This window comes from Elaeis guineensis, chromosome 6 (assembly GCF_000442705.2).
Source record: "Elaeis guineensis isolate ETL-2024a chromosome 6, EG11, whole genome shotgun sequence".
NCBI classification, from domain to species: domain Eukaryota; kingdom Viridiplantae; phylum Streptophyta; class Magnoliopsida; order Arecales; family Arecaceae; genus Elaeis; species Elaeis guineensis.
In genome coordinates, this window is record NC_025998.2 from 118650111 (window position 1) to 118722199 (window position 72089).

General features: G+C 36.9%; 3 protein-coding genes and 1 long non-coding RNA gene across 12 annotated transcripts; 1 reads left to right on the forward strand and 3 right to left on the reverse strand.

Annotated features, from left to right (window-relative positions):
- Positions 1-11344: 11344 nt before the first annotated feature.
- LOC105032039 (probable ribose-5-phosphate isomerase 4, chloroplastic) lies at positions 11345-19563 on the forward strand. 2 transcript variants are annotated; one of them, XM_029260884.2, is made up of 9 exons: positions 11345-11560; positions 11965-12092; positions 15799-15868; positions 16051-16242; positions 16381-16476; positions 16601-16657; positions 16934-17051; positions 18871-18937; positions 19231-19563. In XM_029260884.2, the coding sequence occupies exons 1-9, from the start codon at positions 11393-11395 to the stop codon at positions 19310-19312; spliced, it is 978 nt and encodes a 325-aa protein (XP_029116717.1). In that variant the 5' UTR covers positions 11345-11392; the 3' UTR covers positions 19313-19563. The 2 variants fall into 2 exon arrangements, with proteins under 2 accessions (XP_029116717.1, XP_010904676.1); XM_010906374.3 differs by having other exon boundaries at positions 16051-16155.
- An 820-nt stretch (positions 19564-20383) lies between these two features.
- LOC105032040 (uncharacterized) lies at positions 20384-36320 on the reverse strand. Of its 6 annotated transcripts, none has more exons than XM_073259656.1 (11): positions 36023-36320; positions 35395-35451; positions 34259-34364; positions 30669-30742; positions 28343-28429; positions 25932-25986; positions 25766-25827; positions 25553-25645; positions 23935-23999; positions 22429-22843; positions 20384-20922 (listed from the first exon to the last, which is right to left on the reverse strand). In XM_073259656.1, the coding sequence occupies exons 3-11, from the start codon at positions 34305-34307 to the stop codon at positions 20761-20763; spliced, it is 1062 nt and encodes a 353-aa protein (XP_073115757.1). In that variant the 5' UTR covers positions 34308-34364; positions 35395-35451; positions 36023-36320; the 3' UTR covers positions 20384-20760. The 6 variants fall into 6 exon arrangements, with proteins under 6 accessions (XP_073115757.1, XP_010904682.1, XP_019701711.1 ...); XM_010906380.4 differs by having other exon boundaries at positions 35914-36074; XM_019846152.3 differs by lacking the exon at positions 35395-35451.
- Positions 36321-53494: 17174 nt separating this feature from the next.
- On the reverse strand, positions 53495-56210 carry LOC140858366 (uncharacterized). The gene is made up of 2 exons (XM_073258752.1): positions 53729-56210; positions 53495-53624 (listed from the first exon to the last, which is right to left on the reverse strand). The coding sequence occupies exon 1, from the start codon at positions 56130-56132 to the stop codon at positions 55299-55301; it is 834 nt and encodes a 277-aa protein (XP_073114853.1). The 5' UTR covers positions 56133-56210; the 3' UTR covers positions 53495-53624; positions 53729-55298.
- A 2208-nt stretch (positions 56211-58418) lies between these two features.
- On the reverse strand, positions 58419-61252 carry LOC105032041 (uncharacterized). 3 transcript variants are annotated; one of them, XR_012142175.1, is made up of 4 exons: positions 61015-61252; positions 60096-60269; positions 59757-59826; positions 58419-59641 (listed from the first exon to the last, which is right to left on the reverse strand). It is a non-coding gene; the product is annotated as an uncharacterized lncRNA (long non-coding RNA). The 3 variants fall into 3 exon arrangements; XR_829723.4 differs by lacking the exon at positions 59757-59826 and having other exon boundaries at positions 58419-59438; positions 59536-59641; positions 61015-61249; XR_829722.4 differs by lacking the exon at positions 59757-59826 and having other exon boundaries at positions 61015-61245.
- Positions 61253-72089: the final 10837 nt, after the last annotated feature.

A 72089-nucleotide genomic window follows, 5' to 3' on the forward strand; every position in this document is an offset into this window, starting at 1 on the left:
GTTGCTTGGCTTATCTCAGTCCACGTACATTGATACTATGCTGAAGAGGTTCAGCATGGAGAATTCCAAGAAAGGCTGTCTATCGATAGGCCATGAAATTTCTCTCTCGAAGAGGGATTGTTTGACAACACCTCAAGAGAGAGAGTGTATGGGTAGAATTTCATATGCTTCGACAGTGGAATCTATCATGTACGTCATGACATGTATATGATCAGATGTGGCATACTCACTAGGGGTAGTGAGTAGATACCAATCTGATCCAGGGGAGAATCACTGAAAGGTTGTTAAAACCATCCTGAAGTATTTAAGAAATACTAAGGATCAGTGGCTCGTTTATGGTGAATCAGACTTGAGACTTATAGGGTTTACAGACTCTAGTTTCTAGTCTGATCACGATGACAGCAAGAGTGTGTCGGGATTTATTTTTACCCTTAATGGTGGGGTTATCTACTGGAAGAGTTCCAAGCAGCACACTGTGGTTGATTCAGTTTGCGAAGCAGAATATGTTGCTGCATCAGATGCTGCCAAAGAAGCGGTGTGGCTGAGAAAATTCATCACCGAGCTCGGAGTAGCACCCTCCCTTGTTGGTCCAGTTCTGCTCTACTGTGACAGCTTTGGAGACATTGCTCAGGCGAAGGAACCGAAGGCACACCAATGGACGAAGCATATTCTGCGCCGCTACCATCTCATCCGAAAAATTATGGATAGAGATGACGTCGACCTTCTGAAGATCGACGGTAAGGAGAACCTGACCGACCCATTTACTAAAGCCATTGCGGTAAAGGAGTTCGACGACTTCAAGTCGAAGATGGGTATTAGATACTGCACCGATTGGTTTTAGGCCAAGTGGAAGATTGTTGGGAATAGTATCCCAAAATCAATCGTCAGCCTGTTGACGGTTGTGCTCTTTCTTGTATTAGTATATGAATTATAAATAAATAAAAATTATTTTGATATTTTTCATCACAAATTATTTCATCTTCTAATGAACTCCTGTATTGTGGTGAAGTTCTTAGGACTATTTAGACTCGACAAAGGAGGATTTGTCGTTTAGTCCGTAAACTTGTTCGCGACCAAATGATACGTTGTTATCAAGGACAATAACGTTTATCAAGCATAGATCATTGTGTGCCATATGGGTTGGTTGTCCTCTTAAGCAAGGAGTGTGGAGACACTGGTATGGCATACAGGTGAGATGTAAGGGTACATTTGCACTGAACGTGACCGACTTTGGAGTATTTTCTGCTGTCAAGATTTGCTCCGATGGGATATAGGTATAACTGTCCCTCCGACCTGAGACCGTCATGGTAACTTACAAGCAACTCACTGCACTTAGGCACTGGACTACCTGAATTTCTAATTCAGTGACGAAAGGCTGCTGGTGTAGTCAAGTACTTGACTTGTCGGTGCGTGTGTCAAGATGGGATTGACTACTCCAGTTCAGGAGCTGGGTACAGTTGTGTTTCAATTTAGCAAAACCTTGACCAGGGTAGTCCTAATGAGGAGTCACAGGACTGTTTGAGTTGAGCACGATTCGGATGATCTAATCAGGGTTGACAGTTTAACCCTGAGTCGTCCTATACACAAGGGTCAAAAAGGATGAATTATACAGTAACCATATTCACGTAGGTTCTGAATGTTGCGATTGCGACTATTCGATCTATCTGGACGTCGGGTATCATTGCTAGATGATTACTTCGATTAGTACAGGAATTGGTTCCTGTGCTATCGGCTTAGGTTCGAACCTGCGGGGTCACACACATTAAAGATTCCTATCTGATCTGATGGCTGGTAAAGAGTCTAACTAGACTGAGACTCTTCGACCAAGAGTCCTACGTGTCTGAAACTCTATGATTGAAAATCAGGATTCTCTGATCACGAGTTCCACACATTTTGGGTACCGGGGTCAAGAGTCCCACTGGTTTGGGACTCTTCGATCAGGATTTTATATTGATGGACTCTGATGCCCGATTGCCCATCGAATTTGGACTCAGTATTTATGAAAGGTTTAATTAGTGATTTGATCGCTAATTAACTCAATTTGATTGAGTAATTATTTTTGAATCAAGTCCAATTGAATTGGATTCAGTTGGGTTTGACCCGATTAGGTTAAGAGTTGACCTAATCGCCGAGGTGATTTGGTTTTTGATCTGATCAGGGATTGGACTTAGTTAATTTTTGATTTGATTAAGATTTTATTGAGCCTAATTAAGCCTAATTATGTTGGGTTTAACTTAGTCTAATTGTGCCTAACCTATTTTAATAAGGTTGGTTCAATTAGATTTGAAACCACCTTGACTTATCTCCCTGTGCCACCTCACTCACCTGCGCCTATTTGAATTCACGAGAAACAAGTTCTCATGAATTTTCTCCCATGCAGAAGCCTTCCCACGCCCCACATGTGTGTGCCATCTAAGTAGATAAAGATGGATGGTTGGCCATTCAAATTCAAATGAAGTTTGAATTTGAATGGACAACTAATCCCATGCGCCACCTTATTCATTTGTGCGCCACTTCCTCCACACGAGAAAAGGTTTCTCGTGTAAACTCTCCATGCACAAAGAATCCCATGCCCCTCCCTTCTCACACCAAGAGTAGATAAAGATTGGTTGGTTGGCATTTAAATTCAAATTCGATTTAAATTTAAGTGAGCAACCACCTATCTTTATCTTCTTACGCGGTGAAAATGCTAAAAAGATGCGTCTTGCACTGTTTTAAAAAGGAAGAGAAGATGGGGCGTGCACACATCTGATCCTAGTGAGATAAGGTGGCGTGAGAAGAGACTTCTGCGTGAGAAAAAAAAAGAAAAGAAGAGAAAAGAAAAGAGAGAGTGGGTGCAAGTTTCTTCTGTGAGTACCCTAGGGTTTCTGTCTAGGGTTCGGAAAGTGAGAAGGTGAGCTACAAGTGTCGTGAGCCCATCAAATTTTAGGAAGAGCTTCATCAACCTTTCAAGTACATCTGCTGACGATCCAGAGTATCTGAGGAGTCGGCAGATCAAGATCGAAGGAATTCGATCAGCATCAGCCGCCGAAAGGATTCTGCAATGAACTAGCATTCGTGAGGAGTCGATCAGATCGAAAGCTTCGTGTGGACGATCCGTAGAGGCCAGACATACTGTGTAGCTGTATTGCGATGATCAGACCTTTCCGACGATGATCAGACTGCGGCGATCGACTACCTGCACGAAGGTAATGTATTCTGAATACATAACAGTAAAATGTTTACCGTAGAGAATTCGAAATTTTAAATTTAAATGTATACTATATATATCATATTTAGATCTTTGTGTAGGGTTAATACATGTTAATTAATTAGATTAATTAATAATTTCTACTCTAAAATTAAAATTTTGAAAAAATTTTAAAATTACCGTTTTACCCCTGCACTGAAATCCACTTCAACACACACATATATGCATATACATATATATATATATATACATATATACATATACATACATATATTTATATATGCACACATACATATACATATACATATATTTGTGTATGTATGTATGTACACACACACACACACACACATATATATATATATATATATATATGTACATACATATATATATATATATATATATGTGTGTGTGTGTGTGTGTGTGTGTGTGTGTGTGTGTGTTTGTGTGTGTATATATATATGTATATATGTGTGTGTGTGTGTGGAGGGGGGGACAGACTTGGGTAAGATCGATCGAATTTGGGCTCAGATTTGGTCAGATTAAAATTGGACAATGAGAGTCCTACATCGATGATCCAAGCTGTTGGATACGATTTACTACCTCAAAACTATTTATGCATCCAAAATCATATTATTTGAAGTTCTCTAGTCTATGCATCAAGTGATCAAAAAATATATTTAATTTATTTTTATTTAGGTGATTTATTTTTTGACTTTTTGATGTATAGGCTAGGGGTCTCCAAATTATATGATTTTGTGTGCAAGTAATTTTGAGGTAGTAGATCACATTCAACGGCTTGGATCATTGATGTAGAACTCCCATTATAGAGTTTTGATCTGATCGGATCTGAGTCTAAATCCGATCGACCTGATTCTAGCCTAACTCTCTCTCTCTCTTTCTCTTTATATATATATATATATATAAAGATAATTATTGTCCTAATTACCTGTGCCCTACAAATCTAACTATGGTAGAAAAATAAAATGCCGTAAGTAATAAAATTATAGACAAGCAACTCACGAGAGCGACGCCAAAAATTTATGCGGAAAAAACCCTTCTAAAAATCTGTGTAGGGAAAAAAACCACGGGGAGCAGGAGCACAATCCACTATAGCAAAATAATTAGATACAAAAACTTCTCACCAGAGCCTAGGCTTATACAAAAGAAAAAAACTTCTACAACTCTGCCAAGGAAACGTTCTCTAAGCTGCCAATCTTTTCTCTTAGCCTCCAACAGGTCTCTCTCTTATAGGGACACTCAAAATTTTTTTCTAGAATTTTTTTTGAAATGATTTGAGAGGTGCCAACCACCGCAACCTTTTAACCCCGAAGAAAAACTACCTGTCTGAATCTTCATGAAAAGCCTTCGATTTCTATTCCGCAGATCTCGATCTGCATGAAGCTGGACGTCACCAATGCGAGAAACTGCTGGAACGGCCTCTCGAATCCATGTTCCATGGTTTCTTATTCCACATGTGGAGCTGGAGAGGTAGCTTTTTGTTCCGTATGAAATAGCAACCCATGAGTAGTGGGCTCCAAGAGATGGACTTCTCCGATTTTCATGTCATCAAAGAATATCAGCTAGGCTGGTTTGTTTCACATGAATTTTTATGCAGGTGGTGGTTATTGAGGTTGGCCAGCTTACCTCATGCAGGCTGGCTTGCTCCATAAATTTTTTTTTTGTTCATTTGCACAAAAAACCCCTACAAAATAGATAATTACAGGAAAGGACTTAATAGAGCAAAACTCACCAACAATCCTCCTCTTTTTGTGACTGATTTGTAACAAAGCTCTTCTTAGTGGATCTTTGTATTTGTCAATATGCCTCCTCCTCACCAAAAGCCCCTTAGTGCCCTATTTCTTGCTCACTCCAACTATGTTCAGACAAGACTTGAACTTAGTAGCTGGGATCAGCTTAGTGAGCATATCGGTCGGATTGTGCTATGTACATATCTTCACCACCTTGATGTCTCCATCTTCAACCAGGTCTCTGATGAAGTAAAATTTGACATCAATATGCTTGGTTTGCTCATGATACATTTGATCTCTGATCAAGTGGATTGCACTTGCACTATCATAGTAAACCTCCAAGTTCTTCTGCTCTAGCCCGAGATCCTGTACTAGCCCTCTTAGCCATAGTGCCTCTTTTGCTGTCTTTGTTATTGTCATGTATTTTGCTTCTATAGTAGAGAGTGCCATTGTAGACTACAAAGATGCCTTCTAGCTCACTGCATTGCTTGCTAAGATGAAGATGTAGCCTATTTGCGACCTCCTCTGATCTAAGTCATCAACATAGTCGGAGTCTATGAAACTTGTAATCCTACAATCTCCACTACCTCGAACGTCAATCCCATATCCACCATGCCTCGAAGATACTTGAGTATCCATTTCACTACATGCCAATGAGCCTTATCAGATTTATCCATACAGCGGCTCACCATGCTGACTGCCTGTGCTATGTTGGGATGAGTGCAGATCATCGCGTACATGATGCTGCCCACTACACTCATGTATGGCATGTAGGACATGTATCTCTCCTCTTCACATATCTTTGGAGAGTCTCTGGCAGATAGTTTGAATTGACTGACGAAGAAAATCATGACTGGCTTCACACTAGACATCCCGAACCTGTCTAGAACTTTATCAATGTAGCCTTGCTGGGACAAAAAAAATGTCCCAGCCTACTTGTCACAAACGATTTGCATCCCTAGTATCTTCTTCACCGGTCTTAGGTCCTTCATTTCAAATGCTATCCCGAGCTTCGCTTTCAGTTTCTGCACTTTTGATGTCTTTGGCTACAATCAACATATGATCTATGTATAGCAAAAGATAAATTTTGGACCTATCTGAAAGCTACCTATGATAAATGCAAGAATTTAGAGAGAACTTTGAAAGACATGACTTACCATAAAACTGTCAAACTTGCGATACCATTGTCTCGGTGACTGCTTTAAACCATAAAGAGACTTCTTGAGAAAGCATATCTAGCCTTCCTTCTCCATAAACTTTATATTCAGGTAGTTGATACATGTAAATCTGTTCCTTCAGATCACCATGAAGAAATACTATCTTCACATCAAGTTACTCCAACTCCAAATCCTAAGACACAACTAAAGCAAGCAATACTCTAATAGAAGAGTACTTGACTATAGGAGAAAAGACCTCCTTATAATCAATACCCTCCTTTTGAGAATACCCTTGGCAACTAACCTTGCTTTATACTTGATATCTTGAGGACCATTTGTTCTATGCTTCTTCTTGAAGACTCATTTACAGTTGATTGCCTTCTTTTCTTTTGGTGGATTGACTAACTCCTAGGTCTAGTTCTTCTCTTAAGATTGCAGCTCCTCAACTATAGCCAATGTCCATTGTTGCACCTCTGAGCTCCTCACTGCTTCCTAATAAGTGGTCGGCTCCTCTCCAATGGTAGCTGCTACACTCAGAGCATATAATACTAATTCAGCACATCCTCATATTGGTATCTCTGAGGTACTTTGATTTGGTGCCTAATTCGCTTTTCTGCTATACTAAGATCTGTATAATCTACACTCTGTTCTATCACCTCCTCCTGAGTTTGATCCTCTAACTCTAGCTCCATCTGTGACTTCTAAACTGATTCAACTAGTTGAATCTCCAAGGTCACTTTATCAAGGTGGCCTAGATCTCCTCCCTCTGTAGACAAGCTCTGACCTCCTGTGGATGTTGCCACCTCGTTAAAATTAAGTGACATCTCTGCTCATCACGAATCCTTGAGATTTGGGCTTCATACACCAAAGTCTATAGCCCTTCACCTTGGGATTGTATCCAAGAAAGATACACTTCTTCACCCTTGAGTCAAGCTTACTTTCGTTGACATGAGCATAAGCTTCACACCCAAAGACAAGCATAACATTGTAGTCCATAGGATGTCCTCTCCATAAGTCCTATGGAGTCTTCATCTTCAGAGCTGAGGCTGAAGATCTATTGACGATATACGCCACTTTATGTGCTGCCTCCGCCCAAAAGTCCTTGCTCAAACTTGAACAAGATAACATAGATCTTACCCTTTCGATCAGTGTGCGGTTCATTCTCTCTGTCACACTGTTCTGCTAAGGTGTTCCAACAGTTGTTCTATGCTTGATGATCCCTTCTTTGCTATACTAGTCATCAAATTTTTTAGAACAGAACTCAAGACCATTGTTGTTTTGAGAAATTTGATCTTCCTCTCAATCAGCTTCTCCATCATTGTCTTCCACCTTTTGAATGTTTCAAAAACATCAGATTTATTTTGTAGTGTATAGATCTATACCTTTCTAAAGTAGTCATCGATAAATGTCAGCATATATCTGGATCCTCCTTTTGATGCTACACTGATTGGTCCCCACAGGTCAGAGTGGAATTAGTCCAGTACACCGACTGTCCTATGCACTGCTATGGTAAAGCGAGCCCTGTGCTGCTTGCCTCTAACACACTGTTCGTAGGATCCTAGAGTATCTGTCTTCTGACTATAAAGTAGACCCTGCTTACTCAGCTCTGCCTCTAACACAGTGTTCATAAAACCCTAGAGTACCTGTCTTTTGACTATAAAGTAGACCTTGCTTACTCAGCTTCATCAAACCTATCTCTGAGATGTGACCCAGCATTTTATGCTAAAGCTGGGTTATCTCCTCCTGAGAAAAAAATGCCAGTGTAGCCTGTCTTGTCACTATACTTCCCTCCAAATAGTAAAGGGTGCCAATTAACCTACCCCTAAGAGCAATCAAGGCCCCTTTACTTGCATTGATTGTCCCTCGACCCCACTTCCCTTCATATCCTATAGTGCACGATCAAATGTATTAAAGGAAAATAAATTTTTCTTAAGCTGTGGCACATACCTTACATCTGTCAAAGTTACCACCATTATCGCATGCGATCGAACTTGTACAGAGCCAATGCCCTCCACCTTACAGATTCCATCATCTCCCATAAGTATTGAACCTTCTTCATAGGGCTTGAAGGAAGTAAACCACTTTCTATGTGGTGTCATATGGTAGGATGCTCCTGAGTCCAATATCTAGTAGTCAGGCGAGCTGCTACTGGCACTGCCTGCTACTATGAAAACTCCATCAGAGGACTCGCGTTCTTCATCTAAGATGCTGCAAGCCACCAATGCTAACTCTGATGTAGGTGTCTTGGCCTTCTCCTACTGCTTTGCTTTGTACAATCGATACTCGAACTTCCAGTGCCCTCTCTGCTTGTAGTAGTGACAGCTACCCTTCTTCTTTGGTCTTGATTTAGACCGGGACTTGCTCCTTTGAGAACTGCCCTTCTCTATTTTTCTATCTCTGGCTGACAGCCCCATACCAGGACCATGCTGCTGTTGTACTTTCGACCTCAACTTGTTAGAGAGGAGAGTAGCCTTTACATCAAACAACATGATCATTTCCTTACCATACATGAGTGTTGTACATATATGGTCGTATGCTGGTGGTAGAGAGCATATCAGGATCATTGCTTGATCCTCATCCTTGATTTCTTCTTCTATGTTTTATAGATCTAGGAGTATCTTAGTGTATGCATCTAGGTGATCTTTCATAGAAATCCTTTCCTCCATACGGAAGATGTACATCCTTTATTTCAAGTAGAGCCGATTGGTTAGAGACTTTGTTAGGTTGAGGCTATCGAGTTTATCCCAAACTCTTTTTGTGATTTTTTGATTCGCTATATTTCGTAGGACCTCATTGCTGAGCCCCAAGATGAGATTGCTGCGTGCTCAACCGTCGATGTAGTTCTGCTCTGCATCTGTGCCATCAATTTTCTCCTTATCTTGTAGAGCAACTTCAAACCCTTGCTTCAACAACATGGCCTCCATACGGGTCTTCCATAGCCCGTAGTCATTGGTATCGTTGAAGCGATCTACCTCTTGTTTTGATGCTTCCTTGGATTTGAATTTTTGAACAGATCCACTCGATCCGGGGTTCTTGCTCTCATCTCTAGTCATCTTGTTGGATTTATCTTCAACCGTAGAAGAACCTGGCTCTGATCCACTTGTTGTCTTGATTATCGATGCCCTATGGATCCAACTATGGCAGAAAAATAAAATGCCACAAGTAATAAAATTATAGACAAGCAACCCACGAGAGCGACACCAAAAATTTGTATGGAAAAAACTCTGCTCAAAATCTGAGTAGGGAAAAAAACCACGGAGAGGAAGAGCATAATCCACTATAGTAAAATAATTGGATACAAGAACTTCTTACCAGAGTCTAGGCTTATATAAAAAAAAAGAATCTCTACAACTCTGCCAAACAAACGTTCTCCAAGCTCCCAATCTTTTCTCTCAGCCTCCAATGGATCTCTCACTCACAGGGACGCTCAAGAATTTCTTCTGAGATTTTTTTCGGAATGATTTGAGAGGTGCCAAGCACTCCAACTTTATAACCCCGAAGAAAAACTGCCCGTCTCAATCTTCATGAACAGCCTTCGATTTTCATTTTGTAGATCTCGATCTGCATGAAGCTAGATGTCATCGATGCTAGAAACCACTGGAATGGCCTCTTGAAATCTCGTTCCATGATTTCTCGTTCCATGTATAGAGCTGGAGAGGTAGCTTTCCATTGCATGTGAAACAGCAACTCATGAGCAACGGACTCCAAGAGATGGACTTCTTCAATTTTCGTGCCATCAAAGAATACCAGCTAGGCTGATTTGTTTTGCATGGTTTTCCTTGCAGATGGTGGTTGTTGAGGTAGGCCAGCTCGCCTCCCATGGGCTGGCTTGCTCCATAATTTTTTTTTGTTCATTTGCACAAAACCCCTTACAAAATAGATAATTATAGAAAAAATTTAATAGAGTAAAACTAACCAACAATAACATAATACAATTCATCATTGTCCTTACATCCTGTCGTCATATGAAACATTAATACAAACACAGATCAAAACATGAAATATGTACTTCAATTATTGCATCACATGAAAAATCATAAACTAAAACAAATAATGCTGAGGTTATTTCCAATCCATCCTCAACAACAGCCAGTACAACAGTAGCATTATCATCCATGAGAATACAAAGGCACTAATATATATTTTTTTCTTTCTTTTCGATCTTAAAATCTCGAGCCTTAAGTATTTGTTCTCTTCCTGTAGCTTTGCATACTCAACTTTTATTTTTTCAAGTTCATCCTTTATTTTTGTCTTCAAAATTTTCAGTTTGATAGTCTTCTTTTCCAGTATTTTCATATTTTTCTTCAGCTATTTCTTTCATCTTCTCTACCATTCGAAGTTTCTCTTTAAGTCTCTCCTTCTGGTTACTCAATATGACAGCTATCTCCTTTCCACGATCACATATTTTGGGGTCAATCCACTGAAAAAAATCATAATCATTATCTTGCAAAAAAAAAAAAAAGAAGCTCAATCAACCCTAGCTTCCAATTTCAACTAATAATTTGAAAAATAAATATCTTTCAAGATTGGCGTCGCAGGAATCTCTTTCCTGGATTTCTCTCACTCTACAAAGTGTACAACACAATTTTTACTTGATGATGGCATTGGATTTTATCATTGAACTTATTGAGATAGTTGTTCCCTCGATCACATCCAAACTTCCAACATCATCTATTGGATGTCTTCCAAGAACCCTATGCTCAGCCTCTCACCAATCACTAACAAAATTAACCCTAAAATCAATCCTCTTTCCTTCTTTATTCTTCCTCTCCACCTCTATTCTAACTAGTTTTGAATACTTTTATTAAGTTTGACACCTTATTTCCACATATACATTTTAATGGCAAACTTTAACATTAGTTGACGACAGATTAACATTACAACAGATTGGATGGTATACATATTTGATTGAAAAAATTAAAAAATTATATTAAAATTAAAAATTTCAAAAAAATATAAAATTTTTTAGATAATTAATTTTTTAAAAAAAAATGGTGTCCAAACTAGTGTACCTTGAAATAGTATATCATGCTGGATTAGTGCATGTGGAGACAATATTAATACACATGGTGACGACAGATGGTGCAAAGGGCCTTATTTGAATATTTTCCAATAAGATAAATTACAGATTTTTTTTTGGATTTTCAGAAAAAGATAGGCACAATCCGTCACAATCGTCAAAAAATACCCAAAAATGCTTCTTTTTGTTATTTTTTATTTTTAATTTTTAGAAGCTCTTTATCTGCTAAGGCAACGGTCGGCAATCCCACACAAGGCCAGAAAAGCAAACCAATCAGATGGCCGGCGCAAGCGCTTCCTTCTCCCCAATCCAGCATATTCCACCTATCCGCCGGAATATTCTTTCACGCGGTCTCTCCTCCATGTGCACCCGCCTCCCCTGGGCCGCGCCCATGGCGTGCGCGCCTGACGCCGCCCCCGAACTTCTCCAGGCGGCAAAGCTCACTGTAACCTCGTTCTTTCTTCCTTATTGGGGATAATAATAATTCTCCCGTTCGTCTTTCTGGATTTATTCTTGTAGACTTATTCCTTTTTAAACATAACAAGATCAATGATTCACTTTCTGATTTTTTTTTTTTCCTTTTCCCGTGTCTCTCTCTCTATATATAAAACTTATGTCTGGAATAAAATTTCTTGCTTGGATAAGTCCCCTTGTAGTATAGCAGTCATGTACTCAATTGCTATCTTACTGGGACCAGGAATTGATTTTGAGTTTTAAATCCATGTGTGAAGTTTTAAATGGCTGGTGCTTTAACACAATTCTGGAATGTAAGCATTTTTCTGGCATGATGGGTTCGGGAGATGGCGAGTTTGTGCCAGCTGAGTCTAATCATGCAAGGTGTTGTAACAGGTGGATAATTATGTAAGGAGTGGTATGGTGGTTGGTTTGGGGTCTGGACGTGCATCTGGTTTGGCTATACAATACTTGGGCAGGCGTATGCGAGATGGAGCTTTGAAAGATATTGTCGGAATCCCGATGTGAGTGCATCTTATTCTTATTCTTGAAAGACCAAAAGATTGAGAGTTAATTTGAGCTAATGCGTTTAGTTTGGTTACAATTGTGCATGTGATCAACTGTTGTGTGTTAGATTGATATCTATTGCTTCTATATGAATCATGTGATTCAGGTTAAGAATGGAGTGGTTTATGCATTTATATTGTAGAAACTGATGATAAGGTGACATTTTTGAGCTCGTTAATTGAATATGTCTAACTGCTTGGTCATAAGTTCTTTCCCATGTTATTTGATGAACTATTTATCAGGTCTGTTTCACTTGCATATTACAGGCTTGATGTTTCTTGTTCCAAAAACCTTTTTTTTTTTTCCAGACATGTCATGCCTTACTCCTGAAGGCAATTTTATTCGAAAAGACCGAGTTGTGCCTCATGGGTGAGGATGTATGAGTGACACAAGCTTATCAAACAGAGAGGGTTATGTGAAGGGTGCACCTTGTGCGTTAGTTTGATATTTTGAAATGGGACTTGTATATTTGGCTTTTGTGTCAATAACAGAATGGAGGAAATGGTTGTATCTTCTTTGCTTGCTGTCATGCATTCTCCTATAATGAGCTTTTTTATTGTTGGAATCATCTTCAAACACCTCAAGCTGTAAATAGATAATGCAGTGATATTTAACCACAGAAGCCACTTTTTAATTAGTATTCTCAAGTATTTTTTTTCATGGTTGAGTCTGAAGCAACCAATTCCAAGCATGACTAATTTTTGAACTTGCTATTTTCACATGATTTTTCTTATCTTCTGAATATTTCTTTTACATATGTTTAAAAAGGACTGAATCTATATGTCACACCCTTGACTCATCAAGTCTGAACACTTCTCAGTCATGGCTTTGCTTTCTTTAAATAAAACTTGAAACTAAAAATGTATATCACCAAAAAATAGAAAAAAGAAGAATGAGGACATTAATCCTGCTTCTTTTGCAATCAGGAACCTTGTAGCATCAACTTTGATGCTTGGCCTTATATGTTGGCCCAATCGTTAATGACCTTAGAGGGAAAAAGCATAATGACCAAAATTTAAATCCCAAGTAAGAAGGTTGCCTTTAATAGTATCTATAAGAACCAGATGTTGAACGAAAGCAAATTTCAAATAATTTCCAGAACTATGAGAGCTACCTATTACCATGCTTTCGGTCAACATTCATGCACATACCAAACACCAAATGTCAGTACAACTTGTCCATATGAGGTCAACTTTACAGATAAAGTTGTATTTATGACGTTCTATAACTGGCTCTTATTTTGAAGCCAACCATCTAAATTGGCATCTATTTCCTAGCCCAGCTAACTATGGATAAGAGAATAAATTACCACTGAACTTTGAGGTCTTTTGTGCTGGAAATTGATGATGGAATCAATATCTAGAAGCCTTTGTGAAAGACTAGGAATCACAATCCGAAGCCATTAGAAAGGATGATTGCGGTTTATTCTTCACTAATAACAACAAAAAGAAAACTTCACTGGATTATATCCAGCTCTTATGTGAAGTAAAGGCCCATGCCTTCTAGTCTCCATTGTATAAGTTTTAAATGTATTAAAAATCAACCCAAGTATTTACATACTGGTACATACCACTTTATGCTAATCATATCTGATCATATTGTAAGATACAAGTACCGATACATCTCCCATACAGCTACTGCACAACATATGGTACTTCGACTCAGTTTTGCATGCCAGCATCAAGAGGTGCACCTTGTGTTGGTGCTTCACTGTATCATATTGGTCTATACCATATTGGTAAGGTGTAGGTACCGGTATTAGAACTTTCAGCACTTCAAATAAAGAGATGAGTAAGGAGATATAGACGAATTGCTTAAAGATTGTTAATGGCTTGCAAGTTTCTAGATATGTTCATGAAACTAATTAAAAGTATCTCTTCAGGTTCGATGCATGTCTAGCTTCTTGTAGGATTCTAAGGGTCTTGATTTTCCTAATGGAGTAATGGATACTAGGATAGTTTTGGTTAGCTTGAAATCAAGTCATGTAGAAATGAATGAACTTGAGGGTTTATATTTGTTAGCCCCCTCTCCCCATCCATCCCCCCATTTCTTCTCCTTGCAAGCTTTGTTTAGGAGTATAACAAGGTTGCAAAGACAGAAATAATGTTTCACATATTAAGTTCTAAAAGGTGCAAGGCCTTGAGTGGATGTTTCCTCGTACCATTACAGTGAAGAAGTTTTGCATCTTTCTATCCTCTTTTCTTCTCCCTTCTCCCTCCCAATTTCTTCGTCTTGTCTCATTTCAAGTCCTGCATCTTCTCTCTACCCTTTGTGTTTTTCGATATCAATGTTAAATGCATTTGACATCAACATAGTCAATACCTAGGCAACTTAAGCTAATGCTGATGAGGAGCAAAATTTCCTTCTGAATTTGAAAGAGTTAAGATTTTGATTTGGGAAGCTACTGCAAGGCACAAATTACAAATCAGAGCCATATTATGCATATTTAATATTCAAATTTAGAGTGTTATGGTCTCACTCATTATGACTTCTTTTCCTCTTCTCTTCATTGTTAACTGGCAACTTGTGATTATAGCCACCATGTAAATTATTTATGTCATATGTTTTTCTCATGTGCACGAAGATTTATTTGGCAGTTCTCGATGGTGAATTGTCTAGTTTGTGTGATACCATTTCCTTAAATTCAGTGGTAATCTACTTTTTATACCTGACTGATTTTGTCAACCCAGTCTTTGGATGGTGGGGAATGAAGCCTGTCTCTTTGCACATGAAGCTTTGAAAATTCAAACTTGATTGCTTTCTTAAAGCAAGAAAATAAATGGTTATTTGAAATCAAGCCTTTTTTTTTTTTTGGCTCTTTTGGTTGAGAAGATCAAGTGGAATGTCACCAAGATAATGGGTCTTCCAATTTTGTGAAGACACAAGCTAGTGTTTGATTTGGAATCTTTTTAAACTGCCTGTTCAATGATATAACTAAATGAAGTTTAATTGGTACTCTTAATAGCTCCTATTACTTCTTTTGAATTTTTTTTAATCTTATAATAGCTTCCATATCTCTTATATTTTAATTTTCTTGAGGAAAAGGGTTGTTATAAAGGCCTTTGGGATCTCGACATTCACAATTATGTTTCTAAAATGTCCATATATTCTTTTTTACCTTTGTACACTCCAATCACCTATCTTGATAAACTTTACCATCACAACCTACATTATTGTAGTGGTAACCTTCCATTGAAAACCTGCTTGCTTCTCTAGAACTTGCTAGTCTTTAGATTCCACTCACCTGTTTTGCTATCTCTCTATCATCCATACATCTACTGTTGCTCTAGCAATATATGTTCAGAACATCTAGCCCATTTTTGGTGGTTAAACTCTTGGAATAAGCTATGACAATTCACACATAACCAAGGATATAATGAATAAATACTGGGTGCAATTTTCATCATCTTAAAAGAGCTTTTACAAAATATTGGTTACATGAAATCCTCTGGCTCTTCAATTGGTCCATTGTACCATGACTATCCACTATATTTTTATCATTTGTTTCTTTCATAAACAATCTAAGCTTCTTAGATATTATTCCATGTTTGCACACATAAATATGTGCAAAACAAAAAGGGCTTTCATCTATAACCGTGTTCACTGAATTTTTTCTTTTAATTGTGCAGCAAGCATATTTATAATTTTCATTCATTGTTGCAGGTCTGTTTCCAGTGCAAGCGAAGCAGCGAAATCAGGAATTCCAATGGACCACTACAAAGATAATCTTCAAGTGTGCACAAATTCTTATAGTCCAATAAGTTGGTTGCTTTTTGTTGGTTTTTGTGAGTATTACATTTTAAGATTTTTGCTCATTCTGATGCCTTCATGTCTATATCACTAAGTATGCCATTCAAAGTTTTTGCCTAGGTAAGATTCAGATAAAGCTTATACTCTTATGGCATTTTTTTGTAGATTGATTTTGCATTTGATGATGCTGATATAATTGAAGAGGGAACGCTAAATGCTGTCATTGGTCGACGAAAATTGGAGGGTGGTGAGTCCATAATTCAAGAAAAGGTAATTTATAATGCTCCATGGTGGCCCTTTAAAAGGAATGGAGGTTGTAGTTGCCTGCAGGTTTCAGCATGCACATGTTCCCATGTGGTAAATGAATTAGTTTCATGATCTTGCTGAAAATAATGAAACAGCTATTATCTTTATACTGGTGTTCCAAAGAAGTATCTGATAACTTTGACAAAATCATATTGATTTCTGAAGTTACTTTCCTGTGAGTTTCTGCAGTCTATTGTAAAAACAGCCAGTAAACTTGCCTTCATTGTTTCTGACAAACAATATACCAGAGATCTTGATGGATCCATTCCAGTCTTAATTAATAGTGTAAGTTACCTCCTGATTTTTGGTAAAAAATGCAGAAATAATAACGTTCTTGTTTGTAAACTATAAAAAAGAAAAATTTAACGACAATATTTATTCATATTCCTTAATCATTGATTCTTTTCAGGGTAATTGGATAGAAACTGCTGAAGAAATAGATGACTTGTTTCTAGGAGATGCAGAGGTTTGTTCCTTTTACAGTATATGTAATGTTCTTAGCAAAAATAAATAAATAAGTAAAAGCAGTGCATGCAATGAAAACAAGCAGTGAATACTAAGATGACTGCTTTTTAATTAGCAAATAAATAATATAACTTGATGCAGTGAAAATGATCAGTTCTGCTTGTTTGACTTTTCTTTCAAGTTCCAACCTTCTGGGCACCTATCTGCATTTAAATGATTAAATGTGAATGAAATTTATGCCACCCACTTACCCTTGATTAAAATTTGATTGCTGAAGGTATGGAGAAGACCAACTTCTGGACCTGCAGGTCCACTCGGAGGCGATTTTCCTTTAGTAACTAAAGAGGGACACCACATTCTTGATGTCATTTTCACATCACCAATACTTGACTTAGGTATGTGATTGCAAAAAAAAAAAAAAAAAATCCACCCTTTGGAGTTTTTAATAAATTTTATATACAATAATTCTAAATATTAAAATCAAAGTATTGTTATGACCTTGTATTGTACATATATATCATGGTTGATGATTATGTTGTTGATGGTCATGTTGTTGCAAAATATATTTCAAAGGGCTGGAGGTATCAGTGATTTAGTAACATGCAAGAATTTGTCTTGAAGTACAACAAATAAGTCTGGAAAACAGTAGAAAATTTGTTTAAAAATTTGGAAGGAATTGGTTTAATAAAGTAAAAAAGTTTAATAAGATGGAATATAGAGAACATGCAAAAATTGCTATATTATGCGCCAACACGTGGCACTATCAAGAGTGAAGCAACAGCAAAAAATAGATTATATTGTTTTTGAACTAGAGTAATTAAATAGTAGCTTATCATGAATAGTCCTGACTAGTTTTTTAACAATTATTTTTTTTTTTGGTTAATCCAGTTGTAGGTTAGTAATTTTGAAAATCATGCAGCCAATGAAAATAGTTGAAAATTTTAAATTTTCCTTGATGGCGTCGAAAAATATTGTTACTATGATAGAAAATAATGCCATATATGTGGAATCTGAATTTTCACAGCTTGCAACTTAAATGGACAGTGAATCATTGGGGGCAATTTTACCTAAATAATATTAATTTAAAAAAATTATGAAAATAATTCTCTTTACAAAATATTTACTAGAATACTGTCAAAAATAAAGTTGCCTATCATAAGGTGACTTTATGTGCTGACTCACTACAACTTACGCCATGTGGATGGCTGAGTCAGCAGCGTAGAATCGTCCTACAAAAGAGCAACTCTATGAGTCACCTTATGATAGAGCGACTTTGACTGCGGACTTGCACCGAGAGACTACTAAACTTTCCAACCACCGAGAGGGAGATTGAAGGGGCACGGGGAGGGGCGATGGGGGCTGATAGGGAGAGGATTGGGGGACTGAGAGGGAGAGGGGTGGGGTGTTTGTTTGTTTTTCTTTTTTTTAAGTGTCAGAGAGAGGGGAGAGAGGAGTTTAATCTCTCCTTTCTCCCAACTAAACCCCTCTCTCTCCATTACTTAGAAAAAAAAAAAAAAAAAACAAACGTCCCGCCCCTCTCCCTCTCGGTCCCCCGACCCTCTTCCTCTTGGCCCTTTCGGTCCCCACCGCCCCTCGCCATGCCCCCCCAACCTCTCTTTCGGTGGTTGGAGAGTCTGATGGTCTCTCGGTGCAGGATCGGTGGTTATTCAAAGTTGCCCTACCATAGGGCGAGTCTACGTTGCTGGCTCCACCATCCATATGGCGTGAGTTGTGGCGAGTCAGCACATAAAATCGTCCTATGATAGGATGACTTTATTTTGAGCAATATTTTAGTAAATATTTTGTAAAGAGTATTATTTTCATATTTTTTTAAAAATAATATTATTTAGATAAACTTACCATCATTGGGAGATATATAAATAATGATAGTTTTGGCATATTCTAATAAGACTCTTGGAGCACGATGAGTTTGCTCTGGTTTTGTACTCAAAAATTTTGTTATGATTTTCTAAAATTACATGTTATTTTTGATGCTTGCTTTCAATTTACTCATAATTCTCTCATCTCCTCTGCTCTTTTATTTTATTTTATTTTTTGCAGAAATTCATGACATAGTCCCCTGCTAATGATTTATCTGCCCTTAGAAAAAAGAAAGAAAGAAAGAAAGGAATTATTTGCATTCAATTTATATATCCTTAGAATTTTTTCGCTTCCACTTCCCTCATTTGGTTAATTGGTTGTTACACACTACAGGTCAAGTGGCAGAGAGCCTGAGTCACATCGATGGAGTTGTGGACCATGGAGTAATATTTGGCATTCCGTTAGTTTCCTTTGCCTTGCCCCGGTCAAACTCCTTATTTTCATTGTTTAACCAGGCAAACTGAAGACTTTTTTCTCCATTTTCACCTTTTGATCTGACAATGCTGCTGTATTTTTATTAGTTCATCTTTCCATAAAATTAATCTAATCCTATGATTTACATAATAGAGAAAGCACAAGCTCATTTTCAATCCAGTCAAGAACTCTATCAAGCACTTCGTGGATGTCTACTCCTCTATATGCCCTTCAAATATTAAAGAGGCAACATTAACTTTTTCTGCTGCTATTCCGCAGATGCACTGTGATAATTGCTTCTAAGGACGGAATACAAGTAGCAGACAATTTGGCCAAAAGCTCGGTCATTGATAAATTATGATGCAGAGGCAAGAGAGAAATCAAAGCTGGTCTATATGGTGAACTGAAGGGAGTCATATTGATAATTCAAAGGGATTTGAGCAATGATTAGAGATTCCATGGCATAGGTAGGCTTAAAGCAGATGCCAAAATGGGTGTTATTATTGTCTTTACATGTTATGATGGGCTTATGTTGCGTTGTTGATCAAAGAAAATCCAGTCAATGTGTGGTTATATCTATTTTGATAAGTTTAAGCAAAGTTTTGCAGATTCTATGTTAATGTATATCAATGAAGAAAATGCATTTAGAAGGTTTAACGTCACATGCTTAACAACATGAAGGGTCATTATGATAAGCAATGGGGAGCAATATAAAATATCATTACTTGTGTTCCAAACATGCGACAAACATGGTATCTAACACACTCAGTACAGGGCATGTCCCCTCAGCAAAAGGCTATAAGCACTTTTCTACACCCTAAATGGACTATCTCTGGTCATATTAATTAAGGGAGGGGGTGGGGAGCCATGCAAAGCTGATTACTTCTAAATTAACAGTTGTTTTATCAAAAAATAAAATAAATCAACAGTTGCAATTATGATAAGAACCTCTCTTCAAGAGTTGTAAGTTTATTCGTTTGATGGCAGTAGTCCCAGCTATATAAGAAAATACAGGAAAGCCATGATAGCATACCATGATATCATACTATAGTAGACAAGAAAATGTACAACCAATCATTTCATTCCCGACAAATTCAGGTCCCTAGCTCATGATTTCCATCACCGCAATTATAAGATGCATTAGCTTATAATATAGTTGCAGCCCCTCAAAGGAATTCAAATACTGTTGGGCAGTCAAAGCACATATGGTGAGGTAGTATGACTTAAAAAAGATGCTCTTTAAGGTTCAAACATGTTAGCATTAAGCAACTCGGAAGCTTGAAGACACCAGTTGCAGACAACTTGAAATATTAAATTTGATTCCTCCAGATTCACTGCCACATTACTATTGGAACAGGCCTTGAATTTACATAAAGTGTTCATCGCCTTGCAAGAGAAAAGTTGACATATAAAGAACGATGACTCAAAAGGGTGGACAAACAATAAACTGCAATCATTGCATAATTATTTCAGAAAGCTTAACATGATTGAAAATTTTCAGTCATGTACAAATATAATCTGTTATCAGAGCATCCTGAATCTGGTTCCTTCATATACACCCAGCTGTCTAAGCAAACAAATTCATTGTTTTGCTTTCCTACGGTACCTATCACTTTGAATGAAAATTGAGTCCTTGTCCTGTATCTGCATTGCATTGAATGGAGAGGCTTCATAATTTAAATGAATCAATCACATCTTCTGGATGATATAACTCACACTATCCTTTTTTCTCTACTCAGAGAAAGTGAACTACCCAAATGGGTTGCCATCTCTGCTAATGTGGCTGCCAAGAAGTGTGCAAAGCATGCATTAAGTGCTATCAGAAATAAGATGTTCAGGTTCAGTTTCTAACACCAAATATGAAGTTCTGCTGCTATCAACGAAGCAAAGCCCAACACAAATAGCTGTTGCCAAAAAGAAGAATCCAGAAAAGGATATGAATTGAGAAAATATTGATAATCCAGAAATCTCCTGTATCAATCCAATGTTTGAGTCAGTTAACACGAAGAAAATGGGTACATATGAAGTTCAGAAAATATGCCATTAATTTCTGATATACAAATCCATTTATTGATTGCTTATACATGTAAAAAGGACCATCATGTTTCAAAAGGATATTTTAGTAATAGTTCTAAGTAAATCCTTGACATAATGATTTCCTAAGACAATTGATCCTCCACAACCCAAGTTGCGAAAAGTCATACAAGTTGGAACAAGGCAGATTAATAGGCCAAAAGAGAGCATCTAAGTTCCCATTCAAAAACCAACCTCCCTGGTGAGTTGGATGTAGGCTATAATTGCACACCCACTAAAATTCTGCCACATACCCTGATTTTAAGAGACAAGGTAAACTGATCAAAAAAATTTGACAATAACAGGGTTCCAATGGGCCTTTCTGGCCTGTAGCTTGTCAAGCTGGGCCTAGATCAGGAAAACAAGGGGCTTTACATGTGGGCTAGGCCCCATATACAAGGCCACAAATTTTAGTATTGGCTGATCTTGACCAAGCTTTGAGTGCTCAATCCCAAGTCTAATAATACATATTTATCTAAACACGGATATGAATTTATATAATTAGACAATATGGACCATCCGTTCATTTTAAGATGAATGGCCCAGATTAGAGGGAAGAAAAACACCTTACTTGGCTTGCTGCAACCCTAATCCACCAGACACTCTCCTATCCTCCTCTCTGCTTTCTGCCATTTCACCCATTGGCCGTTGCTTGCAACCTCCATCTCACCAAAGGCTACCTGCTTACTACATCTTCTCCTCATTCCCCTAATCCAATTCCACCCTCTCTTCTCATTCTCTGTTCCACCTTCAACACCCCTCTTCTTCCTCTTCCTTCACCCCTCTCCTGCCCGCTCCTGCTCTCCCAGCCTTCTCCACCCCTCTGGTCTCACCCTTGCTCTTTGCTGCCTCCACTACCACACTGTCCTGATCACTGTTTTGCCACCTGAACGTGCTCAACCAGAGCCCACCTTCACTTACTATGGCCTTGGTTTCAATGCTTCAGCCCAGGATGGGCTTCCTAGGTATTAAGTACAGGCCAAGGCCAGGGGCTTCCCTAGATAAGTCAGGTTGAGCCTGGGCTTGGGATCATCTCTAGTCTCCCAATGCCCAGCCCATCATCATCCATAGTCAAAGTTAAATGAGCAGCACACGTAGTCTAGTTAGCTAGCTAGCTAAAAATTTGAAAATAACATTAAAAAATGGAAGAGAAGTTTGCCACTGTCCACATTTAATGAAAAACGAAAAGTGCCATCCTGGTAAAAATAGGAAGTTCCTAGTGAAATGATTCCTAGGTGGCTCTGCAACAAATTTTTGCACCAATTGGATGATGGATCACAGCCTGCATTTATTTTTCATGCAGGTTATATCTAGTGTGACGAACTCAAGATTTATCATTTTGGAGCAATCTCATGACGCAAATCAAAACTCATTATCTTAAAGGCTATCAAAATGTATACTTACAATAGCTGCCTGAAGTAATGTCTCGACCAGAAGCCCAGCAAAACTGTTGATGGAGAACAGGAGGATATATTGTCCATTTGATATTAGATGGCCACACCGCACGCTGACAAGGCAAGCAAGAGTCTGATAGATCCCACAGATTATTACGTACAAACAATATGCGACCCAAATCTTTGAAGAAAATCCCATGCAAACACAGAGAATGCCCATCAATGCTGAACCAACCATGTAGATTGACAGGCACGATTTACTCGCAAACTTTTCAATATAAATGGCACAATAAGACCCAAGGCTTGCTGCTAACTCAGATGCTGCTAGAATGTGCCCATTAAGTTTTGATTTTGGGTCAACAGCTTCAAAGAGGTTTGTTCCATAGTTCTGTACTAAGGAAATACCAGCAAATGCAACAGCCCACCTGCAAAAAACATTTGCACATGTATCAACGATTTTACTGCTCTATTACTAAAATATGTTAACAAGTGTAAGACTAGTTGGACCTGATAGATCAACATTCTTTTCAACAGGAAGGTAGGCATTAAACAATTCGAAAAAATGGGCTACAGGTTGTACAACTGAAAATTATCAAATGAAACCATAGATATGCATCGAGCATCAGGTCAAATGAATGCTCGAATTTATTAACAGGTTTTAAATGGACCATTTGACATCACCATAATTGATTTTTCTTTGTCACTTTTTCCTGTCAAGGTTATAGTGGCCGCCACTCTTTTCCTGATCCTTTGTCATTACAATTCATCCATATTAACTTTTACAAAAAGAAAAGAAATAACCAGATTCTAGCTTCTGAGAGGGATAAACTGTAACAAACTATAATTCGCAATTGCATGTATGTCATGGTTCTGTCTAACTTTCAATTGCAATAATATTTAAGGCACAATTTTGGTTTCTTAATCATTTTTTAGAAAATAGCAAATCGTAATTGCTTCACAGTCAAAAGTAAAAAAAAGGGGAAAAAAAGATTGTGATACTATGTTTTAATGTTAGAAATGTTGAGACCCAAAACACTGCACTCTGAAGCAAGATTTTAAATCCCGTCAGACGAATATATCCTAATTTCTCCATGGAAGGGGATGCCCTGCTGTCCTATCTCGTTTCGACAGTCTTCTTTTTTTCCTATCTTTCTTTCCTTTTTTTCTTTCTTTTCTTTTACCTTTCTTTCTTTTCTTTTCTTTTTCTTTCTTTCTCTTCTCCCTTTTTTTCTTTTTTTATTTATTTTTCTCCTTCTCTTTCACTTATTCAATTTCTCCATCTTTCATTCCTTCCTCTTTCTTTTTTTCTCGCTATGTGGATGGATTTCAAAGTCCAAACTTGTCCCAATCCTATTTTCTCATAGGAACGGGATGGGATGGCTGGCACACCTCCCATCCGGTTGGGACGTAAAACCTTGCTTTGGATTGAATAGAAAATCTCTCGGGCTGAAAGTAAGGTAATGCTAACACATAAATAGTGTGCTACAATACAGACTAATATGCGAACAAGACTAACCACAAAGAGAAAATCTGTAAACTTCGACCATGCCATGTTTCCTTCAACACAGAAGTCCATCCCTGCTAACAAGTTCAAAGCACCACTTTCCACATCAGTTTGCAAATAGTATGGTTAAATTCAACAGTTCTGCTATTTAGATAAGGATGCAAAATTGGTCACATGCCAGTACAATGAAAAATTATTACTAAATGCTAATGTAGTTTTCAACAATAATGGAGATGGCTGATTAAGAGAAAAGTTACTTGGTTTTCACAATATCAGTGATAAAATGATCTTTTTTTGGTTATTTATTTAAAAATCAACACAGCAACTAAGTATAACTTCATAAAGTATTTCTGAGCTTCAATGGTGAATTCGACATGTTCATTCACCAATCTATTGACTTCTAAGTAACCAAACAACATGTTCTTATAGACAATAGTCCCGTACATTGAAAATCCTCTGAGCTTAAGTCAGGCAGGGATGATTGCTGCCAACAGATTTGGTGGTCCCTCATCCTGGATTGCTTAATCCTTTGACCATTTATGCAATGAGTTTTATTAAAGTACTGATAATGGACCATTCAACATTCCAATAAGCATTATTTTCTTTAGGCAGTTATGCTTTGACCTTTATAGATTGACATGTTGATAAGTAAAAGAATTGGATGAATGCCAATTCTAGGCTATGGTCAATTAAAGATATAGGCCATGATTATACAGCAAAAAGGAGTTGTTTCCATGTTCATTTTGTATTCTTCATATTCATATCACACTATATGTCAAACAGTAGTTCATCATTAATGCTCATGTTTCACTCTCATTTTTGTTAAACGAAAGAGGTGTTCAAAAGAACATGTTGTTGAAATGATCTTTGGAAAGTCAGATACGCTACCATGAACATATTATTGTGGAAAAATGTGGTATTATGCAGTTAACAACTTACACAAGTCAATCACAAAGTCAATTGCCAATAATGTTGCATAACAATAACAACGATTGCCTTTTTTAAAAATATTAAGTGAGGTAGACTGTTTGTTTTTGTACAGACCATGAATAATAAAGCTAAATCTTTCAACCACCGAGATAGAAGTATACAACCTTTCATTTGTCAATCAACCTGTATGAGCTCAAGTTGCTAATAAATAAGATTTGGTTTAACTTCCTAATTCCTACAACAAGCTAGATGGTGGGCCTTGGAGCAATGGTAAGATTGCTCCATCGTGACCTCGAGGTCATGGGATGGAAACACAGAAACTACCTCATTGCATGCAGGGGTAAAGCTGCATAAATCTGACCCTCCCCAGACCCCATGATAGTGGGAGCCTCGCGCATTGGGCTGCCCTTTTTTCCTAATTCTTACAACAAGCTGGTGCCCCCCATTACCATCAAACTCATATCATTCAAAGAACTTTAGATGGATTAATTTACACTAAATTGCAGTCCATGCCTCTAGAACTAACACATAATTATGCAGAAAAATCAAGCTACAAGGTAATCTGAACAAAAAGATACCAGGCAACGTCAGAGAATATGTTGCTGACTAATTTATTTCAAGCTGATGGTGTATGAGACTGGCCATCACTAATTTGAAGGAATGAATATTATAATTATGTCAATTCAACAAAAACACTCACCTTGCTTTGGTCCCAACTATTTGTCAAAGAAGATAAAGAGCTCAGAGAATGGTCTTTGGGCAATATAAATGTCATGGAACAACATATACCTAGCTACATACATGACGAAAAATAACATATATTAGGGTAAAAAGAAAGACAAAAGCCAGTCTTTGGGTGCTCAAAGTTAATTATTGGAACCATATGGAACATGGTCAACCACACTATACGTACAGCAATTAGAGAAATAACAAAGAATATATCATAAGGAGCTTCTTGAAGAGCTAGCAACTGGCCTGACAGCACAAAAGAAAAAAAAAAAAATGTAATCTTAGATCATCAAGAATAAATGTGCATCAAAGTTTCTTAACATATTTATTTAACAAACAGTCTTACATACCCAATTCAGAAGACAACATAAAGGACAAAAGTGAGATTGTTGTAGTTAAACTAGTCTGCAAAAGAAATAAGAGAGTGCAGTCAGCTGCTGATGAACAAGATTCATGCATATCAGAGAATACATCCGTGATACAAAATATGCAGTCTCATGTCAGATTATGAGAAGAGTGCAGAAACAAAAAACAACCAGAACGTGCTATATTGATCAACATTGCTGAAGCAACCCTCATGCTTACCAGGGCAGTAAGTACTTCTACTCTTGGAAGCGCATAGATTTGAAAACAGGGAGTGTGGAAATTCAATAATAAAAGAAGCTTCGCTCGATATGGAAGAGTGCATCATGCTTGTCATTCCCACTTGGCTGACTCACCAATCATTTTGAGGATCCTCATTTAATACTTAAATTAGCATTCCTTTTCCATGTTTCCTTTTTCCAACTCGCTGGATACAGATTTATCCTCATCAACATCAAAGATTTTGCTCAAGGTTTACATAAAGCATGTACAGCCCTAGATCAATCCCATAGACTAATTTTCAACAAATCTGAAACTAAATATCAGCTTTCAAGAGGCAAATGCACATATTAACCAACACCAACCTAGGAAAACAATATTCAAAATTTCTTGCATGACATAGAGACCTATATAAGTACATGCCAAGGGAACAAGATCATCTTTTCTATCTATGGAATAAAAACAGACATCAATGAGATGCTATCCCATGCAGCATCAGGGGAAGGAATTTGTTAAAAAAATCGAGTTCATCTTTCAAAAACACAGCTTTCACAACTCTCGGATTTATCTTGTAGAGACCTATTTAAGTACATGTCAAGGGAACATGATCGTCTTTTATAGCTATGGAATTAAAAACAGACATCAATAAGACATGCTACCTCATGCAGCATCAGGAAAGGAATTGTTAACAAAATTGAGCTCACAGCTTTTACAACTCTCAGAGATAACTTGTAGAGACCTATATAAGCACATGCCAAGTGAACATGATCATCTTTTCTAGCTATGGAATGAAAAACAGACATCAAAGAGCGATGCTATCCCATGCAGCAACAGGGGAAGGAATGGTTAACAAAATTGAGCTCATCTTTCAAAAACACAGCTTTCATAACTCTCCGAGTTATCTTATGTCCTGCCAAAAAGATGAGAAAGGATGACCCTGATCCTCCAATCTCCTCACGAACAAGGATTTCAATGTTCACCTTTCTCCAAAACAAGGACTAGAATCTCAAGCATTGGTGTTGTACCCAAGGTTTTAAATACCAGTGAGTGTACAGTGTTCCACTGTCTCGAGTGCCAGGACAGGATGCATTGGGAAACGAACCAGGGTAGGACAGGACATCAACCATCATGAGTGTTGGTACATAAGGCATCCACTTCCATGGAAAATCCAGGACAAACCTGTCTCGTGGTGTTTAAAACCTTGGCTGCACCTATTGTCAGCTGATATAATACAATTCTCAATATGGTGGTGGTGTAGGAGCAGTATGCCTTGATACATCATACTGCCACATGGTGTAACAGAGACGTGGGTCACCCAATTCTGGCAGATACCATACCAGCTCCCCAGTACCCATGAGATTTTAACCCCTGCTCCAAAACCAAAATCCTTACAATTCTTGAGTCTAATTTCCACTATCAATGGACCATGGAATTGGTCTCATGCAAACTTTGATATCACCTTAACTGCTGAAATGTGTGCCTTCTCTATGGTCATGACACATAGGCCTGAAATTAAAAGGCGAACCATGTGGCATTCTTCAATCCCCAGTTCACCAAGATCAGTTGGATACATATTTGCCATCCAAATTTGCTAAGGAGTTATGAAAAGAACGTTTAACAAAGTTTAAGGTTGATTTGCAATCCACTTTAGAATCAAGATGTAACTCAACTAAAAAAAATATGAAGATCACCTCCATCCATGCCTCTGCTCTCCATCCACGATCATTCCCTTTGCTTTCTATGCATAACAAGTCGATCCCTCCCAATTGAGAAACATATATGGAGTTATGGACAATATGATTTAAAGATACCATGAGAAAATAACAACGTTCGTATAAATAATTACCTCAGCTAGATCATACTAGATTTACATACAAGTCAGGGAAAATGTCTATGCATCTTTAGCAATAAGTACCCTACACTAATAATTCTGGATTGGCTTGAGGATGACAAATTAGCTTGAAAATAAGTTACAGCACAGTGATGATGACAAAAAATGCAAATTCAGAACGAAAGATCATCTATTTAGTTTATATAGCGTAAATTGACTTAACATAAGGGGCAATCTGATGCAGTCTCCAACAACACATCAATACTTTATCAGATAATTTCTTTTCCTAGCATAGATATGTAGAATAGCTGATAGCTAACAAAGCTCAAAAAATGTAAACAACTGTACCATGGTCTGATATTCTTCTTCAGAAACAAGAAGAAATATATATGAGGAGAACACCAACCGTGTTGATGCTCCAAAACCATATGTAATCTGGGAAGAAAGAAATTGAAAACAATTAGTAGATTGTAAAATTATTTCATTAATCATAAATTGCACAATTTATGTGAACAAATACTTCATGGAGCTAACTTGCTTGGAGAATACCTAACTGAAGTGCTCATTATAGTTAAACATCAGATATTTGGATCAAGATTAGCCACACCAGCATCAGGACCCATGTCAACCAGGTACCCTCATCGGCACAGTACTAGTAGGATACAATATTGACAGAGTATACTCGATCATGCAGGTTGAGCACTGATACACCCAAAAACCTCTTCTATTCTTCTTCTTCTAGTTCTTCTCTCAATTGAGAACTCAGCAAGGGAGCGGGAGGAGAAAAGGAGGTATGAGGCCGAGATGGTCAAGGCCTAGTCATTGCCATTGTCATTACTGTTGAGATCGCATAGGCTGAATATGTGGTGGAGGCATGGAGCTGCAAGACAAGAGGAGTGGAGATAGAATGAACGACGGTTCATTGAGGATTGAGATTATCGACAGGGTAGGCGGCGATAGCATCAAGATCGGATTAAGAATGAGAGAGAAAGGAGAGGAGAGATTGTGTGTGACTAGGGTTGGGACCAGGAAAAAATTAAAGAGGAAAGGATGTGCTGGTTCATACACCTCAAAATGAGCGATTGGGATGGTTCGGTGAACCATGATCTGGATATAGCATGATAGTATATTGCATGAGATGTATTGAGATATCTAAGTGTATACTTCGGGATAATTCCTAAGATAATTCCACAACTTTAATGATTATGCCTTGCTAGTGTTAAAGACACCAATTTATTGTATTTTATGTTACACTTGTATAGATATTATACTCATAAAATATGGGGGGCATGAATGGATAAATTGCTCTGATTGTACATATCATGCTTTGCCTAGTTGGTTACCATAATAGCATAATGCAGCATTTCAACACTTTGCTGCTTTAGTTCAATTAATACAGTTGCTAAGAGAGCATCTAGATCCTATCCTATCTTCTCTTTATTCATACACTCCCTTATCATTCCCTCTATCCCCTTTCACAGCATTTACCTCCCTATGGACCCTATCAAATAACATGTCATCTTTGGCCTAACTTGAACTTCTTCATTCTCAATCCAATCTATCTTGACTGCTTCATCACCTTTAACTTGTTTATGTCTCATGTTCTCTTGGCTCAGAATTAATGGGATTCTTCAACTAGCCTCATGTGATGCCACCATATATTTTAACTCATATCACTCAAGTCCATGCATTCTAGGTAATGAAAATGGCCAAAGCGAAGTGTTCTATGGGTGCCACAAGTGGTTCCATATTGCCAAACTGTGAAAACTTTTGAAAGAGACAATTATATGGTTGCAGGAGAACAAGGTAATCAAGCAAAGAACTGAATATTTTTTCAAAGATGATGAAACAAAAGTGTAGGAAACCCCAGACAAAGCTCCTGTTGAATGATGGTCATGGAAATCACAAGCATGACAGTCACCAATATCTTCATGCTTAGAGGTAAAGCTAATATGCTGGTTAAAGTAATGTAAGCATGATAAGCATTGGTGACCCAGATGCTCATGGTTAGGAAATTGAGGAAGGAGGACTTGTCAAAACTCAAGATGTAGCAAGAGAGAAGATCTTCTAAGGCCAGGCTATCTCTGGCCTTAAAGCACAAATAGAGGGTCAGATCTAGAATTACCATGACTATGGCTAGGGCAAAGAAGGGGACACAACAGAGAGAAAAATAAGAACAATGACTGCACCACCTGCTATCCAGATATAGCAGTTACAAGTGCTTGGCAAGGTATGAAGATCAGTATCACAGTACCAAGGAGTTCACAATCTAGGCACCTTAAGACTTCGCCAATGTTCTGTTCCAGTTCAACCACATGTGGTCAACATCAGATCAAGAAATTCAACAGATCCAGTTATTTTTGAGTTATATCTGTATTTTAGTTGATTATGTTCAGTAAGGAGACCTAAAGAAATTGTCTGAGTTGCAAGCAAACATACTTGTCAGGTGAACAACATGGGTTGGACTCTAAGAAGTCAATATACTTATCTTTAAGAACATTGAGGAGGCCAAGCGGACCTGCTGGAACAAAGTTATACTGCCTTGATCTCAGTTTCAGTAACCATATTTTTGTAGCAAATTGTTCTCTGACTAAGAAAATACCTGTTTTCTATATTTAAAAATGAAAAAACTTATTGCATATTAGGAAAAAAAAGTTAGCATGAGCAGAATTACCTGCATAATTTGCATTGCCAGAAGTGACTGCCCAATCCAAACAATCAGGTAAGTAATAAGTAGTCCAAAAGCCCCTAAAATAGTAAAATTCCTAGTTAGAAACATTTTATGAGGAAAAAAGGTTTGATCAAGCTGGTGTATAAGTTAAAAATCTGACACTCAGACATAGAAAATATAATGAAAAATCTGTGTTTCAGGGAAGGGAACCAGCTGGTCCAGCATCATATTTACAAGCTCCAAAGAATAACAAAGATACTAATGATCAACTACGGCTGATGAAAAATATCTCCAGCCATTTATGTGGTGTTTTGATATTATCATAACAAGGGGTATTTCACATGACTAAACTCAGACTACTAACCAGCACCGCTCATTCCCCTTTCAAGTACTGTATCAAGATCAAGGCTAGCAACATTGCCCCTAACCCACCATGATGATTCAAAACTGAGTCAACCAGACATGAAGTTAGTGGGTTTAGATTGAAAATAGTTGAATTCACCATATAGTTGACCTTATTAAGATTTTTGTCACAGGGCTAGGTGTGGGTTTAGCAACTTGACCTGCCAACCATTCACATAGATATGACCATGATAAGAACCTAAAAATCACCCAACAACAACCCATTTAACCAAGGACTGAAGTCTCGGTTGGATAGGAGCTGTATAGTCCCATTCTAGTGAGATTATGACACCTAGGATGGGTGCAGGACCCCGAAATGCATCCCAACCAGGACATGCACCCATACAGCCATTTCGGTCAGGGCACTTATTCATTCAAGGTTGAGATCGTAGGAGGGGCTTTAGTCAGTCGCGAGAAGGGACGAGGAAGGCTTCGGTTCAGCCCCACCTCTTCTTCTCCTTCTTCTTTCTCTGATGATGCTTCGGCTTCGGTTCCACCCCTCATCGCTAGGAGGGAGGATGGAAGAACGCTCGGTTTAGCCACACCTTTTCTTCTTCTTCTTCTCTTTTCCAACAATGCTTCAGCTCAACCCATCAATCACCAGGTAGGAATCCTCCATTCAGCCCCACCCCCTTCTTCTTTTTTCTTTTCCCCAATGAGCACATGCTCAACGGATCACGCTATCAGCCTTTAAAGTTGATGCTCACCAACTTCTATCCTAGCTCTTGATAGAAAAGAGAGAGAGAGAGAGAGAGATCCACAATTTTTTTAGTTCTTTGTTAATTTCCCTTCCCTCCCCCTCCCCCCCTCCCTCTCTAACTAGTATAGTATTTGCAAGCCATTCCACTCCCCTTTTTAGTTTTTTTTATTAATTTTCCTTCCCCTCTCTCTCTTTTTTTCCCTCCCTCCTCTCTTTGATTAGTGTGGTACTCGTCTGCCACTCTCGCTTCTTTTGAGAGTTAAGACCATTTCAATGCACGGTGATTGAGATAAATCCCACCCTTTTTTGAAGCATGAGCATTATTTGGTCTCTCGGCTCCACAGTGAAATTCCTAGTGTTGAGGAAAGAAATAATAGTCAAGGGATACATGATGGAGTTTGGTCCCACATGTCTTCCATTGAGATGTTATAAGCATTGGCCCATCTTATAATGACTCAAAGGAATATAATGACTCAAAGGAATATAATGACTCAAAGGAAAACTTGTGAGACCAAAGTCCACAATGCATCTCCTGACTTTGTTATGTCTTTCCTTGACACTAGGAATTTCCCTATGGAGCAAGGCAACCAAATGATGCTTGTGCTTCAGAAAAAGGTGGGACTTATGTCAATCATTGCCCATTGAAATGGTCTCAACTCTCAAAACAAATGAGAGTGGCAGGCAAGTACCATGCTAATTAAAGAGACCACACTAATTAAAGAGAGAGAGGGGAGGGGAAAAGGGAGAGGGGGCAAGGGAAATTAATAACAAAACCAAAAAGGGGATTGGAATGGTAGGCAAATACTATAATAATTAACGAGAGCGGGAGCAGGAGAAAGAGAGAGAGAGAGACTAGGGGAGGGGAGGGGAGGGGAAAAGGTGAGAGAGAGATGGAGGGGAGGGGAAATTAATAAAAGAAAAAAATGTGGAACTCTCTCTCTCTCTCTCTCTCTCTCTCTCGCGTTAGGAGCAAAGATTGAATTTGGTTAGCATCCACTCTATTGGCTAAGCGCATGCTCATCAGGACAAAGAAAAAGAAGAAGAAGAAGAAACGATGGTGGTGTTGAACTGAGGCTTCCTCTCTCCTTCTCGATGACGATAGGCTAAGCCGAAGCATTGTTGGAAAAGAAGAAGAAGAAGGGAGGTAGGGTCTTCCTCCCTAGTCGCTTTCGACAACGAGGGGGTTGAGTCAAAGCTGAAGCATCATTGGAAAAAAAAAAAGAAAGAAAAAGAACAGGAGAGGGGGTCGAACCGAAGCCTTACTCCTCCCGCCCTCCCCACACCCGACTGAAGCCCCTCTTGTGACCTCGATCTCAGATAAAGGCATGTCCTGACCCAGACAGCTATATGGGCATGCAACCTGGCTAGGATGAAAGTGCGATAGCCAAGATAGGAGACAAAAGTGCATTCTGGGGTCCTGCACCCATCTTAGGTGCTGTAGCCTCAACGAATGGGATGACACAACGCCCACCTTGCCAAAACTTCAATCCTTGATTATATTTCCATTTATAGGAAACCAAGCTCAGTGTGTTAAAAATTGCAACTCTTTTTGTCAAATTGCATCATTTTTTGCTTTATCAAAGACTCGTACATCATCAATTATTAGAGATCATTGCTTGGTAATGAAGGATCTAAAATAACCAAGAAGTCCATAATGCACTATAGTGTTAGTTTTAAACAGGACCAATTTATCGTACAGATGAATATGATAAGAACATGTAAAATTACAAAGTAGTAACAAATAACAACAATTAATCAGTTAATGGAGCCAGTGTTAGGTTCACCATGTCAGATCAGGTCTAATTGTCTTGAGTTAGCTTAATGGGTTATCATGTCATCTTGGACATGAACCAAACTAACCTGTTCATTAAACATTTAACAAGTGACAAGTTGCTTCACCTATTTAATAAACATCTTATTTAGGTTTAACCCACTTATTAAACATGTCAGTTTTAGGATGAAAATTTTGTTATGAAGCCTATTTTGGAACCTAACACGAACTCAGACCCCACAATGGCGGGAGCCTCATGCATTGCACTATCCTTTTTTACTTCTATCCCAAATGTAAATTTATAATGAACAAATCTGAGTGCCACTGCATCAAAAGTTTCATAATTATCTCACTACCATAATGATACATACATACATACATACATACATAGCTACATATATATACATATATATATATATATATATATATATATATATATATATATATATATATATATATATATATATATATATATATATATATATATTATAACTTGAAGCCAAATAGGGGCTGCATACATGCATTGCTTCTTCGTACATAATTAAACAACATGTATTGTAAAAATTAGATAATGACTCAAATAGTTGATTAGATGCTATGAAATACTGGCAAATCCATATAAGAAATACTTGATAAACGCCACCAGTACTTTCATTCAACATATGAAAGAAAATATTGAAACAACACAGACTTAACATGATCAACATAGTATGGTCTTACCTAAAATTATCAGTACCTTATGTGAAAGATACAAGCATACAGGTGCCATGAGCAATGTGAATATAAGTTGAGAATAGACACTGATCGGAAATATGTCAACTGTGACCTGCAAATAAAATAAATGTACTGCTTTACAATGATCGAAACTTTGATAATTATCAACAGGGGAGCATCTCCCTTCGCATCCCATATATTACAGAATTTTACAAACCTAGCATGGTCACTAAATTGCCGGAAGCTGATGGGGTTTTCCCATCAATTAATTCCTCCAAGTTTTTTATTTTATTTTATTTTTTATTTAAGTCAAAGTTACTGAAGGAAAAAACTAAGAAAATGTTATATGAGAAAAACTACTGCATCTAAAAAATACTGAACGATGTGCAAATAGCAATGTTGATGGTGCTCATTAGTGAATGCTCTTAATTGCTGATAACAGCAGATAGGATCGCTGAACCATGCTACCAAAGAATCTAAAATTGCTGCAAAAGTTTGTAATAAAAGAATACAGCCACCTTCTATTCTAAAAATACGCCCAGGGTTTAAAAAAACAATTTAAATATCTTTAAAAAAGTAGCAAAAGGAAACTGTGTACTATAAATAAGCCTATCTCAATATTTTGATATAACTTTATACCTCAGCCCAATATAATAATAATTTCTCCCATAAAAACTTCAAAAAATATGTAAGGCCATCATGAGAAGAGGACTGGCTAACCAGAAATTTCAGAAACTAAGCTTGCGAAATGTAACTGGCCCCAATATATTACCTGTAATGCATTGACATCAGGACTTTACAACCACAGATCCTTCATTTTTTGCCAGATTTGCCATAACTACAATGTTTTTAAGCTTTTCCTTGGTCTTTTTGTTGTTCTGGACCATGGAAATAACTGCAAGTATCTCACAGTTTTGTACATAGGAGTTTATTTATTCATCTTTGCCAGTGTTATTGCAATGCATCAGCAGAAGTTCATATATTTCTCAAACATATTTCAATAGCTAGTAACAGTTATCCACTTCCCAAACCTTACATTTCCAACAGTTAGCATGATGCACATGCATGCTGCAATTATAAAGCTGGTTTTCTAACCATGTAGTAAACCGTACTCCATTATATGAAATATGTTTTTGTACCACCTCTTGAGGGTGAAATGTTGGTGTCCCGGACTGCAACTCATGTTTCCATCAAATACACTACAAGAAGAGGAACAAGTTTCAGAAACCGTTAAACTTAGCTATGAACAAAATTGGACCATCTTAAAGCTTTCATGTCCACAATTCATCAGAAGCATCTTCTTAATGCTTAAACTACGTATTGCATAAGCGTTCTCTCAATATCCTGGTCTAATATTATCATATCCCAAGTCCCAACATTTGAAATGTCTGCCAACAAGACCAAAATCCTGCCTTTTAACCAATAATAGAGCATCAAAATCGTGGAAAGGCGTCAAAGTTGGATGCCCTAAACCATTTCTTCCTTACATCGCTAGCAGAACAGAAAAAGAAAAACTCACACTGGATTTCTATCAAATCCTGGAAAGTTTCAAAATTCACGGATTAAAAAAAAAAAAAAAAGAAATCATTCGGATTCGAAAATAGTTTCTAGCAGTAGAAAACGAGTCTTAAATCGATTAAATCGTGTGGTAAGCAAAGAACCTGGTGATTGGTGAACTTCTTGACCGATGTGATGTAAGGGACGAAGTAGGGCTCGATCGGGAGGAATTGAGAAGAGAAGGAGTAGACGAGGAGGACGGCAAGCGCGGACCTGGGGATTGAGCTGCTGCCAGGAATCAGAGACGCCAGCCACCGCCGCCACTCCTCCATCTTTCACCGCAAAATGGATAGAGCAAACCCTATGTCCCTAGGATCCCGCCGTTCTCCCGCCAGAATGGGCCGAATAACCGCCGAAGAGCACCGTTCTCCGACGGCCAGGCGGCGAGAGGGAGAAGATTTGCGGTAGATAATCGCCGTTTTCCTTCCTGCTCGTTCGAGTCGTGTTTTTATTGAAGTCCGAAGACGAGAATTGGGCGCATGCGTGACTTTTTAATCAGTCGCCAATAGGAGAAAGGTCTCAATAGCACTTTTATTTCCTTTACCATGGACCCGCCAAAACCTTTGGGACCAAGAAACAAGTATCTATGCTCAAATACTTTAAAAATGCACCGTGGAAGGTTGAAACGTAATTAGTGGAGAGATGTGACCATCGAGACAAATCCCAGTTGTTACAGTTGGATTGCCAAACTTGCCAAGAGCTAAGTTATTTAGAACTAAAATAATGATGCTTATCATCACCTTCTATTATTTTCATAATAAAAATGATAATCAATAATTAAAAATAAAGATGTTCATTGTCCAAGTCACTATGACCAAATAAAAAATATATATTTTTTATTTTTGATTGAATAACAATTATTTGTTAACTGGTACTATAATTTAAATTTTTGAAAAGTTATTTTACTTAGATGAATAGTGCAAATTCTGTGTAAAGAATTATTTTCATTATAGAACAATTGTTATAAGAAAAATTAATAGTTAGACACTCGGTTTGAATACATCTATCTATATTACATTATAAAAACAAATTTTTGAATTTCAAAATGTTCCCTATGGGACTTTGCGATTAATTTTTTGTCTAGGTCATAATGTTCTTCAAAATTAATTCAAATATACACTTACTTGCTTCAAAAAATATGCTTCTTTGAAGTTGTATTTGTCCCCATTTTTTGTTCCTGGTTAGTTGGTTTCTTAGTATCAACTCTTCTTTTGTTGAGCTTTTCTGAAGACTTTAAGGAAGCTAAAAGGGAATATAAACGTAGTATCATCCCTTAATTTGTCAAATTAATTCTCTTTGTTGATGCCCCAAGCCCACAGCTTCCTGAGTTAGTTCAAGCATTCAATCTTGATTCCCAATTGCGTTCCATGGTGGAACTACTGGCTGGTCCAAGATCAACTAATTTGCAGCTAATTAATCGATCGCCGCTCCTAATTGAATATTGTAATTCAGGTCATGATTCAATTATTCCTAATTGTGTGGGTTCTTAGCCATCGATTCACTAGGGAATCTGCCTTGAGAACCTCCAATCAGGTCATTTACTCTTCAGCTATGAACACAGCAGGGTGGCATTCTTGCTTTCAATAAAAATAAAACAAACATTGAAAGGGGTCCGGGCCTAGGAATAACATAGTTAAACATTGAAAATGAGGAGTTTGACCAGGGCGAAGTAAACTAACAGGATGCTAAATATTACTCCATGGTCCACAACTCCATCAATATGAATTAGTCCCCTTGCCGCTCGACCTGTAGTGTGTAACAATCAATTAACTAAGTGAGGGAAGTAAAAGGAAAAAATTTCTAGAGTTTGTAAATTAGATACAAACACTTGCTTTCCTTCTTCTTCTTCTTTTTTTTTTTTTTGATAAAATAGATAATTTTTTTTTTTTTGATAATCATAAGACAGATAAGTCATTATTAGGGGCCTTTCAGTCAGACCAATGAGTGTTCTCGAATACTTTTGGTAAGGGACTTTTTATTTTTTTCTTTATTTCTGTTGTCGCTATTTCTTCTAACATGCTAAGAGAGTGTTTGATTCGTAACGGAATAGATTAGAATTAAAATTAGAATAATCAAATCTTTCAAAATATTAGATTTATGATCGAAATCAAAATGAAAATCTGAATCCTTAGAAGAGAGTAGGGATTGAGTTCTAGATATATTGGACTATTTTTATTTCAATAGATAGATTGGGTTATTTTTATTTCACTCTAAAATTAGAATAAGAATGAAATTCCTTCCAATCAAATGATTAGAATAGGAGTAACCTATTCCTATTCTGATTTCAGACTCTAACTCTTTTGAACTAAATAATCTCTAAAAATTTTGGAGTGGCAAGTCGAGAGGATCTGTGCTCCTTAAAAAAAATTCACTAGCACTTCGTATAGAAGGAGAAGCGAGATCAATATAGATTGAATTTCAAAGTCAGAAAGGAGCACAAATTTTAGAAATCCCTGTGCATTGATGATCCAATCAAGGTGCAAGCATCAGATCCTCAATAAGAATTAATTGAAGAAAAGTGGCCGCCTCAAGTGTTGGAGGGGACTTACCATGACCCTAAAGACCCCTTAAACTAGCGATTTAGCTAATAAAAGAAAGGCCGCGACGTAGAAAACGAAGATGAGAGAAAAACAAACATATAGAATTATGAGCGAGGTGGCTTGCGGCATTTCCATTAAAATAATAAATTTCTCTTACCAATAATGATTGATGAATGCTAGTACTCATTTGTATGTCTCGATGCTTGCATCACATTTATCGGTTGTCGACATTGAAGAAAAAATGATTGTTCAATAGGTTTTCAAATTTCAATACTTTGAAGGCTAGAATATGCATCCAAAGGACTTGAAGTTAGAAACATAAACATGAGATGCGAATGGTTGATTAGCTTTTGAATGTTCTGAAGGCGAGTCAAAATGTTAAGGTTGAATGCACTGTAAAATGAGATGGAACTACTGGCTGGTCCAAGATCAACTAATTTGCAGCTAATTAATCGATCGCCGCTCCTTATTGAATATTGTAATTCAGGTCATGATTCAATTGTTCCTAATTGTGTGGGTTCTTAGCCATCGATTCACTAGGGTATCTGCCTTAAGAACCTCCAATCAGGTCATTTACTCTTCAGCTATGAACACAGCAGGGTGGCATTCTTGCTTTCAATAAAAATGAAGGGCCTAGGAATAACATAGCTAAACATTGAAAATGAGGAGTTTGACCATTACTCCATGGTCCACAACTCCATCAATATGAATTAGTCCTCTTGCCGCTCGGTGTAACAATCAATTAACTAAGTGAGGGACGTAGAAGGAAAAAATTTCTAGAGTTTGTAAATTAGATACAAACACTTGCTTTTTTTTTTTTTTTTTTTTTTTTGATAATCATAAGATAGATAAGTCATTATTAGGGGCTTATATCATAAATTTCAGCCAGATCAATAAGTGTTCTCGAATACTTTTGGTAAGAGACCTTTTATTTTTTTTAATTTCTATTTGTCGCTATTTCTTCTAACATGCTAAGAGAGTGTTTGATTCGTAACAAAATGGATTGGAATCAGAATCGGAATAATCAAATCTTTTAAAATATTAAATTTATGATCGAAATCAAAATCAAAATGAAAATCCGAATCCTTAGGAGAGAGTAGGGATTGAATTTTAGATAAATTGAGCTATTTCTATTTCAACAGATAGATTGGACTATTCCCATTTTACTCTAAAATTAGAATAAGAATTGAATTCTTTCCAATCAAATGATTAAAATAGGAGTAACCTATTCTCATTTTGATTTCAGACCCTAACTCTTTTGAACTAAATAATCTCTAAAAATTTTGGAGTGGCAAGTCGAGAAGATCTGTGCTTCTTAAAAAAATTCACTAGCAATTCGTATAGAAGGAGAAGCGAGATCAATATAGATTGAATTTCAAAGTCAGAAAGGAGCACAAATTTTAGAAATCCCTGTGCATTGATGATCCAATCAAGGTGCAAGCATCAGATCCTCAATAAGAATTAATTGAAGAAAAGGGGCCGCCTCAAGTGTTGGAGGGGACTTACCATGACCCTAAAGACCCCTTAAACTAGCGATTTAGCTAATAAAAGAAAGGCCGTGACGTAGAAAACGAAGATGAGAGAAAAACAAACATATAGAATTATGAGCGAGGTGGTTTGCGGCATTTCCATTAAAATAATAAATTTCTCTTACCAATACTGATTGATGAATGCTCGTACTCATTTGTATGTCTCGATGCTTGCATCACATTTATCGGTTGTCGACATTGAAGAAAAAATGATGGTTCAATAGGTTTTCAAATTTCAATACTTTGAAGGCTAGAATATGCATCCAAAGGACTTGAAGTTAGAAACATAAACATGAGATGCGAATGGTTGATTAGCTTTTGAATGTTCTGAAGGCGAGTCAAAATGTAAAGGTTGAATGCACTGTAAAATGAGATGTGACAGGTTGTGGCCGTCAGTGGTTTTGAGACTTGCATAAGACAAAAATTGGGGTGCATTCTTCTTTTTGTTCATGAAATTTAAACTGCAAAATAGAATAGTATGATATGGCGAAGAAATATTTCTTTTACCTCTGGGCGCACCATCGAGGGGCAATAGAAAGAACTCCAGTCTCTGGATGCCAAGAAGAAAATTGCTGAAGCACAGGTGTGAACCCATTGGAACGTGCCACCACCACCAAACACGTGCAATTCTTTCTTCCTCAGTTGCACTGCATCTTCATTCTTCAAATGGATGCTGTCTCGTGGGCTTGTTGGAAGTTATATAATCATAGAATCTTCCTCAACGAATCAGTTTCCGCTGCTTCCATTCCCAAAATGCTTTAATTCTCCTGAGGCATGTTTGGGTAATCCTGTGCAATCCCGTAGGAAATGCAGGCCAGGCAAAGCCTCACAAAAATTTTTGAGAGTGAGCTGGCTCATGTCCTATAGAGAGGAAAAAAATGACCTCATCAAATCTTTTTTTCCATCCTACAGGAATGGACTGGACTCTGGAGGAGATCTAGTTGACATAGGCTGGGTCAGGACTCATATTTTATAATATTAGACATGATTTGTATATATAGTTTAGCATATATATGCTGAATGGGCCAAGCCCAATGAGGGCCTATTTGAAAATATGGGCCCAAAATTCTATAAGATTTGTGGGTTGGATCAAAATAAGTAGCTAAATGAGGCTCGTTTAAACCTATGGGAATTTCTTTGGACACCACCTGCGGTGTAGAAAAAATGCACCACTGCATTTGATTGGACTGTAATCACCACTTTCCAGTATGCTTTAAATGTCCATAATTTTACTTTTTCATTTAAAATTTTGAATGATGAAAATGCCCCTCCCTTTTTGAAAAAATTATGACATTCTATATCTGTTGAAATTATGATTTCCACAAGATATCATAATTTTTTCACAGGATATCATAAAGAGGGAACGGTATTTTTATCATTAAAAAATTTATAAAATTTTTAAATGATGAAAATATTCCTACCAAAATTATGACATTCTATGAAAAAATTATAATATCCTGTGCAGAAAATCATAATTTCAACATAGGATGTCATAATATTGACATATGATATCATAATTTTTCAAAAGAAGAGGGGCATTTTCGTCTTTAAAAATTTTAAACAAAAAAGTGAAACTGCAGACATTAAATATGCATTAGAAAATAGCAGTTATGTAGCTCAATCAGGTGTGGTGGTATATTTTTTCTACACCGCATAGATGTACAAAGAATTTCTCTTAAATCTATATTTATAAGAGCATAAAAAATCATTGGAGTGGACCGACGAGTGGGCCAATGACTATTCGACATATATATCTGAAATTTGACCGACTTGATTCTACATTGAACCACAACAAGCCGGCATGTGACCAACAACTTACTTGGAGCCACATCGATAGTCTAAATTCTGTATGACAGTTAGTTAGCACGTGCATTAACTACATGCGAACATGTAGCGCAATAGTCGCTCATGAGCGGCCTATTACTTGGTTTTAATGGTAGTTAACAAGGTAACTACCTTAGGGATCCTAAACTTTACTGAAGGACAGATATGCAGAGGCTGGGAACAAAGGCACTAGAATCGAAAGAAAACTAAAGGGGAGATGACCCCTATTTATAGATTCTTTCAACGGCCATGATCGATGTAGGAAATTACGATCTCTTTGGAGATTTCGATGCGTGGCGGCAATCTCAGTCAACCATCCTCCCAACTTTTCGATGCACCACCGTTGAGATCGCACCAAATCAGCTGAATCCGCGTGATCATAAATCAGGCTAATGGAAGACTGACATGTAGAAAACTCGGGTTGCTCAATGAATTCTTGATCGGCTGCTTGATTTTCTACAATTATTATGGAAGATCATCTCGAGTGATCCACAACATTAATTGTCGCACGATCTGTGATGTGACAAAGTCGTCGCACGTTCTATGAAATAACAAAATGACGGTTCACTCAATGAAATGACAAAGCGGCTGGATTCAGCCTTCGGAGTGGCATTAAATGAAGATTGTCGGAAAAGCAGCTTGGATCCACATGACGATTAACTCCTTTCATCCGATTAAAGCTAGATAATCGGACTCAGAAGTTGGGGGTAAGTGTTAGGATAGATCCTCATCGTTTAGCCAATCGGCCCTCTTCCTCGCCTCCCAACCGATTAAGTGTGCGATAATTAATTCTTTCTCATCTCTGCACCTATTGACTTGGATCAAAGGATCTTGTCCTAGTCGGCATTCGACCGTCTAAGATTGACGGGATTTGACTACCAGCTGAAGGCAACGAACCTAATCAAATCGGTGTCTAACCAACTTGGTATGACACATGATCGACGGCTGGCTGATGACTATTCGATATATATACTCGATATTTGACTGACTTGATTCTACATGGAACTACAACAAGTCAGTGTGTGACTGACAACTTATTCGGAGCTACATCGATAGTCTAAATTTCGTTTGACGGTTATTTGGCACGTGCATTAAGTATACACAAATATGGAGTGCAATAATCACCCACGAGAGCAGCCCATTACTTGACCTTAATGGCAGTTAATAAGATAACTGCCCACTAAATTCCTTAACTCCCACATTCTGAGTATTCAGGGACAAATGTTACACAGTAATGGCTTTCCTAACTCTATATAAATCAGTAAGCAATGGGAGATTGGGTAAGTTTTCTTGCTTTTGCTCTCACTTTTGGCTCTCTAGCTATTCCTTTTTTCCGACTAACTTAAGCATCGGAAGGTTCCCCATTGGACAACTTCTGACAAGAGGATTTGTTTTGCAGGTTTCCAGCCATTCACCATTTAGGAGCAACAATTTGGCTTCTGGCCGACTAACTCGCCGGAGATAAGCTGCAACAATTACATTAAGGCATATAGCTAGAAGCTTTTCATTTTTTGAATTTGGACTTGACTTTGCTTTTAGATATTAAAAGAAGATAAAAGGATGCCATGGTTTGGCAGCACAACCAATAACATTTGGGTCTAGATTTTAAAGAAACAGAAACATCCATCTGTTGAGCACAGCATAATTTATAAGCCTTAAGTATATACAAGGAACATTTTGCAGTCATTCAAAAGACTGAAGTCATTGTAATCAAACACAAAAGCATCCTTTACTCATATGCACTTGTATTTTCGATCCTACACATGCACTATTTTTAAACAAGTGAAACTTGTTGCTCAGCAAGGCTATCATGAATATCAGAGTTTAGAGTTTAAATTGCCCACTAAGAAGATACTGGGTGCCGAGTCATTTTAGTACGCATGTAAATATGAAGCACACATTTAGTCCAACAAATAATCTATTTGCGCATTGGTTTACACATCAAAACAACCATCTGATATTCTTAATCATTTAAACGATGGTTTTGCTATTGGTTTGAGAACTCAAGGCATGCAATGTTTAAAATGTTAGCTATTAATCTAATTATCGAGTACTACTATTAATATCTAATTTACCATATAACATGAAATAATTGATACTTTGTGTTTCGATTTCATCTAAAATTTATTTCTGATTGGCAAGAAGTGAAGAAAAGGGCATTTCCCTACCTACACTTGACCTAGTTTTTTCTTCTATCAATAAGAAACTAATTTGAATAGAACTAAGAAAACGGCTAAATGCAGCTGCTTCTTCCCAAGACTCTCATTTACTCCATTTTCTTTTTCTCCCTCCCAAGACTAAATCTCCTTGTCCCTCTCATTTACTCAATTTTTAAGATGTATTATTGTTATTCCAGTTAATAAAAGAATAGCACCTAGTATACTATCTGACCAGCGATGATTTGATTTTTCTTTTTTCTTTTTTTCTGTGATATTAGATCAACTCTGTTCTATAAATAAGCTGCTCTTTCCGATAAAGCCATAAGACTAAAAGGTGTGCACTCCTTCCATCCCAACACTGTTCTTTTGTATTCCTATGACATTTCATATATATCTTCCCCATCTAATTCTACAATTCAAAATAATGTGCTGCCCTATATGGATCTAAAACTACCTATCAGTTTGTGAAATTGCTGACTTTACTAGTTAGTTCTGTGACACATGCAAAGTGGCTTTCATGTGAATTTTATATAGCCTTTAGTTGACAAATTACTCAATAGTCTGATTTAGGCTCAAAATTATTTGAACGATCTTTCCGGACAAAAGAGTGATGAACAGTTGTTCAATTGTTCGACAACCATGTATTCCAAATGGCAAAAGGAATTAAGGAAGTCTCTCACGGCCTTGTGTAACAAAATCAATCTTGTACCAGTTCAAAATAGTGTTCAGTGAAGTGATTGTTTCATTCCTTTATAGAGTTTAGAAAAGGGTAATAGACATGTTCTTGGCTTCCTAAGGATCAAGAAAAGGGTAATCGACATGTTCTTGGCCCCCTAAGGATCACAAAAAAGGCCCAGTTATGAAGACACGGCATTTCTTACTATAAGATTCTCATTGCTTCAAAAGGAGTTAGTGCCCTTGTCGACTACCTTCGGGATAAAAAACTTTCTCAGGACAGAAAGGAAGATCGGAGACCTGACAATTTGTCCATCTGCAAGAGATCATTTGCTCTACCTCACTTCCAATGTCTTCAAGCTTCTTCAATAAAAGAATTAGCAAAAATCACTTGGGAGGCAAGACTTTAATCTATAAAGTTTTATAACAAGGTTATTACTGGCCAATTATCTAGAAAGATATAACTAATTTCGTAAGGAGGTGCGACTAATGCCAGCAGCATGCAAATATTTAATGGCAATTGGTGGTCCTACTCACACTTATTAGCATCCTCTGACTTTTTGCCGAATGGAGGATGGACATCTTAGATCATTTTGATAGACAACCGAGCAAAAAAAAATTTACATAGTGGTCATCGACTATTTCACCAAATAGATGGAGATCGAGCTACTGGCTTGGATCATCGAGAGCAACATCTAACTCGGTATCTAGAAGCTCAACATATACTGATTTGGACTTCCTTGAGTAATCATCACCGATAATTGAAGGCAGATCAAAAATGTCCGCACAGAAAGTTTTATGCTAGGTTACACATAGATCATTAGCTTACCTCGGTCGGATATCCTTAGGCTAATAGAAAAATCAAGATGACCACCAAAACCAACCTGCAAGACTTGAAGGCATGTCTAGATTAAGCAAAAAGGCTCCAACAAACAAGCTTTACAGTATCCTTTGGACATATCAAACCACCTACTAGACTCCAACAAGAGAAATATTTTTCAGCCTTGCTTTCGATACTAAAACAGTGATCCCATTGGAGATCATTTTTTCCACTTATCAGGTAGACTCCTTCAATGAATAAAGGAACTAGGAAGATCTCCGAGCTAACATGAACTTGCTGGAAGAAATAAGAGAATGAACTTGAATCCAGATGCCATGTACCAACAATAAGTAACTTGATATTATAACTTTCGAGTGAAAGTCAAATTTGTCTAGCCTGGAGACCTAAAGCTTAGAAGGATCAAGGTGGCCCAACCAGTAGAATAAGGCATTCTCGCACCAAATTGGGAACGGCCATATAAGGTATCCAAGGTCGTTCGTCGGAAACCTACCATTTGGAGCATCTGGACTAGACATTAATGCCTCAGATATGAAACTTAGCCAACGTCCAAGCTTGTTATCAGGAATATGTAGTATTGATAAAAATAGGGACCGAAAAGATGATATTCTTTTCTAATTGAAGAAAAAAAGATGATATTCTCACTTCTATTTTTCTATAGTATGCTAAAGAAAAGTTTTACTAAGTGAGATCCATGAAGCACATCTATCTGAACAAAGTATATAATTAAGGCTGCAAATTGGTCAGATTTATTTATGATCTGATCTCATAACCCAATTAGCTCAGATCCGATTTGAACCATTCTACTTAGACCCAATCCAACCTGCTTTAAATGACTCATGGGATCGAATTGGGTTCTAAAATTGAATCCCTTCTATTTTTTCAGATCACATCTAGGTTTATTGAATTTGGACCTGACTCAATCCGACTCAATTTGTTTGATTTCTAAGTCAATTTTGGATCTTCCACTCAATGATCCGACTCAACCTGAACCCGATATATCTTTAGAATCCGAATCTATTTAAGCCTTTAAATTATGATTTAAGATTTGTATAAATAATATCTTTAACATAAAGATAAGTTTAAAAAATTATTTTTATATCCTAATTTATTTTGAGAGCAATATTGCTTATTGTCTACTTTGTGTAGTTAATAGTAGTTAGCTGCGTGGTAATTAAAATATAATTGGCTATGTTTGATCCAATTTTAATCTAGATTTGATTTTTTCGGATTAAGATTGAGTTATCCATACATCCAATCTGATTTGAATAATCTATTGGATCAAAAATTCTGATTATGAATTCGATCCAATCCGACCCAATATTTTATTAGATTGGATCTGAATTCAACATAAGGATTTGATCAAAAAAATTGGATTGGATCGGAAATATTCATGATTTAATCTATTCTGACTCGTTTGCACCCTATATATAATAATGGATTTCTCTAAATCTGTGGTCAAGGAAAGCTTCCCAAGTTGAGTGTGAACAGCCACATTGGATCGGCTAGACCAACGCGGCTTGGAAAGATGTGAGAATTTGAGTGCGGACAGCCACATTGGATCGGCTAGACCAACGCGACTTGGAAAGGTGTGGATATTCTCACTCCTATTTTTCTATGTTTTTTATGGCAGAAAACATAATCCTTCATTAAACCAAATAAGCAGTAACAACTTTAGATACAACAGTCGGCTATAAAGGGTTTGGGCAAAACAACCAACCGAAAAAAAAATATACGAGGTTCCTATTTTTCTATGCTTAACAAAGACTTTTCGAGCTGCACTGTAAGATAGAAAACTGCAGCGTACCTTCACAAACGCCTTTGCAATTTGCAAAGAGAAAGTATCGGGTAGAATCAGCCTCCTTTGCAATTTGCAAAGAGAAAGTATCGGGTAGAATCAGCCTATGTATATGATTATAGGCATAGACCATGGTTAAACATGGCTTGACCACGGTTAAACATAGAACCTGACCTCATCCCATGCACGCCATAAAATCTAGCCGCATGGCTCCCCATTTCGGCACCTCCCTCCCTCTCTCCCTCCCTCTTTCGCTCGCTCTCGCCCTCGCTCGCTCTCTCCCTTCCTCCCTCGCCCTCCCTCCCTCCCTCTCTCTCTCTCCCCCCTCGATCTCTCTCTCCCTCCTCCTCTCCCTCTCTCCCTCGCTCTCTCCCTATCTCCCTCCCTCTCTCCCTACCTCCCTCCCTCGCCCTCTCCCTCTCCTTCGCTCCCTACCTACCTCCCGCTCCCTCTCTCGCTCCCTCCCTCTCTCCCTCTACCTCTCCCTCCCTTCCATCTTCCTCTCTCTCTCTCGCTCCCTCTTTCTCCCTCTCCCGCTCCCTCCCTCCCTCCCTCCCGGTCCCTCCCTCTCTCTCTCTCTCCCTCGCTCTCTCTCTCTCTCTCCCTCGCTCTCTCTCTTTCTCCCTCCCTCCCTCCCTCCCTCCAACTAAGTAGCACCCATGGAGGGGATCCAAATAGAGGTTGGCGGTCTACCAACTCCTGTCCAGATAAACATCGAAGGACAAACAGATTTGGCACAATCCATTGGAGGAAGCACTAACTCTTCCCCTCATATCCCATCGGAAGACAGTGGAAACAGTCCTAGTCATGCCATAAACTTACTGATAATGAGACTCGCCGAGATGGCGATTGCAGGGGGTAGCACCTTCCAAACTGCAAGCGCTCTCCCAAAGCCTTTCTTCATCACCTATGTTTCATCATTTCTGATGCTCGCTGTGCTCGATCTCGCTCTTCTGGTGTTGCTTTGTAAGAGTGGTGGGCAATCCTTGACTAAATTCGCCAAGTGATATGCCGTGGTAATGATGGTTCTGGCCTTACTATTGCCCCTCAGCCTCAAAGCCTATATGGCCTTTGAAAATTATTGATGGTTTGGTTGTTCGGGTTCCATTTAGAGTCCAATTCTGGGCTTTGTTGTCTGCCTTTCTTTCCTCGAATAATCAGCCCAAGTTCTTTTCGGTTGAATACTTTCCTCTCATCATTTTACTGCCACAATAGCTTATATAAATCTCGTTGTAACTCCATGGAGTCATGTACAATTATATGTTTATGAAGTGGTGCTTATAAATCTCAATTTAAATTCTCTCCCTGTCACACACAGAATTAAATTGCTACGACACAAGATGGGGGGAGATGCCATCTTCTGTTGGATTTAGAGAGCATGGATAATTTCATATGTTTAATATTATTATCTCATTTAATAAGTTAATCCTAAAAACAAGATCTAAAAATTTAGAGTTTGAAACAAAGGGGCATCCTAGACTCCCATTGCACCGGCCAAGTTGATAAAAAGGACGCTGAATCAATCTCCCCGAGGGTTGGGGTGGGGGTGGCCGGGAGTGGGAATGGGAGCAACATGGGAGCTATCAGACAGTCGATGGTGTGACCAGAGGGAAGCCGGCGGCCAGTGACCACCTTACACCCCACCAGCACCTCGTTTTCCTTTAAGCGGTTTCCCAAGAATACGTTGTCTCCACCATCTACTTAGCCCTAGCTTCTGAGGTCCCCTCCCCCCGACGACGACGTGACCGGAGGGAAGCCGGCATCTAGTGACAACCCTTCACTCCGGTATCTGCAAGGGGGACAGCAGCACCTCGTTTTTCTCTACGCCATTCCCTAACGCCCCACTACCATTCACTCGTGCCTTATTTTGCACGTCCTCTCTCCCCGACGGCGGCATGACCGAAAGCCGGTGGCCACTGACCACCCTTCACTCCGGTTAGCTGAAAATAGGCCATCGATGGCTGAGCACGCCCGAGGGCGCCCGAGGGCCCCACTGTCTCCACCATCCGCTCTTGCCCTAGCTTCCGCAGTCTCCTGTCCCCGAAAGTGGTATGACTGGAGGGAAGCCGATGGCGAATGACCACTCTTCACGCCAATTTTTCTGCAGTTAGTAGTTTGATTAATCTAGAAAATTCTTGGAAAAGGCAAGGAGGCTATTGGACAAGATGCCAATGCCCATCCTCAATATAAGCCATCTACTCAGTGCGGTATGGAAAGCTGGACGAACTATTCATATGCAAGTGAATCTGCTTCCTTCACTTACAAAATGGTTATTTTGAGCTGATACTTTTTCTCTACTTTTTGGATATATATTATAACAAATGCTGTAAATTATCTTCTAAGTTAATACAAAATCTCTGAGGTAGCACATTTACATAAAAAAAAAAAAAAGCCGTGCTTTACCAAAATGGATGGAACTTTCTCGGGAGCTGCTTGTTCTGATTATTGTTCTATTCAGATAAATAATCATAAGAGATTGATACATAAATAATCTTAAATTTATGGTATCCCATTCTTTGCCTGAAAAATAATATTAGCATTTCATATGCAGAAGTAGATGGATTAATGATATATACGTTGTCCAACATTTTGTGTCTTAGAAGACAAAATATGATGGTTGGTATATCCCCATGTGATCAGGTTTTAATAAAAGACACATAATAGAGCCGCTCAATTACCCAATTATGATCACCACGCAATACGCGGATTGGAGTGGTAGGTGACTGGGGTAGTGTCGTGGGACCATCAAAAGCCTTCCTCCCTCCTTCTCGAAAAAATATCCGTGCGGACATCATTGTCAAGTACTCAGAGTGTTTTATCTAATTAATTTAAAAAAAATTATTTACAAAAATAACATAATTTTTAACTTATTTATTAGATTGATACAAAAAAGATAAAATATTATTTTAAATGATGTTTTATCATCGCTACGTCACCATCCATTTTCTATGTAGACAACGTCAAAAAAAAAAAATTAAAATCGTTAAAACAAATGATATTTTTTAAAACGCCATTTGGAATGATATTTTTAAAAATACCATTTGTTTTGATGATTTTAATTTTTTTTCAAAAAAAAAATAAAAAATAGAAAAAAATAAAAATTTTAAATTTATAAAAAAATAAAAATTATAATTTTGATAAAAATAAAAATTATCATTTTAAATTAGTATCCCCACTTCAAATTATCTTTTTAAAAAAATATCTAAAAAAAATTAGTGTAAAAAAAAATTAAAATACCATAAAAAAGAATTAAAAAGAAATAGAAATTATAATTCTAAATTAAAAAAAAATAAAAATTTTAATTTTAATTTAAATAAAAATCATCATTTTAAATTACAATCTCTTTTTCAAATTAATTTTTTTAAAAAAATATCATAAAAGAAGAAAAAAATGAGAAAAAATAAAAATTATAATTTTGAATAAATTTTAAAGAATAAAAATTTTAATTTTAATTCAAATAAAAAAGATAATTTTAAATTATTTTATCCATTTAAAATTATTTTTTTAAAAAAATATCTAAAAAAATCTTAAAAAATTAAAAAAAGAAAAAATACCATAAAAAAAAAAGAAAAAATGAGAAAAAAATGAGAAAAAAAATAAAAATTATAATTTTGAATTTAAAAAAAAAATAATTTTAATTCAAATAAAAAACATCATTTCAAATTACTTTCATCATTTCAAATTAATTTTTTTTAAAAAATATGTCAAAAAAAATATAAAATTTAAAAAAAAGTACCACAAAAAAGCAAAAAATTTAAAAAAAATAGAAAAAAAATAAAAATTATAATTTTTAATTTAAAAAAAATAAAATTTTTAATTTTAATTAAAATAAAAAATATCATTTCAAATTACTTTCCTCTTTTCAAATTATTTTTTTAAAAAATATTTCAAACAAAGAAAAAAATGAGAAAAAATAAAAATTATAATTTTAAATTTTGAAAAATAAAAATTTTAATTTTAATTCAAATAAAAAAGATAATTTCAAATTATTTTTTCCATTTAAAATTAATTTTTTTAAAAAAATATCCCAAAGAAAATAATAAAAAAATTAAAAAAAATAAAATATACCATAAAAAAGAAAAAATAAGAAAGAAATGAGAAAAAATAAAAGTTATAATTTTGAATTTAAAAAAATAAAAATTTTAATTTTAATTCAAAGAAAAAAATCATTTCAAATTACTTTCTCCATTTAAAATTAATTTTTTTAAAAAATATATGAAAAAAATAAAAAATTAAAAATTAAAAAGCGCCATAAAGAAGCAAAAAATTTAAAAAAATGGGAAAAAGTAAAAATTATAATTTTAAATTTAGAAGAAATAAATTTTTTAATTTTAATTAAAATAAAAAATATCATTTCAAATTACTTTCCTCATTTTAAATTATTTTTTTAAAATATTCCAAACAAAGAAGAAAAAATGAGAAAAAATGAAAAAAAATAAAAATTTAAAATTTAAAATTTTCAAAATAAAAATTCTAATTTAAATTTAAATAAAAAATAATTTCAAATTATTTTATTCATTTAAAATTAATTTTTTTAAAAAAATATCCCAAAGAAAATCTTAAAAAATTAAAAAAATAAAGTATACCATAAAAAAATAAAAAATAAAAAAGAAATGAGAAAATAATAAAAGTTATAATTTTTAATTTAAAAAAATAAAAATTCTAATTTTAATTCAAATAAAAAATATCATTTCAAATTACTTTCCCCATGTAAAATTAATTTTTTTTAAAAAAATATGTTCAAAAATGAAAAATAAAAAAATAAAAAATGTCATAAAGAAGCAAAAAATTTAAAACATGATTAAAAATAAAAATTATAATTTTAAATTAAAAAAAAATAAAATTTTTAATTTTAATTAAAATAAAAAATATCATTTCAAATTACTTTCCTCATTTCAAATTATTTTTTTTAAAAAATATTCCAAACAAAGAAGAAAAAAATAAAAAAAATAAAAATTATAATTTTAAATTTTGAAAAATAAAAATTCAAATGTTAATTCAATTAAAAAACATAATTTTAAATTATTTTATCTATGTAAAATTAATTTTTTTTAAAAAATATCCTAAAAAAATTTTAAAAAATTAAAAAATAAAAAATACCATAAAAAAGTGAGAAAAAATGAGAAAAAAATAAAAATTATAATTTTAAATTTAAAAAAAATAAAAATTCTAATTTTAATTCAAATAAGAAACATCATTTCAAATTACTTTCTTTATTTCAAATTAATTAATTTTTTTTCTATACCGCACCGTACGTAGCTGTTCGTATTCGTACTAGATCGAGATGTACCAATACGGTCTGATTTATCTCATAATTAAATTATCTGATATATTATTATTATTTATATTATAATTTTTATAGCCCTTTCTTATAATTTTTTGTATAATTTTAAATTATCCGATTCATCTCACTGGATAGCTTGAATAGAGAATGGAAGTTGGTTACTGATGAAAATACGAAAGGTCCACCCGTCATAATCTTGACCTTGGGTTATAGAAAACATTATGGCCTGAATTTACCAATTTGCAGCTGTTATCGAGTATGAGATGACCAAAGCGACCGGCCAGAGTGGCTGATCAGACCAAACCAACCAGAGCAATCAATCAAAGTGGCCAATCAGAGCTGCTAACCCAACTGACTGATCCAATAATAGTGGGTCTGATTCAAAACGTATTAAAAATGGTTAAATCCTGTTAAAGAAGGCGGTTATAACCCCATACACTCACGAGGCACATTGCAAGATGGTTACAACTCATTCCGTATGTTTGGATAATTATTATGTATCTAGATAATTATTGCACGTTCGATGGTTGCAGTGTGCCCCCTCTTTTCTAGCATCCGCTCTATACCCACTCTCCTACAAAGTTATTAAATCCGACCCGGGCTTTGACCCGGATAAGGCACCGGGTTAGTGGGTCAGCGGTCCAACCGTCGGGTCAACGGTTGAACCGACGGGTCAATGCACAAACCATAAAATCCAAAATTTAATAACCTGTTTATATCCAGAAATACAATAATAGTCCTGATAATATATATTTCAATGCTACAAGTATCAAAATACAAATGAAACAAAACTGTAATCCTATAAATACAAATAATTAGACTAAAATATTGATGAATATAAAGATTTAATGGTATAAAGTTATAAATGTATAATAACTAGTAGTTTAAAACATAACCATCCACATCTGCTAGCAAAATAAAAAGTTTTAACAAACAAGTACATAATAATGTACGACATTTCACTTCAATATTTAAAAAAAAAAAGTTAAAAGTGATAAACAAGTACACAACATAAAAATTCAAGCTAATAGACTGAAATTTATGTCAATATTTGCAAAAACATCTTCTTGAGTTGCAATGTTCTCATCTCCTCCATCTTCTCTCCTATTCGCATCATTTCCATCATTTTCACCATCATCACCATCCAAATCTTCCAAGTTCAATATATCTACAAAATCACAAATTTAACAAAAAGTTAAAAAGAAAAATCATATGTAATAAAATTATAATAATATTTTATTCATAAACTATATAATAAAATAATTCGCTCACCATTATTATTATTTTCTTGAATAGAACATGATGCCAATTCACGGTGAAAAGTTTCTAATTCCTCACTAGTTAACTCCGATGGCTCATCGACTAATATCCACGCATCATTATCACAAAACAATTCAAAGTTAATAGGATCATAGTTACGACCTTTGAAATAAAACTTGTATTTAATATTTGTTAGTTTGAAAATTAAATAACAAGAAATAAATACAAGCAATTGGATATCATTCATAATAAAATTACCTTTGTTGTAGTCTCAAATTATAGTGCACAAATACTAGATCATTAAGCCTTTGATGCTCTAACCTATTTCTCTTTTTAGAATGAATATGTTCGAAGATGCTCCAATTTCTCTCGCACCCGGACGCACTACAAGTTTGGCTTAAAATACGAATAGCTAACTTTTGCAAATTAGGTGCACAACTTTCATAGGTGACCCACCATTCATCTAGATACAAAATATTGTATTTGTTAAAATAGAATGTAATTGAAAAAACTTTATATCAATGAAACTAATGAAAGCATAAGAACATAACTAAGGAACAAGCTTACCTGGAGCCAAGCGACTTCGATCATTTATAGCCGATGAGCATCCAAAGTCATTTTCTGCATTTCTAAATAACCTCATCTCATTAGTTAAGTTCCCCTGCAAGGTTGGATTACCAAATGAATATCTCTCTATGACATCTAAGAGTCCAGAAACACTATGAGGATGTTTATCCATAAGTTTTGAGTCATATTGAAAACAGGGATTCAACCAAAACCCAGTTGCATGAAGATTTTGGTGTAATTGCAAATCCCACCGAGAATCAACTATTCTCAAATAAGGTTCAACTACAATCTTTCTCCTTCTAAATCTCTGGATCATTTCATCTCTAGCTTAATGCATAGCATGATACAAGTAACCCATTGAAGGTCTATCATTACTGTCAACAATCCTCAAAACTCGAATTAAAGGCTCTGTTAGTTTAACAATGGTTGCACATTCATTCCAAAAAAGAGAATTAAGCACATCATCGGTGAGCTTTTTTTCTTTACTATCCTTAGCATAAGCTGAAGTTGTCCACTCTCTAGAAGTCACCATTGCTCTTAATGCATCTTTGTGGCCCAATATGCTTTGTAAAGCAATAAAATTGGTAGCAAAACATGTAGGTGCCGAACGAATTATCTCCTTTCCATCAGTAAATTTTTTCATCAAATATAAAGGATAACAATGATTATAAATATATTTTGTGATACCTGCAGCATGGACTACGGTGTTCTTCACTGAAACTAACTTGCCAATGTCTTGCATGATGAGATTAAGACAATGAGTAGCACATGGTGACCAAAAAAGTGTAGAAAAGTCTTGCTCCAATTTTTTACCAACAGCAACATAGTTTGCAGCATTATCAGTCACTACATGAACCACATTTTCAAAACCAATGGACATGACAATTTCTTTGAACAACTTGTACAACATATCAGCTGTCTTTGAGGTATCTGAAGCATCCACGCTTTTCAAAAATACGGTCCCTCTAGGACAATAAACTAAAAAATTAATCAAAGTTCTCCTACACTGATCTGTCTATCCATCAGCCATGATTGTGCATCCTGTTTTCTTCCATGTAGTATGAAAGCTTTCAACATACTTTTTCACCTCATCAACATTCTTGGTTAACAAATAACCACGAACAGAATGAAAATTTGGAGCTTTGTAACCAGGCCCCATACTAGCTATGGCATCTATCATGCACTGATAATACTTAGAGTTGACAGCATTAAATGGCACACATGCATCTATCATCCATTTTGCCACTGCAAGATCACACCTTTCAACTGCTTCTTTGTTTTGCAACAAGCTTTTTATAGTTGGTTGAGCACCAGGAGTTGTTCTTGGCATGAAATAATTTCCAATTGTTCCTAGTTGTTTTCCTTTTTCACCTTCTATATTTTTACCTCTTGTATTACCCATAGACTTGTTTGATGAGGGAGAAATTTCTTGTCTGTCATCATCTTTACCTAATTGTCTATAATATACTTGTTCCTCATGTTCCTTATGCCTTGCACTAAAGGGATTGTAATCTTCACCCATTTCCTTTGTTCTTTTCTTCTTCTCACTAATAGCTTGAATATTTTGTATCATTTGATGGCGAATATCCGCCGGCACCTTGCGACATGGTTCTACTTCTCCTTTTACTCCTGCAAGATGTTGTTTGAAGCGATTGATCCTACCACCAGCAAATGACTTTCCACAATACAAGCATGCCAACTTCATCCTTTTGGTATTACCACTAAGTTCAGGAGCTTCTCTACAATGATTCCATGCAGGATCACTTTTACCTCTAACCCCAGTTATTTGAGTGGATGAAGTATTACTTGAATCATCCATGGATGGCATACTTCCCTCAACAGAGGCCATTCTTAATCTGCAAAGAAAATTAAATTAAGCTATAATTTATAAGTAGAAGATAAAATAAATAAATAACAAGATCAAGTCATCGACATCTTCTTTCATTTTTATCCAATTTTTTTTTCCCATGATCCTATAGAGTCAAACTTACGGTGATCACAGATTACAGAAATTAAAAAAATAATATTTAATATTTACTGTATCAATCAGCATAGCATCATTAAAAAAAAAATTCTTCATGTTCACGGGTGTTTACTGTACTGTGGTGTCTAGTATTACTGTGACACTGCAGTCAGTCACACAGTATTTAAAAAAAAAAAAAAATTCTTCGTGTTCGCAGACAGTCACACACTCACACTGTCACAGCATTTAAAAAAAAAAAATTTTTCGCCATGTCCGCGGCTGTATACGGAGGAGGAGGAGGTGGAAGGGGGAGGAAGGCGGACGGCCATATGGAGGAGGAGGAAGAGGAGGATGCGAAGGGAGGAGGGAGCCGAGCGGAGGAGGCAGAGGGGGGAGCGTACGGAGGAGGAGGAGGAGGTGGAGGGGGGAGGGAACGGAGCGGAAGAGGAGGCCGAGGGGGGAGGGGGTCGAGCGTACGGAGGAGGAGGAGGAGGCGGCGGAGGGGGGAGGGAGCCGAGGGAGGAGGAGGCAGAGGGGAAAGGGGGCAGAGGGGGGAGGGAGTCGAGCGTACGGAGGAGGAGGAGATGGCGGAGGGGGGAAGGAGCCGACGGAGGAGGAGGCAGAGGGGGGAGGGGGTCGAGCGGAGGAAGAGGAGGCGGACGGCGGATTCCCAGACGGCGGAGGAGGAGGAGGCGGAGGGGGAAGGCGGCCGAGCGGAGAAGAAAGAGGCAGAGGGAGGTCCGGAGGGGAGGGGGCGAGCAGAATACAAATTTGATCATCGATACAATACAACTCAAATGGAATATCATTTCCAAAGGACAACAGTAACATGATCAGCTATAATTCATGGTTAATCAATCCAAATTCTCGAGTAAATAATAGCTTAAAGCACTAGTTGATTACTTGAGATTCATGTCTCAGACATTGTCGAGATCTCTCATGAATGCTTAGAATCTGGTAGTTCTAATATCTTCACATACCTTCTGGAGCAAAAGTACCTAAGGAATCCCAGAAATAGCATATACCATTTTATGAAAGCATACATCTTCCACATCCAAGTACCGTCATATACCAACAAATTCCATGTGAAAATTGTAAGAGGAGGGCGGTCGCGGACGGAGGGGCTGATTCCTCGTTCCTGGGTCCTATTCACTGCCGGACTCCGAAGATTTGGAAAAAAAAAAAAGTTAGATAACAGATTACTCACCGGAGACGGAGAAGACTCGGTTGAGGTTCTCCTCCTTCGCTGCCGCTGCTGATTTCGTCGCCGAGGGAAGATGGGCTGAGGCTAGGGTTTGAGCTCGGGAACAAAGACAGACGAAGGGATGACGGGAAGTCGAACTGTCGATCTCGAAGATCAGAAAATTTTAATTTTTAATTTTACGGCTCAACCGGGTTAGACCAGGTCAGATGGTTCACGGTTCAATCGGCCGGTTCATGCGGTTTTAACCGGATTTTAAGCATAAACAGTTTGATTAGATAACCGGCCCGGTCTTCTGACTGGGTCACCCGATTTTTGGTCCGACCGACCGGGTCGGACCGGGTTTAATAACACTGCTCTCCTATATAAACAAAATCTGAGAGACCTCTGGGTACACTTTTTTTTTTTTTTCTCTACTTACTGTACTCTACATAGCTCACATTCTCAAATACCCATTCCACCAGAACTCAGCCTGACTGGATGAAGTCCAACAGCCTTCAATGTTTTCTCTTTTGTTTGCAAGTTGGATCTTTAGCTCTAGGCAGATCAGTCTGTTCGAGCAGACCATTTCGAGCAGACCAATTCGAGCAAAACAGACCGCTCACTATTTACTAGCCCATCCAACTCTATCAGATTGGATATTGGCAGCAACAACAGCATATCTTTTATCTCCCGAATTGCCCTAGGGGGTCTTTAGGATCATGACTGGTCCCTTCAAACACTTTTGTTGGCCCCTTTTCCATTGATCCTTATTGGGGAACCGATTGCTTGCATCATGAATCAATCATCAACCCATGGGGATCCCTAGAATTCCTGCTCCTCTTATTGTGAAATTCAATCTATATTGGTCTTACTTCCCTACGATATTAAGTGCTTGGTGAGCATTTTTAGGGAGCATAGATCCTCTTGACTGCCATTTCACAACTTCTAGCACGCTGGAAGAAACAGCAGCACAAACAGAAAGAGAGATGGAATGAAAGGTCTTCAATTTGCCATTAGTCTGTAAGAAAAAAATACAAGAGGGCGTAGTTTTTAGCAACAATTAAGAGGGCCTGGTCACCAACTACAATCTTTAAAAGAAGGAAGGAGAAGAAAAGTAAAACGGTGGGACGAGCCACCACATATTTAATTAGAAATAAGATAAGTTTAAAAAAAAAAAATCAGGAATAAAAAGAAAAAAAAATCAAGAAAATGAAAAAGAAAAGAAATGAGCCATCCACCTCGAGCACCACTCCCATCGACAAGACGAGCGCCTAGCTATATATATGGCAGCATCAACATGTCCACCTCCATAGTGCCCTCTAGCATCTTCACTGCCGGCCCCATGGCCAGCCACTTCAATCACCGGGGACCTATCGACCTTGTTGAAGCCACCTTCACTTAACCATTATGACACAACCTTCTCCCTTCAACCCAAACACCTCACTGCCTACAAAAGAATAGAGACGAGAGGAGAGAAGGAAGTGGGATGGGGAGAAGAGTTTTTCAGATCTTCTCTCTCAACTGTATGCAACATATTAGATTTATTATCCATAACAAAATATGAAATGAACAGCTCATATCACCATGTTATACAGAAAATCATGTGAAAGATAAGAAATGAACTGCTCCTGCAACCAACTCAGGTGTAAAACCCTCTTCCACTCATGAAAATCTTTCTAAAGGCCTGTTTGGATGGTCTGACCAACACAATCATCAAAACTAGGCCTATATTTACAATTATCTAAAGCATCTCTAGAGTAGGCCAGCCCAAATATCATAATAAATGACCTGCTGAGGTCTAGCTGTTGAGAAATCCAAATGATATCCTCCGCCATTTTCTTAGCCTTCCCGTATTTTACAGCTCGATCTTTCTACACATGGTCTGCGTCATAGAAATTTCACCCACATAAAATAGCACGTACCTAAGAGGTTCTAGTGTGCTTTCACCCACATAAGCAACAGCTGCGAAGTGCATAACAGCATCAAATGCATGCAAATATTCGATTAACCTGAACAATGATTAAAGAATCAAACTCTAGTCCATTTTCATACGCAGTTAGTTTTTATAAGAAAAATGGATAATTAGAAGGCATGTATAGTTTACACCTTTTGCATCTCCTAAATCAGCATATATAAATTGAAGTTTTCCAGGCTCTGGGAATTCATCCTGGAGAACTTTAATGGCCCCAGTATTTCCCCTAGAAAGATTATCCTGTTGAAAATGAGTAAGCAAGATTAGTGATTTATAGGATAATAGATTGCCTGAGTTTCGATATGAATCACCACTAGAGCACAAAAAAATAAGAACAAAGATTGATTGCATGTACTAATGATTGAGAATTGCCATTATAGTCACTCGATACGAGTCCTTTAATAGTCCAAGTGCAGCATGTGAACCTATATATATAGCCAGCACCTACTGTTAGACATGCATCACCCCAGGTTTGTGGATGGAGAACTAAGAATATGAAAGATCAAACAAAGTAGCCATCTCAGGGAAACAGAAATAGAAATACAAGATATCCCCTTATTCAATCAGTATACAAAATATGCTCCAAACAAGAAAAGCCATATTCCGAGCTAGAATTCTGATTAATTTAGATCATAGTGTTAGTTAAAGAAGCAGGAAAACCAAGAGTAGGAATCAAATTAAAGCTGAAACTGACCAAGATCTACCCAACCAAGTCTGGGATCTGTTCCGGTTGGCAGGCACCGTTTCTGCAAAGCCTCTCAGTCCAAAGCACAGGAATGAAATTGGATAAGTCTGTTTTGTGATAGAACGCCTTCTCCATTACGCAGCAAATTTTTAGCCAAAGAAAAGCCAGCAAAGATCGGTCTAGCTGTTGAAAAGTTAAAATTACAAAAAATGTGTTATAGACGCTAAAATCGGAGGGATGTGCAAAAAGTTCTTATGCATCCCTTTGTACTCTCTTTTTTTTCTTAATAAATTTTGGTGGGTCCCCCCCCCACTTTTCATTAAAAAAAAAAAAAAAAAAAGCAAAAAACATTCATGCTCCTAAAATAAATTATAAAGATAATAGAATCTCTAAAATGTAAATAATAAAACCCTGAAATAAAGCGACTTCTCCAGAGACATCCGAAAAAGAAAAAATAAATGAAACAAAAACGAAAAATTATCATAAAAGTCACATAAAAACCGAATCCATGTCCTATGAACAGATTTCACATATGATCATGTTATAGTGAGTAGAAGAGAGCAACCATTGCATAATTACAAAAAATGAGAGAAACAAATTAGGTTTCAGGCCAAGTGCATCCATCAACCAAAATGGCACGATCTGCTAAAAGAAAAAAGGGGCAAAAGCAGCGATCACAGCAAGTTCCCAAAAATCGACTTTTCCAAGTACCAACAGGAACTCCAAACCCTAAACCAAACAAAAAAAGGTACCGTCTTCAACATCAGAAGCACCCCGAAAATTAAAACCTCATTTAATTCTGCGATAACCTCCAGCAAATAAAAGAGTACCAAAAAAAGAATCACCACAATAGAAGTTAAGAAAGTGAAAAAAAAAAAAAAAACCAAAATTTCACGAATTCAGAGGACAGAAGATCACGGAACTATACCCTCATCTCCGAAGGACCAATAACAAAAGTAAGGAGCTCAAAATTTGAACTTGGAAGGCGATCAGTAATGCCTCGGAACGGGAAGGAAAACAGGGGATGTGGAGAGAAGAGGTGGAAAGGAGGAGGTTGGCGACTGGACCGCAACACTGGGTTCAGAGAGAGAGAAAGAGAGAGAGAGAAAGAGGAGGAATGGAGGGAGGAAGCAAGGGGCTGCGACTTGGAGAATGCGCGAGGACTTTACAAAGCTGGGTTCACACATTTCTTTTTCGTACACGCTCTGCAATCTTTTTTGTTTTTTTTGCCAAAAGCATTGTTCTGACAAAAAATTTTTTACAAAAAGTTTAATAGTGGCCCCATCATTTTGCCATATCTGATGCTGCCGCGTAAGTGACATTGACTTCAGAACCACACTGCAATATCCGCACTCATGATTGGGAGAACGGTACATATAATTTTTTTACATTTCATGAATCATTTTCCCCCCCTTAGTTTACACTCATAATAAGTGCGAAAAGCGGGAGACTCCGCCGTGGGTTGCATCTTCCGCGCGAGAGTGATGCAATTTTCCTTGTTTTCTCTTCTTTTACAAATACGGGAGGATATCTCATCACAGTGGTTTTGGCCAGCCACGTGGGCCAAAATGGCACGACCGTGGATCTCTCAGTCCGGGGGCCGCCAATGCCGTCTGACACAGAAAAAATAAAAAAAATAAAATCCAGTAAAAAATAAAAAAAATTTGAAATCAAAATAAGATTCCCTCCTTCCCATCTAAAAAAAAATCCGGCCATGGCCATACAGCATAGGAAAGAAGATCATTCAAGCCATGATGGTTATGAAAATCGTTGGTTGAAACTTAACAAATTCCAACATGATTCCTGTCCAAAACTTAGATCTTCAATGTGGATCAGAGGAGAGAGTGGAACGTCTCTTAAATAGAGCTAAAAGAAGACAATGGAGACCCTCTCTACCTCAAGCTCCATCTAGAAATTGCAGGGAGATGATGACTCCTAATGTGAGTCTAATTTTTTTCATGTATTTTTATTTTTGTTTCGACTGATTTTATCATCTGTGCCGATCAAATAGATCAAATCTAGATTTTGTTCAGCCCAGAAGAGAACGGTGAGTAGTGGAGGAGATGTCATAATCGGTGGTGAGCTATGGAGGGGATTGACAATTGCATTCAAGGTTAGTTTTAATAAAATAGGGTTAGGATTCGAAGATTGGAGGCATGGTCTTCTAGTGAATTTTATTTTAATACAATGTCAAAGGCAATGTTATTTCGGCCCGAATCTAGGCCATGCCAAATTTTACTTAGAAAAAATAAAATAAATATCACATGTGGGTCAAGGCAGTCATGCCTTCTTTTGGTCCAATGCTACACATGAACTTATGATGGGCTGGCTCAAGTCCGGCTCATTAGCAACTCGAGTATGCACCACCATAAAAATACAATTATACAATTATATGTGCAAAAATATTATATCTATAAAGTAATCCAATTATAACAAAATATTTCAAAGATCCGAGGCACTAAGGGTTAAAAGTCATGATCCAATAAGAATTTGGACGACTAATGAGAAAATTCCCAATGACAGAAACCAAAGGGCAAAAAAAAAAAAAAGAATTAAACAATATTGAAAGCACAAAAAAACATAAGAAAACATTGAACTTCCATAACAATCAATGAGATATTTACTGAAGTTGTGATAGTCTATTAATTCCACAAAAAAAAGTTACTTTTTTATGAAATTAGTATGAACTTAGAAAAGGAACATTTTGAGAAAAACTCAAAAAAAATAGAAGAATTTCACAACAAGACAGATAATTCTATTACCAGACAAAACATAACAAAGAAAGGATGATCAGTCTGTACTAGGAGGAATGTACCATGGTCGCACTACGCACGGGGTCGGCACTAAGAACTAAGCAAACCTCTTGACACCACTTTTATGCCAACCCGTATCAAACACACCTCTGTACCAACAAATGCCAAGCGAAAAAGATTCAAGAAATATTGCTAGTGTTTTCACCATTTCATAAACTCGAAGAGGGAGGGTTGTTGGCTATGAACAACATGCTACATGACTCAACACCTAAAAAGCTGAAAATAAACCTCATAAATAAAAAAACTACATCCCAATTAAATTTAGTAAGAATAATCTAAAATTCAAATTCCATCAAAAAATATGATTAGGTTTCCAATTAAAGAACAAAAAATCCTAGTTCTCGGGGACTTTTCCTAATAGCATCTTTTAATTTCAATAGAATTTCTCAAATATAAAGCTATAAATTTCATTAAATTCAAACATTGTCAAGATCCAATGAACAGGCAGGATGGCTTGTATCTCAGTCTTCAAAAATTTTTCACCTAATATGACGTCCATCAACACAAAACTCTCCAATATGGATGCATGCCTTATTCTTTTTGATATATTAGTCTTTGGTAGCTTTCCCCCAGGAGATTATGAATGATGATTGTTTGTTTTGTCAAGATTTGTCATTGAAGTAATATTGGTGTATTTTTTGGGTATCATATTTTCTAAAAATGACACACCGTTCATTTGTTCAGTATTCGATATGTGCGTATATATATCTGCACTCCAGATTGCATGACACAATAATAGGACAATGAAAATGCTAATTTAAGCAAGAAACAACTCTTAACAGACAAGAAACACTGATTACCCATGTTATTTTTTGCATGCTAGTTCCTCTACGCTCGTGCCACTTGTGCCATCCCATTAACTATTTGCTTCTTGAGAAGTAGAAAATAGTTTTTGGTTTTTACAACATCACAGCATATTACTTTACCAATATTGACTAATGGATAAATCACCATCAATACCCTCCAGGATACCTTGACTAATACTCTAAAATAAGTTTCAGCAAAGTTAATCGAAAGAAACAAAAATACTTTTAACCATTTGTCATATGTTGTTCAATATTAATTATCGTCTCCCATCTAGATTTTCTTAGGCTACACCATTCTCTTTTTTAAATATTCTAAAGTCAAAAGATGAAACACATTGGCATGATTTACAAGATCATACCATATCACCAGCTCAACATTGTAAAGATCTCCTAATATGTTCATTTTTAATAACATGCATCCTAGCATTACTATATTCACCTCAACAAACTATACTAAACCAATTGTGTATGCAGACCAACTCTAGTACTTTCACATACTGCAAACCAAGTAAGCCTTGGCATTGCCTTCTAATTTTTTTCAAAGTATGGAGAAAATATGGAAAAAATTATGCAAGAAAATTCCTTTCATCCAACAACAACTGAAACTCTGAAAAAACTTGAGTCAAATAAATTTCAACTTCTGTCTTCAGAGCTTACTACAATAATATCAGTCAAGAATATATAAACCAAAATATTATCCACAAATAACATGCAACCACAGGACCTCACATGTATCAAAAGTAGTTACAACGAAATAAGCAGAAGGAGGTTGGGCATGATCATACCAATGTCTGACATAGACCACAGCGGCTGTGTGACTTTTAGTTGTAGACTAACCAAAACTCGCATAATTCCAAAAGCATAGCTTGATTGTCATCAATGCATTATTATCTTCTTTCAAATATACAACATTTACAATATATTTTAAACTTCAAAATTATATATCAGTACACACATGGCTTGCATATATACATACATGCAGATACATGTATATATTTATATATGCATGCGTAATACACGTACACACATAAGATGATATATGATTGTACCACCTGAAGTGAAAATAACATATAGGTGCAAGGGAAGCTATTAATTTGTACTATATCAACAAGATTTATACTGGGGTAAAGATAGAGAAAGCAGTCAAATACATTTGAATGTTTCTGGTGTAAAGATTCGATAAGCTTGCAATATCTGGATTAAGAATGGATGTACTAACTTATTAATTCAAATACCCAAACCTCTACATCAGGTAAAATAATTTAGAAGAAAAATCAGATTTTAAAAAATTGATGTAGCTGTAAACATATGAATATATGCCTCTTTCTTCTATCTATATTAATTAATCAATATTTCAAATACCAGTATCAGACCTCAAACAAAATTTTGCCGGAACATTATGGTACGAGGTCACAGGCTTTTAGTTTGCGTGTTGGGGGAATAATTCTTAAAAAGCAAATGCTCAGATAAATTATAGAAATTGGACTGCAGCATAATTTGATATATAAATAACATGATGAAGTTGCGCCCTAGCTATTATTCTGAGGACTGCATAATCTATAATATGGATTCAAAATCTTATGCTTGTGCCCAATCCTGATCCCAGCATGAGAATTGAATTCTTTAGCACCATTTTCATCTAGATCACAAGATTCAGATCATGGCTCATAAAATTTTAAATAGGCTAATCAATTAAACTAAGGGGTTGTTTAGTTGGAAGTGTTGGGGTCTGGAATGGGAATGAAGATGGACGATTTCCATTTCAGTTATTTGATTGGAAAGAGTTCTACTTCGATTTCGATTTTAGGACAGAATGAGAATGACTCATTCCCCATAACCCAATCCGAACTTTGCCAACAGATTCAAAATCTTATTTCAGTGAAATAAGATAAAACAAAAATCTGATCGCTCTCATATTTCTCTAATTGGAGCTCATAACAAGAGCTTTGCCTCGATGACTCAGCCACTACCGTTGCACTCACATTCACCGACACCATCAAGAGGCTTCGAGCTGAAGCTCTGATAGTATGGAAATGGTAGCCGAGGGCCGAAAGAGAGGTGGCGGATACGACGGCGGGCAGAGGTGAGCTCACGAAGAGAGTAGAGAGATACGGGGGGTGAGGAGAGTGGCAAGTATAGTGGTGGTAGCTAGGAAGAGATCTGGAAAAGGATTCATGTCAAAGAGGATGATTGTGTATAACGAGGCATGCGGATGATGGTGATGAGGCTTTATGCATAGGTTTTTTTTTTTTTGACTCATTTTTTTTTTATTTTTTTAGACCCATCTCAAATTGGTGCATGCGTTAGACAATTAAGTCCAGCGAACCGTAAATGCTCTTTCAATCAGCCGGCCGTTTATCAAAAGAGATTTTTTTTTTTTTTCGATCCATGCGTGAGCCAATTATTATGGACGATACGTGCAGTTTTACACCGTCTGCGGTGCACAAAAAAATTTCCTTATTAGAAAGTAACGGCTTGCTGGTCCAACAGCAATCAAATGGCGAAACGTCTAAAGAACTTTACAGAAATCCACCTCTCAACCGTTTGATTGACACCCATTAAATAGTCGACGGCACATCCGAGCTCCCGCATACGAATTTTATGCTAGTGGTGGCACATAGACGACCAAATTCTCCAACGTTCCGAACGTTCAGACGCAGACGTCATCATCCTCACGTCATACTCCAACTGCAGGTACCGTCACCGCCCGCCTTTGCTTCAAATCATTTCTTCTACCCCACTTTTTACTTCCAGTCACCTCCCATGCACTGAACGTCCAACCTTTGGAGCGGTTCGCTTTTATTATAAAATTAACTCCAACTAATCCACATCAATCTCTGGGCAACAAAGGTTGGAATGGCCTGGAGGTAACCCAACCGGAGGTTCAGCTGAACTCCTTGCGCAGGCGGGACTTGGGACGGCGGCAAGGTGGTGGCCGGGAAGGCGTGGAAGTGGCGTAGCAGGAGGGAGCGGTAATAGATGGAGGACATGATCGCTATTTGGCTTCAACAGTAGGGTTAGGGAGAGAGACGAGTGATGGAGATTTTTCTTAGGATTTTGGGGACGAATAAATTTTGTTGGGTTGTTGCTGAGCTCACTTAATCTTGAGCCTGGCAAAGTAGGACTCAAACTCAAGAGCATTGAGGCTCGTTTCAAAACAATCAGAGATGTACTTAAAATAAAAGTTGATTCCATTCGTATATTTAAATGAATTAAACAGCAATAATGGAATCATTTAATTTTAATTTTAATTTTGATCATCAACCAAATGATTTAGGAGATATAGCCTTTCTAATTTTCATTCCAATCGATTTTAATTTCTATTTCGATTCCTGTCATGAACCAAACACACTTAAAAGCATCAATTTACACCATACCAAAGTAATGGATCAAGAAAGTTCCAAGTGTCAGCTATGCAATGTTGCCCGGGCGGGTAGGTGCATCTTCGAGAGAAAACAAGATACGGATCTTTTGACCGGCGATGAGAAAGTTCCACCGGACTTCCAGATGTGGTATTTTACCTTATCTTCTCCGGCTTCCCTTCCAAACCGATCAAACATGACCCTTCATCGATCTTTCCAGCTGATGAGACATGTCTCTCAAGTTGAGTTTAATTTTAAATGGAGCCAAACATAAAATTATCTCATCAGCTGGCTAATCCTAATCAACAAGAAATTAAATTGAGATTAAATGAAGCTTGGTTCAAGTTTGAATGAAATGCCAGTTCTTAATTTAAAGATTGATTTAAGATTTGTTCAAATGTAAATTAACATTTAATTGATCCAAACAATAAAGAGTATCTGTTAAAACTGTAAACCAGAAATCCATTTTATATAGAGAGATAGATTAAGATGCTTTTAATAGTATTTGATACTAAATACTATTAACATGCACCGAGGCCGCACTTGACTCTTTTTAAACAAGTGAAACTTGTTGCTCAGCAAGGTTTTCGGGAATATCGGCTAAAGAGTTCATGTAGCCCTCTAAGAAGATACTGGGTGCCGAGTCATTGAGTCATTTTACCACGCATGCAAATAAAAAGCACACATTTAGTCCAATGAATAATCTATTTGCGCATTGGTTCACACATCAAAACAACCATCTGATATTCTTAATCATTTAAATGACGGTTTTGCAATTGCTTTGAGAACTCAACGCATGCAATGTTTAAAATGTTGGCTATTAATCTAATTGTCAAGTATTACTATTAATATCTAATTTACCATATAACATGAAATAATTGATATTTTGTGTTTCTATTTCATCTAAAATTTATTTCCGATTTGCAAGAAGTGAAGAAAAAAGGCATTTCCCTACCTACACTTAGCCTAGTTTTTTTCTGCTGTCCATAAGAAACTCATTTGAATAGAACTACGAAAATGTCTAAGTGCAGCTGCTCCCTCCCATGACTCTCATTTATTCCATTTCGTTTTCTCCTTGTTCCTCCTCTACTGCATTCAATTTTAAGATGTATTATTGTTATTCTAGTTAACAAAAGAATAGCACCTAATATACTATCTGATAAACGATGATTTGATTTTTCTTTTTTCTTGTTTCTGCGATACTTGGATCAACTCTGTTCTAGCAATAAGCTGCTCTTTCTAATAAAACCATAAGACTGAAAGGTGTGCACTCCTTCAATCCCAACACTGTTCTTCTGTATTCCTATGACATTTCATATGTATCTTCCCCATCTACTTCTATAGTTCGAAATAATGTGCTGCCCCTTATTGATCTAAAACTACCTACCAGTTTGTGACATTACTGACTTATATTAGATTAGTTCTGTGCCACATGTAAGGTGGCTTTCATGTAAATTTTATATAGCCTCTAGTTGACAAATTATTTAATAGTCTGATTTAAGGCTTAAAATTATTTGAACTCCTTACAGACAAAAGAGTGATGGACGGTTGTTCGATTGTTCGACAACCACGTATGGCAAAAGGAAGTCTCTTACAGCCTCGCATAACAAAATCAATCTTGTATCCATTCAAAATAGTGTTCAGTGAAGTGATTGTTTCATGCCTTTATGGAGTTTAGAAAGGGTTACAGACATGTTCTTGGCTCCAAAAGGATCACAAAACTCCCAAAAAGGTCCCAGTCATGAAGACAAGGCATTTCTTACTACAAGATTCTCATTGCTTCAAACCGAATTAGATCAATGCCTTTGTCGACTACCTTCGGAATATAAAACTTTCTAAGGACAGGAAGGAAGCTCGGAGACTTAACAATTTGTCTGTCTACAAGAGGTCATTTACTCTACCTCTCCTCCAATGTCTCCAACCTTCCAAGACCAACTATGCTCTTTAGGAAGTCCATAAAAGAATCTACGGAAAGCACTTGGGAGGCAAGACCTTAGCCTACAAGATCCTATGACAAAATTATTATTAGCCAACTATCCAAAAGGACGCAACTGACTATGTAAGGAGGGCAACCAATGCTAATAGCATGCAAATATTCAGCGGCAATCAACGACCCTGCTCACACCAATTAGCATCCTTTGGCCTTTTGCCCAATAGAGGACGGACATCCTCAAACCATTTTAATAGGCAAACGACCGGAAAAAATTCTTGATAGTAGTAATCGACTATTTCACCAAATAAGTTGAGACCAAACTATTGGCTCAGATCACCGAGAACAACATCCTGCATTTAGAAGTTCAACATACGCCGATTTGGGCTCTCTCAAGTAATTATCACCGATAATTGAATGCAGATAGAAATGTCCACACATAGTTTTATGCTAACCTTCACATAAATCATTGGCTTACTTTGGTTAGATATCCTTAGGCTAATGGAAAAATCAAAATGATCACTAGAACCATCCTGCAAGACTTGAAGACACATCTAGATTAAGCAAAGGGGCCCTGACAAATGAGCTTTATATTATCCTTTCGGTATATTGAACCATCTACTAGACTCCAATGAGAAAAACATCTTTCAGCATCCCCTTGAGATTGATCTGTCTACTTATCAAGTGGACTCCTTCAATGAATAGAGGAACCCAAAAAATCTCCGAGTTAACATGGACTTGCTAGAAGAAACAAGGGAATGAGCTCGGATTTGAAAGGCCACATACCAACAATAAATAACTCGGTACTATAACTTCCGAGTGAAAGTCAAATTTTTCAAGCCTGGAGATCTAATACTCAGAAGGACCAAGATGGCCCAACCAGTGGAATAAGGCATGTTCGCATCAAATTGGGAATGGCTGTATAAGGTATTTGAGGTCGTTCAATGGAAATCTACCATTTGGAGTATCTAGACTGGATGCTAATGCCTCAGATGTGAAATTTAGCCAACCTCTAAGCTTATTATCAATAAGATGTATTGATGAAATAGGAGGCCAAAAAGATGGTATTCTTTTTTGATTGAAGAAAAAGACTGTATTCTCACTCCTATTTTTCTATAGTATGCTAAAGAAAAGTTTTCCAAAGTGAGACCAATGAAGCACATCTATCAAATAAAAGTATATAATTAAGACTGCAAATAGGTCGGATTGATTCATGATCCAATCTGACCTGGTCTGCTTAGATCTGATTTGATCCGTTTAGGAGTGCAAATGAGTCGAGCTACTCACGAGCTACCTGAGCTTGACTCGAGTCTGAGCTCGATTCGACTCGGTTATTATCGAGCTCAAGTAGTCTAGTCGAGCTTGAGTAGTTTTTTTAGTCAAACTCGAGTAGCAGAATACTCGGCTCGAAAGCTCGCGAGCCTATTCGAGTTTTTAAATATTTTTAATAATATTATTTTTATTTATAATATATATATTAGTATATATATTATTAGTAAGATAAGGCTCGATTTTGAGCTTGAACTCGAGCTCGAGTATGGTTTGGTTCATATTCAAGTCAAGTCGAGCCGATCTCGAGCTTTACCTATTTTTTATTGAGTCGAGTTCGAGCTTGGGATATTAAGGTTCGATCGAGCTCGAATCGAGTTTAGAGCCCAAGTATTTTGAGTCAAGTCATGCTCGAACTTGCAGTTACTCGATTTAACTCGACTCGATTGCACCCCTAGATCCATCCTACTTAGATCCGATCCAACCCATTTTAAAGGATTCATGGAATCGGATTAGATTCTAAAATTGAACTCATTCCATTTTTCAGGTCAGATCCGAGTTTACAGAATTTGGACCTGACTCAATCTGACTTAATTTATTCCATTTCTAAGTCAATTTTAGATCTTCTACTCTATAATCCGGTTTAACTTGAACCATGCATACCTTTAGGATCCGAATCTATTTGAATGTCTAAGTTGTGATTTAAGACTTGTATGAGCAATATCTTTAACATAAAGGTATATCAAAAATTATTTTTGTATTCTAATTTATTCTGAGAGCAATATTGCTTATCGTTTATTTTGTATAGTTAATAACAGTTAGCAATGTAGTAATTAAAACATAGTTGGCTACGTTTAATCTAAACCCGATTTAGATTCGATTTTTTCTGATTAGGATCAGGTTATATATAAATCCACCTTGACCCGAATAATTTATTGAATCAAAAATTTTGGTCATGGATCTGATCTAATCTGACCCACTCTTCTATTAAGTTGGATCTGGATCCAACATTAGGATCCAATCAAAAAAATTGAATAGAGTCAGGTCGCCCGTGACCAAGGGCTCTGAATTTCTCTAAATCTATGGTCAAAGTTGACAAAAGAACACTAGAGTGGAGGGCCCATGTGGCTACCCGATATTCCAACTCCTATTTTCTATGACATGCTTTATAAGTTTTGCCCATGTAGGCACCCGATATTCCGACTCCTATTTTCTATGATATGCTTTATAAGTTTTGCACATGTACGGACCCGAGATTCTGACTCCTATTTTATATGATAAGCTTTATAAGTTTTGCCCATGTACGCACTCGAGATTCTGACTCCTATTTTCTATGATATGCTTTATAAGTTTTGCACATGTAGGGACCCAAGATTCTGACTCCTATTTTTTATGATATGCTTTATAAGTTTTATCCATGTAGGCACCCGAGATTCTGGCTTCTATTTTCTATGATATACTTTTTTAAATTTTGCACACACATACTTTATTAGTTATGCCCATGTAGGCATCCGATATTCTGACTCCTATTTCCTGTGGTATGTTTATAAATTTTGCACATGTAGGCATCCGACATTCTGACTCCTATTTTCTATGATATGCTTTATAAATTTTGCCCATGTAGGCACCCGATATTCTAGCTCCTATTTTCTATGATATGCTTTACAAGTCTTCCTGACTTCGAAAACTGGCGGTGGAGGGCCCATGCAGACACTTGATATTCTAATGCTTAAGAGGAACTTTCCGAACTTTAAAGTGAGAGATCCATCCAAATAAATTAAGAATACATCTATTATGGCAGATGGCAGGAAATTGAGGCCCAC

Coding starts and splice junctions, on each gene's coding strand:
- LOC105032039 (XM_029260884.2), top strand. CDS start 11,393: ATGGCCGGCGCAAGCGCTTCCTTCTCCCCAATCCAGCATATTCCACCT. Junction 11,561..11,964: donor TCCAGGCGGCAAAGCTCACT/GTAACCTCGTTC, acceptor GTGTTGTAACAG/GTGGATAATTATGTAAGGAG. Junction 16,658..16,933: donor TGTTTCTAGGAGATGCAGAG/GTTTGTTCCTTT, acceptor TGATTGCTGAAG/GTATGGAGAAGACCAACTTC.
- LOC105032040 (XM_010906375.4), bottom strand. CDS start 36,081: ATGGAGGAGTGGCGGCGGTGGCTGGCGTCTCTGATTCCTGGCAGCAGC. Junction 28,430..30,668: donor TGGCAATGCAAATTATGCAG/GTAATTCTGCTC, acceptor CTTTCTTCCCAG/ATTACATATGGTTTTGGAGC. Junction 25,646..25,765: donor TTGTTATTTCTCTAATTGCT/GTACGTATAGTG, acceptor TCATGTATGTAG/CTAGGTATATGTTGTTCCAT.
- LOC140858366 (XM_073258752.1), bottom strand. CDS start 56,132: ATGGCCTCTGTTGAGGGAAGTATGCCATCCATGGATGATTCAAGTAAT.